Here is a 72,089-nt window from a genome sequence, read left to right as displayed (position 1 = left end):
ACGGACCAGGCTGCAGTTTTGAGTCCGACGTGCTAAATGGATAGACATTGGGGTGACGTCTCGTCTCAGGTGTAACAGCTTTGCTGCATTCCCGCAGATTAAATCCTAAAGATATACAGTATTATATAGAAATTACTTTCACGGAGAAGGAATATTAGGTAAGGGGGAGACGAATAAATTGAGCATTATAACTGCGACCCTGTTTCATTTCTTCTCAGCTTATATTGGGAATATTAAACCAGAATATATATAGAGATACATTTATATTGAGGCATAGACGGCGGGGCTCATTATGTGAACCATGTGTAAACACTATTCATGTCATCCAGCAACAGAAAAACTCATTCCCTTAGAGGAAATGCCACAGAAACAAATATAGGACGCTCTGTACCTTCCCGGCTGTGTCTAATAAAATAGAATGAACATACATTGTCTGGCCATCACGAATACAGTGCACCTCAACCTTTCACAATGAGATCGGTACAGTGCACCGTGTGGTGGGGTGGGGGGGCTATGATGGGGGGGTGGGGGGTTTAAAGGTTTAAGGCAGAGAACTTCAATGATTATTCTAATAAACATTTCTTCCTGAAGACGAGAAGTCCCGGGTTCATTCGGAGATGAGTAAACTAACTATATTAAGATATCTTTACTGTAGCTATGTAATATAAAATGTTTTTTAAAACACGCTCATTTTAACATCAAGCCTTGAAGACCAGATTAGGGCTAGATTATGGTCTGGGGGGGGGGGGGGGGTGGCTGGACAACAAACATGTGGGGGCCCCTATCAATAAAATTGATTTAATGGCAGTTATAAAAATAAAGTATTATTTGTCAACCAGCATTGTGATTGGTTCGATTACTTAAGAAAGTAAATATAGTATTTTTTTGAAAACCAAAATGCAAATCAGACTGTACACAATGTACCCTAATAATCCAAATATCTTTGTATAATATAAAGAATAACACAATTTTTTATAAATAATCACAATAACCGAAGCCCACTGCCAGCCAGTCACACACTGCTGGCGCCGCTGAGGAAGGAGTGAAATGGCGCCATCTCACTCTCAGCTCCTGGACGTCACAGAAATCTCAGTGGCAGTGACTGTGAAATCATGCAAAAGGCTGACAGTGACTTCAGCAGAACCTCGGCAGGTGGCGCTGGGGAATTCAGAGATTTCAGTACAAGCGGCGTGCGCAGGGCCAGTGCGACTCACCGCAGCGCCCCGGAGGGGGCCCCGCCGCTCACCTGATCACCGGTGGGGTGAGAGGTGATGCGGGTGAGGGGGGGGAGCTTGATGCAGCCACCACATCCTGGGGGAGGGGGGTGTGAGCTTGATGCCACCGCCGAGTCGGGGGGGTATGCGGCCGCCAAGTCGGACCTTGGTTGCTGTTACTGGAATACTCGGAGACACTGACTTGGAAACAACAAATACATGCAGGGTATAAAGAGCGTGATGCTAAAAATGTTATTATCCCATTTTGATCCATCTCTTAAAGTAGTGTACGCATAGATCAAGAGTACATGTCCTACATTATGTATGGTTCCTCAATATCCAAAGAGAACTCTAGGAGTTCTGTGCTCATGGTTGCAAACCTCAATTAGTGTAACTGGCATAAGAGCTAATGTTAAATGTATTGACCCAGCCTAGGAGATCACCATAAGCCAGTTCTATGTTCTGATCTGCCAGAGTCTCTCTTACACCGTACCCTGGTGGACCTGGGTTAGTGTCATAGAAGGATGGATGAAGGGGAGCTGGTGACTTCATCATTAGATGGCCCAAATAAGCAGGAGCTTAGCTAGAACTGTGGGGGCTCCAAAGAAACATTAGTGCCCCCGCCTTCCTCATCGGGCACACTTAGCACCTACTTACTAGACACACCTAGGGGGGAATTTACTAAGCCGTGGGTTCCATTCACATAAACAACCAATCATATACTTATATTATCTTCTAGAAGGTGCTAAATAAATAGATAAGAAGTAGATTCTGATTGGTTGCCCGTAGCAACAGCCCATGTAAAATAGAACTCCCATCTAAGTAAATTTCCCCCTACAAATCATGCTAGGTAGACTTAGCCCATCACCTCTGCCCCCCCATTACTGGGCATACAGAGCGTTGGGCATGCACCCACGGGTACGGGTTGTTAGGACGACAGTGTCTAGGTCCGTGACAGTTGAAAGGTAGGTCACTACTGGTCGACTGTCAAAAGATCACATCAAAAAGGTTGACATGCATTATGTCGACGTGGCAAAAAGGTCAACACAAGCAAGAAGTCGACCTATTAAAAGGTCGGCGTGAGTATTTGATTTTTTGTGGCATCTATGTCGACATATGAACACCGCATGGCGAGTGGCGGGCACGGTGCCTAGCTGCGCTCCCCACACTATTTTATTCTCCCTCTGTGCCCACTGGGATGGTAAAGTATGAACAAATCAGTTTGTCATGAAAAACTTGTAGACCTTATGGACCTTTTTCATGTCGACGTTTTCACCATGTCAACCTAACGCATTTTGACCTTTTTATGTGTCGACCGTTTCACTGTCAACCAATAGTGATTGACCTTTTGACTGTTGACCTATGACTGCATCCCACCTCCACAGTGTTGCCAAACTAGGGGGGGGGGGGGGGGTGTATGTATAATAATGTATGCATTATTATAATAATAATATTAATGGAAGCTACCAAACACTGTTCGGACTGTAAACCATTTATTAACTCTATACATATTTAGTTTTATTTTCATCACGTTTCTCTATTTTACAGCAAACATTATAGAACGCTATTAATAATGATATAAATGACAAGTCCTTTTCTTGCTAGAGCTAGAAGATATTTGCGACACGCAGGTGACAGTTATTCCCAGCCACAGATTTGCTTGTTTGGACGATAGTAACTTGTCTGCAGAGCTGCAGATGCTCCCAATCATCCGCTCCTCTATAATCTCTCCTTTGTATTAATGTTTTTGTATCTCATCTGCGGTACATTACTTTCATTGTATGAATGACAAATAGATTTTCTCTGAATATTTGTAAGTGCTAAAAAAACATTGCACTAATATTTACCATAAACCATCTTCCCCGGTGACATGTGCATTGTGCCTCATTGGTAAGTCATTTCTACAGTCAGTCCAGACAATAGTCCACGTTGTTTCCCGCAGTATGCGCATACATACAAGGTGATGAAGGTAATGTCCATCGCATAAATATAGATAAATTATCTAGAATTAAAAATAGCAATGTGAGCTGAATCAAGTTGATAAGATCTTGGTCGCAGGATAGGGTAGACACACCAGGAGGGATAAAAAATGATTTAGGATCTATAGTAAGTAGACTGGAGGAATAGGCAAGAATGTGGCAACTACAGTTTAATGTAAAAAAAAAAGTGACATCATACAAGAGACAATGGAGGCACTCACCTCTGGGCTCCAGCTGTCAAAAGGGCAATAATTAGAAAAACAAGGTGGCTGCTGATCTAGGACATTAGGACATGCACTGAACCGGGTTCATAGCAAATGTGAGGAAAAATGACTCCACGGAGAGGGTAGTGGATAGATTCTCATCATAGACTAGATGGGCCAAGAGGTTCTTATCTGCCCTTTAATTCTATGTTTCTAAGTTATTCAAAATATATTTAAAAAAAATTCAGCAGGAAATGATTTATTAAATTTGAGCCATGACTCCAAAAGCTTTATAAGTGATAAAAGTCAAGGGGTACACCAGGTGTGATGCTCATCATATCAGTGCGATTGCCATGCTTCGAGCTCGGTGCCTCGCTGCGCTTGGCAGACTATTATATTCTCCCTTCGCAACATAGTGGATAGTAGGGTATGAAATACCGCCTGTCGACACATGCCGGCTGGAAATTTTGCAAAAACACTCATGTCGGCAGTGACTCAACCTTTTCACCCTGTCAACCTTTTCAGCCCCCCCACCCCCACCCCACGAAGTGAAGTATGCCTTAGGCCATTATCCCTGTGTGAAAGCGTGCCGTGGGATGTGCCGAAATCCTGACTGGTTGCCAGTGCCAGAATACCGACTGTTGGGATGCCGAATGGTAAGTATGCAGGCAAAGGGAGGGGTAAATGGGGAGGCTTACTGTTAGGATCTTAGGTTTAGGTTACAGGGAGGGAGGGTTAGGCTGCAGGGTGGTGGGGGGTTAGGTTTAGGCTGTGGGGTACGGGGGTTAAGTTTAGGCACTAGCATTGAGGGTTAGGGTAAGGCTGCAGGGGGAGGGGTAGAGTTATGCTGCTAGTTGGGATGGATAGGGTGGGGCGAGGGGGGGGGGTGTAAGAATACTTACCGGTCCCCTGTCAAGATTGCCTCCATTGGGATGTGACATTGGTATTCGACTGCCGGCATCCTGTCCGCTGGTCATCCGTATGTATCCCAGTGTCTCTATATACTGTAACCTTTTGCAGCAGGGCCCTCCTACCGTCCAGTCTGTCTGTTGTTACCCAGTTTGTTTTATCACTGTCTACTATTGTAAAGCGCAACGGAATCTGCTGCTATATAAGAAACTGTAAATAAATAAAAAAAATAAACCTTTTGAGTGTCAACTTCTCAGTGGGAGATGTGCAAAATATCCGCTTAAAGCCCCAGTGTCGCTCATATTTGTTATATAAATTCAAATAAAAAATGTTGTGTAAAATGACATATATTATGGTGAATAAACAGGTTTGCTTGGCAATTTTCACACCTATTTTGCCAAATTCCCTTGGCACTCAAAGGGTTAACAAATAATGAATACATAAAATGAAGGCACCTTAATGATATTTGCTGGAAATCCCCACTGTGACTTTCTAAGTTCTAAGCTAAAATAAATTGCTCCCGTAATAATTTCCAACCCGATACTTGATCCCCGACGCACCTTCAGTAACTCGCTTTTGGGTTCTGCAATACATCTTCTGTCTTAGAACGTGGGGGCCATTTTTAATCAACGAAAAAACCACTTGTAATATAAGAACATCATTGTGAGCTGGGGTAGGCCCTGTCCTGGACTTTAATTATGATTAAAGGAACAGACTTGGAAACGCAGGAAATTCACCTTCAGATAATGTTACCTTTTCTGCATTCAGTTGAAAGAAAACAGTAGCCTCAATCAGTAACCTATCCTACAAAGTGAAGGGAAATGAGGACTTTGCAGCTGATGGGTCAGGGATATCAATAGATTCATTTTATAACACACGGCACCAACAGTCAAGCTGGAATCAGTGAATGAGGCTTCAATTCTTGTAGTGAAAGAGACATTATACAGTTTCACTGAACATTTTTAAAAGTAAAATGGGATTTTTTTAATGAACCAGGGGCTTCATTCATGTTTGTAAGGAATTCTGTGTCATTAAGGGGGTGATTAATTACCACTCGCTGCTTAGGGAGGGGCCAAACGCCACCCCACGCCACAGATTCCCCATGGTAACATGCGAGGGGATGTGTAATGAGGGGGCGGGCGGTTGACGTCAGGCATCGGCCTGCCTACCTACCCATGGGGATGCCCATAAAACGATGGGTGTTCGCATGGACGAGCCCCGTTTTTGCCCCCATCTCGCCAAAGCCGTTCGCTGTCTGGGTTTGCGCTAACCCCGAATCCTGAATCGACCCCCAAATACAGAATTCCGTGTCATTAGCATTCTAATGCAGCAGGAGCTATTGGGTGTGCCGACAAATATGAATTAGGCCTCATGTAAAAAAATAAAAAAAACATGTTGAGGTGCGAATTTGAGTAAGCGCATACATTTCTGGTATTTGAAAAAAAAAACTGGAGACAGGGTGGCACACAATAGTGAGACATGTTTAATTAACTGCAGAGGGGAATGGACCTTATAAGCCTTGACTATATATCTTACACATTTACATATCTTAACATTAATTGTGCAACATAGAGATATTTTATTACCAGAGAAGAAGTGGTCCCAAATGGTCCAATTAACCAGAGCATTTGGTATTGGTCTGTTTGGACATATGAGTGCAATAAACAGTCGTAGTAATTACCGATGAGGGAGAGACAATCAGAATATACTTTGTATCTATTTACCACTTTCTAGAAGATAATAGATAGAATCTGATACGTTGCCCATAGCAACATCACATCTTAAATAAAACTCCCATCTTAGTAAATAAACCCTGCAAGTGGGATGGTGGATGAAGTGCTTGAAGAGTGCGACTGTTCTGTTAACATTGTAAGTCTCTCTCTCTGACACTGAGGGAGAAATTTACTAAGATGGGAGTTGCATTTCACATGCGATGTTGGTATGGGCAACCAATCAGAATCTACTTATTTATTTATCACCTACTAGAAGATGATAGATAGTATTTAATTGGTTGCCCATAGCAACATCCTATGTGAAGTAGATCTCCCATCTTAGTAAATTTCCCCTGAGTTTCTCTCTCCCTGACATTCTCTCTCCTTCTAACTCTCTTTTCTGATAGTTACTCTCTCCCCTCTCTCTTTCTCCCCTCTCCCTCTCTAACAATGTCTCACTCCCTGACACTGTGTCTCACTACCTGTGTCTCTCTTTTATCCCCCCTCTTTTTCTTTTTCTTTCTCTCACTCTCCTCTTTCTCTCCCTTTCTCTCTCTCCTGGACACTCTCACTCTTGCTTTATTCTCTCTCTCCCAGATACTGTCTCTCTCTATCCTAAACACTGACTCTCTCCCTGACACTTTCTTTCTGAGTGTCTCTCTCTGACACTACCTTTTTTTCTCCCTGACACTTTCTCTCTCCACCTCTCTCTTCATGACATTGTCCCTCTCTCTCACACATTGTATCTCCCCCAATCCCCCCTCTCTTTCTGACACTCTGTCACTGTCTCTCTCTCTATCCCTGACACTCTCTCTCTCACTTTCTCCCTGACATCCTCTATCCCTTTCTGTCTCTCCCTGAAACTCCCTTTCTATCTTTCTTTTTCCAGTCTTTCTCCCTCCCTCCCTCCCTGGTACTCTCTCACATTTCCGTTCACTCACCTCCCTCTCTCTCTCTGACACTCTCTCTCCCTGATGCCCCCTCTCTCCCCTCTCATCCTTTTCTCTTTTCTACCTGGCACCCTCTCTCTCGCTCCTCTCTCTCAATCCCTCTTTTTTTTCATGAAACCATCTCTCTCTCCCCTTCCCCAAATTCTGCCATCTCTCTCACTCTACCTCTCTTTCTTGCTTGATCATAGATAAATTATCGATCATAGATAAATGGCCCCTAAACGTAACCTAATATTTATTTACTGAAAATGTTGAGAAATATTCCAATTATTCTGTATTGTCTTACAACGACATGCATGGGCCTCTGTTCCTCTCCAAATATCTAAATAGCTTCTCATTATAGTTTCTTCATATGAATAAATGTAATTCATTTATCTCCTGATAATAAATACACGCAAATAACAAATGACTCTTTCAGTTTGTGCACTTAGCTTCTCCATTGCGGAGCTTGAAAACGAGTTAGACACAAGCATTATTTTACTTACTTTTCTATTATCCCATTTTCTTTTATTACCAAAAACATTCCCAGGGAAACGCACACAATTATTTTCACATTTAGATAAATGTAAGAGCATTTCCATTGCAATGTTTAATGTGGTCTGAAATGCTGTTATGCTATTTAATATGCATCTGTGTGTTAGTTAGATTTATTTAGTTGTTAGCTTTTGCTTGTATTAATTATGTGTCCTTCATTATTTAGAATGGTTATTTCGCTATTTTGTATGCTCAGTGTGACTGTCTATTACTGCTGTATGTAGCAGAAAGATATATGCTACACTTACAGCGGCGTAACTATAGCACCGCAGCCCCCGCCACCGCTGGGGGATGCTGTGCATGTGGGGGCGCCGGGGGCTGCGGTGCTATAGTTATACCCCCCCCCCAATCCCCCGCAGACTTACCTATCTCGCTGGTCCCGGCGGCTCCGTTCTTCTGCTGAGGTCCGCCACAAAATGGCCGCCCCCATATAGCACACAGTTCTCTGAAACTGTCTGCTGTATGGGGGCGGCCATTTTGTGGTGGTCCTCAGCAGAAGAAGAACGGAGCCGCCGGGACCAGCGCTATAGGTAAGGCTGCAGGGGATTGGGGGGGGGGGTTTGCATGGGCGGCGGGGTGGCGGGGGATTGGGGGGGTTTGCATGGGCGGCGGGGGATTGGGGGTGCTAGGCGGCGCGCCCCCCTAACGGCGGGGGGGCGCCCAAAACTTAGTTACGCCACTGTACACTTGGGGGTGATTTTGATTGAACGCCCCCGCCGATTTTTGGCGACTGCGCAGTTATTTATGTGCATGTGCAGCCCCTGTGTGCGAGCAGCCACATTGTTCGCACACAGAAGTCCAGCACGGGGCATTCCCATGGAATTCCCCGATGACGCGGGTGCGGGGGGCGGGCAGCTGATGTCAGCGGATGTCTGCAGCCCGCCCACTTCCCACACAGGGCGCTCAGAGATCTGAGACACCACGGAGGTGTCTCAGGTCTGCGAGCGCTGTAGAAATCATTCGATTGGTCGGGCTAATTGTGTCAGTATCTGCTGCAACTTTCTTTTATTTACCATGTACTTGTCCTGATTTGCATTTGGACTGTAAATCACTGTTTTCTGTTTTGTTCTTTTGATCATCTATGTATTGTCAGGCGCCGCGTAACCCTTGTGGCGCCATATAAATAAACAATAATAATAATAATAATGTTATCTGAAAGTCAAAGTTGTGTTGCTAAAAAGAAGGCATGTAGAAAATATGTATATTTATTTATCTATATGCAGATATTTGCAGACGCGCACACATCTCCGCCTGGGCTAACATGGCTAAATTGCTTCGCTCCTCCGTGCACTCGCATGTGGTGGGGGGGCAGCCGGCACAGTGGGTGGAGTGCGGCGTCTGATGGACTTGCAAGGCTGTGAGTAGGGATGCCAATCCCGGGGCATTTTTTCAATCCCGGGATCCAGGATTGAAAAATGCTCAATCCCGGGATTCCCGGGATCCCGGGATTGGCATCCCTAGTCACCACTTACAGTGCATAAGGTTTCTAATTAGTGCTTTAGGTTTAGTGCTGACGGTACTTGTGAGTTATCTGGGCGTCCGATTTTTAAATCGGGTCGGATCGGGACATCGCATCGCATCGCATGCGACCATCGGATGCGATGCGATGCGATGCGATGCGATGACCCGATTTTTCCATAGGAATCAATGTTAAAATGGACTGAGTCCATTTTAACATGGAATTCAATGGGAAAAAGGGGTCCTTTTCATACCCCTACTATCCAAGTGGGCATGGAGTTGGATATAAACCTGTGGCGAGCGTAGCGAGCCACCGAGCCCGAAGCGTGGCGAGCGTAGCGAGCCCCGCGAGGGGACACGGAATACCGTCCCCTCGCGGGGCTCGCTTCGCTCGCCACGCTTCGGGCTCGGTGGCTCGCTACGCTCGCCACAGGTTTATATCCAACTCCATGCCCACTTGGATAGTAGGGGTATGAAAAGGACCCCTTTTTCCCATTGAATTCCATGTTAAAATGGACTCAGTCCATTTTAACATTGATTCCTATGGAAAAATCGGGTCATCGCATCCGATGGTCGCATGCGATGCGATGCGATGCGATGCGATATCGTATCGCATCGCATCTGATTGTATGCCTTAACTTAAGGCATACAATCAAAAAATCGGACGCCCAGATAACTCACAAGTACCGTGCTGACAATAATAATAAAACTGTGCTGTGCTGCATATTTGTGGATAGATACACACCCCCACACCGGCCGACCCGCACATTTACTTACATTAGCGGGCGGCCGGCCGGGAGTGGGTTCGGAGGTGCACGGTGCCTCCAGGCTCGTGCACCTCCTTCTTAGCAGGCAGGGCAGGCCGGAACGAAGAGACAGGGCAGGCCGGAAAGGAGGCGGGCGGGCGCGCGTGCGGAGGAGACGTAGAGGGGGCGGGCACAGGAGAAGGCTGCACAGCGTGACCTCTACTGTCACGCTACGCTGGCCACACGCAGAGGTCAGGATTCGGGAGCCGGACAGTGTCTGAGCGAGTGCTCAGACGCTGCCCGGCATTAGACTGCGCATGCGCAGTCTAATCCCGAAATCCCGGGATTGGATATTCCAATCCCGGGATTGAAATCCCGCACTTTTTGAGGCCAAATCCCGGGATCCCGACGATCCCGATAATGGGATTGGCCACCCTAGCTGCGAGTCAATCAGAATAAGGCCCCAAGTCTAGAGGGTGTCCAGGGCACTTTAGACAGAGAGGCCCTGGTGGAGATGGGGGTAAGGTATATAAGACTGAGCATATGTCCCAACATGACCCGTATCTGGATTTATCTCTAATATATGATTGGCGCCACCCGTGTTGAACTATTTAATTGATAAGAAAAGTGTTTCATCGCAGGTGACACCTATCATAACTCAAGAAGAAAGTTTAGGTATAAAGCATTAATAATAACCAGACACCCAGGTGGGGAGCAGGGGAAAAAGCTGGGATCCCTGTGTCCCTGTAACAGCTCTCTCCACCCTCCTATCACTCCTCTGGTTGGGAATCTCCATCGGTAGCTCATGAAACCTGATACTCCTGTGTATCTGCCTGGACTGCATATTTTCCTACTTGCATCCTGTCTGCCTCTTCCAGCTGCTGCATAAGAGGGACAGCTATGGCTGCAAATAACTTTTCCAGACCACCCACAAGAGAGGGTTCAACAACTGTCACATTTTCAAAGAGATGAATGGTGATGATTGTGATTGGTTGGTGGACGTTTTGCCACATAATTCCGGGTACTTGTTTCCTAGCACGGCCACAACGATCATGATCGTGGTCATCGGATGTAAAATCGGGGGCATCGCGGCCATCGCATGCACTAAAAAACGGGTGCGATGGTCCAGACGCGATGCCCGCGATTTCCCCATAGAGAACAATGTTAAATGCCTCAATTTACCCGCGATGACCCCGATTTCCCATAGGAAACAATGTTAAATGGCTCAATGTACCCAAATCATCATAGGGTACAATGGTAAATGGGCCTGAAACCCCCCAAAACACCCCTGAACATTGAAAAGTCCCCCCAAAAGTAGTTTACGCCACCCCGCGATCAACGTGAACCCGAAGCGTGGCGAGCGGCGGCGGTACGCGTCCTCCGACCTTTTCATACCCCCACTATCCATGTCGGCGTGGAGTTGAGAATAGAATAGTGTGGCGAGCGCAGCGAGCCACCGAGCCCAAAGCGTGGCGAGCGCAGCGAGCCCCGCGAGGGGAAGCGGATACCTGTGAAGCCCGCGAAGGGACGCATTTACCTGTGAAGGTATCCGCGTCCCCTCGCGGGGCTCGGTGGCTCGCTGCGCTCGCCACACTATTCTATTCTCAACTCCACGCCGACGTGGATAGTGGGGGTATGAAAAGGTCGGAGGACGCGTACCGCCGCCCCTCGCGGGCTCGCTGCGCTCGCCACGCTTCGGGTTCACGTTGATCGCGTGGTGGCTTGAACTACTTTTGGGGGGACATTTCAATGTTCAGGGGTGTTTTTGGGGGTTTCTGGCCCATTTACCATTGTTCCCTATGATGATTTTGGTAAACTGAGCCATTTAACATTGTTTCCTATGGGAAATCGGGGGCATCGCGGGTAAACTTAAGCATTTAACATTGTTCCCTATGGGGAAATCGCGGGCATCGCGTCTGGACCATTTAAGCATTTTTAGCCGCATACGACGCGACCAACGCGATTTTGACTGCATTTCAATGGCAAAATCGGGGGCATCGCGTCGGTCGCGTCGCAGACCACTAAAAATGACACCCGATGACCGCGATTGTGGCCGTGCTAGGAAACAAGTACCTAATTCCGAAACAAAGCGACCAGTTACAACACCAATATAATTATGTTCAGGTATTATAGATCTAAATATCTGCCTTGTGCTTTTCATAGCATTGCCACCACCATCATCTGTATTGTTTCACTTTTTCCCAAATGCGTTCCCATACCTCCCAACATTTATAGAATGGAAGTCGGGACCCTCATGCGCAGCGGCTTTGGATTTTCGCATATGCTCGGCAGGTTTGGGGCAACTTGTGGGAGCTCGGACACTCTCAGCATTCGGATGCACGAACTCCCATGTGGTACTAAACTTGCCCGAGTGGGGCTGGTGCGAATGGTGGTGGGGCAGCGGCAGTGGAGAGGTGGGGAGGTGAGTGACAGGGGGTGAGGGATGCCCAGATGGTGGGAGCACTGTCTAATGTGTTCTTCTTTACAGTTATAGCAGTTACTAATATAGCACTGGACTATTCTCTTATGTAAACATATAAACAAGCAGATTGTGGATTTGTTTGATTACGGAGAGTTGCGGAAAACTCTGCGCCTCTGCTCTGATCTTACCTTCTGTTTATTATCACAGAAAACAACATAAGTGACTCATAAGCGAAAATTAAGATTCTTAGAAAAAAAGTAATTATATGTACAGCTAGCGCCACAGAGCCGTGAAACTTTCATGTCTGCCGCTCAGATGGGAAGTACACACGTACGCGTTAGGCAGAATTTAATTTGGCCTCATGGTTTCTAGGAAGCTGGTAGCCTCAGATCCAGGGCCGGTGCTAGGGTGTTCTGCGGTCTGTAATTTTGCACCCTCACACCTTAACTCATAAATGGACCAAGTGTGCTAAAGGCGTGTGGTGGAGAGAGTCTGGAGAGAGAGAGAGACATAGGGGAGAGAGCAAAATATAGGCCAGATAGAGACAATGGGGGTTATTTTGGTTCACTCTTTCTGACAAATTCCTTCTTAGATGGACAAAAACCATGTGCACTGCAGGTGGAGCAGATGTTACTTGTGCAGAGAGAAGTAGATTTGGGTGGGGTTTTTCCTACAAAGTGAGATCTATATTGCAGTGTAAAAATTAAGCAGTCAGTATTTTCCCTGCACAGAAACAAAATAACTCACCCAAATCGAATTCTCTCTGTACGTTTTATATCTGCCCCACCTGCAGTGCACATGGTTTTGTCCATCTAAGAAGGAATTTGTCAGAAAGAGTGAACCAAAATAACCCCCACAGAGATACAGGGCAGTATTTAATGAGAAAAATTTGCCGTGTTTTATGGCAAATTTGTGCTATTTTCGCATTGGAAGGAGCATTTTGCTCTCCAAAAGTGAACCACCCTATTAAATGTGATATTTTCGCCGTCTTTTTAAGTGATTTTCGCCGTGTCTCTCCGTGTAGCAATTCTCCATCTTTTCATGGAGAACTGGAATGTGAACTTTTAAACTAAAAGGTTTTTTTTTTACATTTTGGTGTAAAAAAATCAGGATTTTTTTTCTGTGAAGGGGCATGTTATTTATATTCATGTGCTTATAGCACATCTCCTATATATTTGGCTACATCTGTCACTCAAAGTGGGTGTCTGTGTCTATAACGCTCTGTTCCTGGACTTTCCTCTTAATGTGTGATTGCCTTCATCTGTGCTGAACACCTTTCTGAGAAATTAACCTGTTTAAAACAGGTGATGGCAATCATACATTAAGGGGAAGTCTAGAAACAGAGCATTGTGTCCCTCCTGGAGAGGGTCATGTTGGGAGGTATGTGACAGAGAACCAGCCCAGTGAGCCCACAGACAGTGCCAGACACCCACTGCCTTCCCATGTTGCCCAGCACTGCTACTCCACAGCCACCAGGTGAGCGCCCCCCTCCCGCGATTTGCGGCAAAACCTCCCCCCCGCGCCCCCTCCCGCGATTCGCGGCAAAAACACCCGCTCCCCCGCGACCCCCCCTACCGCGATTCGCAGCAAAAAGAACCCCCCACGACCCCTCCCGCAATTCGCGGCATAACCACCACGACCCCCCCCCTCCCGCAATTCGCGGCACCCCCCCGTGATTCGCGGCAGCTCCAGAATTAAATTGCACATGGAAAACACTGACATGGCTATGGTCGACAATGAAAAAGGTTGACATGAGTTTTTGAAGGTTTTTTTTTTCATTTTTTGAATATTTTCATATTCATTCTCATGTGTCGACATGGACACCAATGAAGTGCCACACTTATGTCAACATTTACATGTGTTGACCTTTCTGTGTTGATTTTTTCTTGTGGCGATTTGCGTCACACCCCCCCCCACCCCCCCCACAACCCCCACTCCCGCGATTCACGGCACACACACACACACATCCCCCGCGATTCTCGGCACCCCACCCCGTGACCCCCCCTCCCGTGATTCACGGCACACCCCCGCGACCCCCCCTCCCATGATTCGCCGCAACCCCCGCCCCGTAACCCCCCCTCCCGCGATTCGCGGCACCCACCCCCGCGACCCCCCCTCCCGCAATTCGCGGCACCCCCCCGCAATTAGCGGCAGCTCCAGAATTAAATTGCACATGGAAAACACTGACATGGCTATGGTCGACAATGAAAAAGGTTGACATGAGTTTTTGAAGTTTTTTTTTTCATTTTTTGAATATTTTCATATTCATTCTCATGTGTCGACATGGACACCAATGAAGTGCCACACTTATGTCAACATTTACATGTGTTGACCTTTCTGTGTTGATTTTTTCTTGTGGTGATTTGCGTCACATCCCCCCCCCACAACCCCCACTCCCGCGATTCACGGCACACACACACACATCCCCCACGATTCTCGGCACCCCACCCCGTGACCCCCCCTCCCGTGATTCACGGCACACCCCCGCAACCCCCCCTCCCATGATTCGCCGCAACCCCCGCCCCGTAACCCCCCCTCCCGCGATTCGCGGCACCCACCCCCGCGACCCCCCCTCCCGCAATTCGCGGCACCCCCCGCACGATTCGCGGCAGCTCCAGAATTAAATTGCACATGGAAAACACTGACATGGCTATGGTCGACAATGAAAAAGGTTGACATGAGTTTTTGAAGTTTTTTATTTCATTTTTTGAATATTTTCATATTCATTCTCATGTGTCGACATGGACACCAATGAAGTGCCACACTTATGTCAACATTTACATGTGTTGACCTTTCTGTGTTGATTTTTTCTTGTGGCGATTTGCGTCACACCCCCCCCCCCACCCCCCCCACAACCCCCACTCCCGCGATTCACGGCACACACACACACACATCCCCCGCGATTCTCAGCACCCCACCCCGTGACCCCCCCTCCCGTGATTCACGGCACACCCCCGCGACCCCCCCTCCCATGATTTGCCGCAACCCCCCGTAACCGCCCCGTAACCCCCCCTCCCGCGATTCGCGGCACCCACCCCCGCGACCCCCCCTCCCGCAATTCGCGGCACCCCCCGCGATTCGCGGCAGCTCCAGAATTAAATTGCACATGGAAAACACTGACATGGCTATGGTCGACAATGAAAAAGGTTGACATGAGTTTTTGAAGTTTTTTTTTTTTATTTTTTGAATGTTTTCATATTCATTCTCATGTGTCGACATGGACACCAATGAAGTGCCACACTTATGTCAACATTTACATGTGTTGACCTTTCTGTGTTGATTTTTTCTTGTGGCGATTCACGTCACACCCCCCCACCCCCCTCCCCCGCAACCCCCACTCCCGCGATTCACGGCACACACACACCCCCCCCGCGATTCTTGGCACCCCACCCCGTCACCCCCCCTCCCGTGATTCACGGCACACCTCCCGTGACCCCCCCCCTACCATGATTCGCCGCAACCCCCGCCCCCGTAACCCCCCTCCCGCGATTTGCGGCAACCCACCCCGCGACCCCCCTCCCGCGATTCTCTGCAATCCCTCCCCTCCCACGATTTGCAGCATCCACCCCCCCACAACCCCCCCTCCTGCAATTCGCGGCACCCCCCGCGACCCCCCCTCCTGCAATTCGCGGCACCCTCCGCGACCCCCCCTCCCGCGATTCGCGGACACCTAAGTTGCAATACAGGGCATCTTTCATACAATTCTAACCATATTTCTCATATACAAACGTTCACAAATTAAGGGGGCGCAGCCCCTTACGACGGTGTGAAGAGCGCCCGTAGGGCGCGATGAATCACCTAGTGAATATATATTTAATTTAAAAAATATATTTTTAATTTTTTTTTTTTTTACACAGAGCAGCCAGCAGGGGGCCGGAGCTCTCGAGCCGCTCATTAGATATTCATATATTCACTGCACCCGATCATTACATATGCACGATCGGGTGCAGTGAATACTGGGTCCCCCGCTGGCTATAGGTGGGGGCAGCTTGTGCTGCCTGGGTCCCGGGGAGCCCTCCTCCCCTCCACATATGTTCTGGGGCAGCCAGGGAGACTTTAATCTCCCTGGCTGCCACCGTCCCCCGACTCCCTGCCAGCTCCCTGCCGCGGACGCTCGTCCGCTGCAGGAGTTAAGACTCGAGGGGAGTGGCGGCGATTCTTAACCACATTGAATAGTGGGAGCAGGAGTGGCAGCGAGCCCTCCGGAACAGGGCGAGTGCATGGCGAGAGAAAAAATCTCTCGCCATGCACGGAGAATTTTTCTCATTGAATACTGCCCATAGTGAGAAAGAGAGATATGGATAGAGACAGAGAGACATGGAGGATGAAAAGAGAGAAACATGGCGGAAAGACATACATGTAAAGAGAGAGAGGGAGTGGGAGAGTGGGAGACATGAAGTGAGACACGGGGGGGGGGGGGGGGAGAGACATATATAGAGAAAAAATAATGGACAGAGAGACATTGAGAGAAAGAAAGAGAGAGAAACGGAGAGAAGGGGGAGAGAGAAAGAAATATTACCCTAGGGTATATATTACAGGCGCTTAGTGGATGGGTTGTGAGCAACGTTTCCTCTAATTTTACGAAGGCTGTGTGCAGCAAAGTATATTGGCTGTGCAACTTTGGAAGAAAATGTACATTTTTGTGCATCACATAACGTATACAGGCCTAGGTTTCGAGTTCTGTTGAGTTAATAAAGCAATTTGAATGTTTACAGACTTCACACACCACACATATAGGCTATAGCAGTGATTTTCAACCTTATTAAACTCGTGGCACACTAAAACAAAATTTTAACCTTTGTGCGCTCAGTTGTAATGTCTGTGCGCGGGCTCGGCGAGTTGTGTGCGCGCGCACACGCGCACAGCTTAGAGGGAACACTGGTTGTGAGGCTAGCTGCTCACACTCTGGGAAGGTCAACTCCCCAAAAATATACAATGTAGGACAAAAGGAAATGGGTGGAGCGCTTAATGAACTGAGATTTAAATGAAAATTAGTGAATAGATCAATTGGTTATCACATAATAAAAAAAAACATGATATTTATTCTAACATATAATAAAACAGTAATGCATGGACATATAATGAATATTTAAAATTGTAAATACATATGTGATATCAAAAGTATTCAATGAGATGAAAAGGAGAGGACAATTAGAAATGATACTTATTTGTAAGTTCCACTTGTTCCTGCTCCCTGCTGTAGTTTTGGTTATCCCTGAAGATGGTTGCAGTTTGAAAACTGGTATTGGTGGGTATCCATTAACCTGTCTTGTTTTTGGGTTGAAGCTGTATTGGTATCAGCAGGTTCCAGTTGGCAAGCAATGAGGTCCCAAAAATAAGCAGGTGATGATGTCCCGTTTGGATGGTGGAGGAGCATATTCTATATTCTGGATGCAGCTGTGGCAGGACCGCAGGAGATGAGGGGAGCGCACAGCAGCCAAATGTATGTGTGTGATCTGACGGTGCTGGTCTACGACGGCTCTAGTGTGCTGCTCTTTGGGGCAGGGCCGGTGCTAAGGTGTCCGGCGCCCTCCTGCAAACCATAAATTTTGCGCCCTTTCACATTGCCATTGCAACAAGCTGCAGCCCGATTGTGTGGGTGCATGTACATGTATGCATACACCATCTCAGTGCTGTGTCCGCAAAATGTTGCAGGCACTAAAGGTGCCCATACACACTGCGAGAATCACATACGTTATGTGCTAGATCGCATCGCACGGCATGCATGCAATGTGTGTGCGGTGCAATCCGAAAGCAGTACAAAAAGTATGTGCAGCACATACTTTTTGTACTGTGCGATGCCCGCAAGAGCTATTGCAGCGTGTATGGCCACCTTTAGGTACATAACCCAGCCCATTATTTAAAAAGTGTCTAAATTAATATTAAAAAAATCTACAATTATTTAAAAAATTGTTATAAACATGTATAATAAAAGACTCACTGTTCTTTTGCTGTTTAACTCTTGTGCAGTCCCTCCTCTTCTATCTGCGTAGGCAGGACGCTGAGGATGCCATTACACCCCTCTCGTGACTGAGGGGAAAAGGAGGGGAGAGAAGGAGGAGATGGAAGAAGAGGAGAGGAGATAGAGGGGACGGAGTGTTGAGGACTGGCAGCGGCACAGCGAGAAGAGGGAAGGAAGGGGAGGCGGCGCTGCTGCCTGTTCGTCATTTGTTTGACAGCTGAAAGACGCAGGGAGCAATGGGTAAGGGGCGGATCCAGACATGACATGTCATCCAGGCATTCACATTCATGCCTCAGCGCAAGTGTCCGCAAGGGAGAGGGGGCAGGTCGCAGGAGGAGGACATTGTGTGCGCGGTGCAGGGAGCAGCTCTTTATACTGCCGCCCGCCCGCTGTCAGACAGGCACTGCGGGCGGCGTGCAGGAGGCAGTGACAGTGAGGGCTGAGGCAGCTTTAGCATAGAAGGGAGGGAGACAGCGCCTTTTCAGTATGGCGCCTCCCTGCTTTGCAGGAGCTGCTGAGTGGGTAGCGCCGGCCCTGCTTTTGGGTATGCCTGTAAGTGCCCAGTTGAATAATGTTAAATGAACTGTGCTGGGTACAGTCCGTGAAAACAGGGTTCATAATACATCACAATAAAAGTGATTGCAATGCAGTTATAGTTCTCATATGTATGGATAAAAAAATGCCCTGTACATAATCGGAAAGGGGGCGCGGGCAACACCCTCTTTGCATTTGGCCTTGCCCCCTTACCGAATGTGTACCGATTTCTAACCTTCAGATGTTGGAGGCTATGGTACAGCAGCACCGTAAGAGAGAGCTCCTTTTCAGTCTGACACCTACCTGCTTTGCAGAAGTTGCAGCGCAAGTAGCGCCGGCCCTGTTTAGATCCATTCCGCAGACTGGTTCCATGTTATCTGAGTGCCACGATGGATCTGGATGTGCGATTCTCAAATACAGCTGCATGTACACGCAGACATTCTAGGGTTAATTTGTTTGGAGTCAGTCAACCTGCCAGTATATTTTTGGATTGTGGGAGGAAACCAGAGTACCCGGAGGAAACCCACGCCAGCACAGGGAGAATATACAAACTAGGGCCAAGGTGGGAATCGAACCCAAGACCTCAGTGCTGTGAGGCAGTAATGCTAACCAGTACTCTGTCCGTGCTGCTGTTGCTAGGTGGTAATCCTGTTCCCTAGAACAAATCCAGTTTGCGGGTCATAGATTCCTGCAAGCTAGTGTTATGCTTTAAATGGTATAAATGGTGAATATCTATACATGGTAAATGATAAAACAAAACCCTCTGTCACGTTTACTCTGTTCTTGTGAATAACAGAAATTTGAAAAGAAAAAAAGCTGAGATAAACATAAAAATATTCGACTTTCCTTATGTATACAATGTGAAAGAATATATACTGTAAGTGTACCCAAGCGTTTCAGTCATACTTTCATGTTACTGAGATATTTACTCAGCGAGTAACAAATGTTCCCGTAAGTCGTCGTGCGAGTCTCGTGGAGTTTTGTTGTCTGTGCCATGAGCAAGGAAGATATTATTCCGCTCTGCAATGTTTGCATCAGTACTGTCTTCCCTTTGTCTTACGGATGTATGTTGTTGGTTTCCCAAACAATGTCCCTCTCATTAATCCGCATCCGATGTTGCTAGCCGACAAGGTTAAAGCAAGCTGTAGGTGTCCTTTCAAAGTCCAATAAGGTCTGTTACTGAGTTCATGACCTTGAGGAGATTCACAAAAGCTGTCAGTTTGGTTAAAGGAAAATCCATAGTTTGCTGATTTCTTTCTCTACGGCGATGTCTGAGCCTGAAATTCGAGCTTTTACAGAAAGCACGGGGTCATTTAATTGAAAATGGTTGATTGTAGCTGGTCTCAAATTCTCTGGCTCCAATGATTGCTTAGCGTTAATGTAAGGTTCACTGTGCGCTAGATGTGGTTTGGTCCATAAACATGGCATGCACTGGATGCCGGAAATGCCGGGTGTATTCTGTTAGCAAACATAAACGTTAAATTACAAAACAGTCAATTCTACTACATTGTAGCAAAGGAAAATGGATGAACAAAATAGCATGCCAGGAATATCTGGAAAAAGATAAATTTCAATTATGTTCGCTTCATACTTGGAAACTTAATTAGCTGGATTAAATGGACACAATTTATATACAGATGTGTCCTCAAACACATTTTCTTTCAGTTTCATATGACTTGGCGCGATTCCCACACTGCATATTTTAGCATTAATGTTGTCTACTTTTTGAAATGGTGCATGAGGAACTTGGGATTAGTATTTCGGCGCAACCAAGTTACAAAGTCTTCGGTGCGATAAGAAAGGGCTATGTGGCCATTTGTAGGTTGGTCTTAGGATGTAATAAGGTTATTGCCAAGGGCATAACTACCATAGGTGCAGGGAGTGCAGTGGCTATGGGGCCCAGAGCTAAAAGGGGTCAGCTTCCCTATCACAGTTACATGTGTTATATACATGGGTGCAGATACCATAGATAACGAGAGTGCAGCTTATATGGGGCCCAGAGCTGATAGGGGCCACCTTCCCTGTCAAAAATGTGGGCTTTCTTCTCTATTCACAGTCCACTGAGGGTTACAGTCTAGAGGGGGATATATTTTATAGGTGACCTGCTTCACCCATTTAGTAGTGGCATAACAATAGCGCCACATACCCCGTGGTGGTGGGGATTCACCGAGTAAGTGTGGGCACCGGGGGTCTGCGGGGGCTATTGTTAAGCTGCCGCCTGCCGGGACCTGCCTTATCCCACAACGTCTGTGGCCGGCAGTCGGGACCCGCAGATCTACTTGTTGTCTGCATCCTGGCACCCCTCCTGGCTCCTTATGAAAAATGTCCCTCACAAAATGGCCATCTCCTTATAGCAGACAGTTTTTGAGGATGTTAGAGAAGGCGGCGGTGTCCTCTAGCATCCTTAAAAATGGTCTGCTGTAAGGTTGCGGCCAAAAGGAGCCAGGAGGGGCGCCGGGACAAGTAGATCTGCAGATCCCGGACACAGACGTGGAGGAGTAAGGCAGGGAGGGGGGGCATATATTAGCTACAAGTATTATACGCAGTTTTGCCAAAGAAGTAGAATTTAAATGTATCTGGTTGTCAATCTCCACTCTTCCTTTTACAGCGGGCCCGCTGCCACTGACCGGTGTTTGCATGCATACTGCTCTTGTGCCGGCAAAATGGACACCGTGCCCGTTTCCCATTGATGCTTTGTGCTCTTGCTGTCTTCAGGAGACTCTGGAGAGGTAATCATGAAAAAAATGAGTGCAGCATGTGCGGTGTGGGCCCCCAGGAGTTACGGGCCCCTGTGTACCACACAAACTTTACCCATTATAAATACACCAGTGTCCAACACAGCCTCAGCACCAGAAAGAGTAATCTGTGGAAGTGAACCATACTGCTGCCCAAATGATTGCATACTGTATTTTTATCCCTTGATGTGAAAATGATGTGAGTTGAATCTTGAAACGTCTGGCAGAGAGAGAAAACTGGGATCTTTTACTGTGATAAGTCTGGTGGCGTTAATTGAATTGGTATAGACAGCATTGTGGTGAGTGGCAGTCACCCGTAATGAGTCTTTAAGACCAAGGTTAGACAAGAGCGTCTGCAGTTACTGATGAGAAATCCATACCTATACAAATGGATCCAGCCGAGGTACAACTCAAGGTGTTAATCTGGTGTCTTGCATTGCTATTTCCTCCTATCTTCGGATGGATTTCATCTAATTGTTTACAGGATCATGACCTGAGCGTATCAGCCTTAGCATAGAGGGTGTTGATTCACAGGGCTGTGAATTTGCAGTCTTGCGAGTCCACTTAACCCCGCCTTGGAATGGTGACTTGGCGCCACCCATGCTCAAGACAAATTTGTTATGCAAATGGAGGTTACGCAGCCTGCTGGGATACGCCCCCATCATTCAATGTGGCGAAGACTCACGCATATGTATGGTTGCCTCAGAACAACCTTACAAATGTGTGGCTGCTCGTGGGGGTAGTAGGCGGGAAGCTGACATCCGCCTGTCCATCATGCCTTATTACCATGAGAACGCCCATATGTTCAGGTGTTGTACTGAGTTAATGTATTCCATTGGCTTTGAAAGTTGAAATGAGGATTCTGGGATGCAGTGGGAGGAGCCTTCTTCTCTAAAGCTTTGGTATAGGTGCCTGGCTCCTGCTGACCCTCCTACATCCTAATGTGAAGCTGTGTCACCAGGACCATTGAAAGAGAAATACAGTTTAATGTTGTGTCTGATGAAATTGCCTACGGTAGCGTCATGTCCGGGAGTCAGCAATGAAACACTTCGTCGGGAGATCATTTTGACTTTTGAAATACACAGAATCAGTTATTTCTGTAGTTACTAACAGCTAAGAACAGTAAGAATATAATTACAGGCCAGTAAATTATTCACTTGAATCACTTATTACTGTGAATATTAGAAAGATTACGCTTAACGAAAAGGAGATATTTTAGAAAAGTCCTACAGCAAATGACCCATGTATATGAATGAGAATGGATTGATGATCCATATCATATGTCTCCCAGAATGATTAATGACATTTATTTAAAAAAAGTTCTTATTTGATGCAAGATACAGTATTGTGTAATACTACAGTATATAGTAGTCAGAACAACAAAAATGATAAAAATAATAATAATCATAAAAATAATTGTTAAAGCAGTATCAAAACTACCCAGGAATTGTGTTCCTCAATATTTTTGACTCCATGTACGGGATGTAATGCCGCCTGAGTTTGGCGGGACGCCGGCTGAACTGACTTTTTTTTTAAACGGCCAATCACTTACAAGGCAAAACCAGGGGGTGGCGATGCTCTTATAAGGTTGTACTTTGTATTTAACCTCCTAGATGGACCTCAAACTGCGTTAAAGGCTCCCTCCTCCTAAAATGTCCCTTTATTAGGAAACTTGCAGCTGAAAGTGTAGCCATGGGAAGACAATTGCACAGAAGGATTTGTGTCTGCAGCATTACCTGTAAGTTACCTGTAAGGCTGCATTTTTTCATCCCTTTGTGAGAATGTGATTTCAGGCCTCGCTCTGAATGTTTATGTTACAAAATGTGAATGTCTGTAAAAAATCTGATCTGTTTTGTTTCACGGGTTTATTTTAGTCAGAACCAGAACCGAACTGTCTCTTATTCCCACAGATGCTAAAAATTGCCAACCATTTAAAAGTAATTTTTGGAGCTCCTGGTTGGATTGTGTGTGGGCGATCCCAGCTTCAGATGCACCCCTCAGGGCTCATTTTCAGGGTGTAATGGGATCTAACCACCACAAGCACAATACCCCCAAAAGTGACTTTTTTCAACCAGGCACCGTGGAGTGATCCTGGGTCGTAGAGACAGGTTGAGGGCGGCATTGGATAGGTAAGGCTCCGGGGCACATTTAAGGTCTGGGAGGGTAAACCAGGTCAGCGCAGAATTAAAATTCAGTTTTCAGTGAGTTCCGGTGAGGTTCCGTTCCCTGGGGCTCCTTGACCCCTATAGAGCTCATTCTGCGCTTGGAAATGGGTGTCCCCTTGTCTCTAGGCCCCCTTGTTATGGAGTTATACCCCTGGGACATATACCCCCACCTAAACCAAAAATTCCAGTGACTTCAGCTTTGGTTGGTGTTTGCCGGGGACCCCCTGCACCCCCATGCTGGAAATCAAGCCCCTGCCCCCCCTCCCGACATTTAGTTTCCAACTGTGTTTTTCTGGATGATTTCACTATCACCCTTGGAAAGTCAATCCTTCCAAGTTATCTCCACTTTATCTCCAGCTTATCTCTTCTCCAGGCTTAATACATCTGCCCCACTGTCTCTCACAATAAAAAGCATTTAAGCATAGACGCACCCTTTAAGCAAAGTGTGACATGCCCACATGCAGTACATCCAGGGCCGGCGCTACCTGCTCAGCAGAACCTGCAGTGCAGGGAGACGCCAGGCTAATAGGTGCTCTTCCTGCTCTTGCGACTCTGTATGGATGTGCTCTGCTGCCACTGAGCCTGTCAGTGTATGACAGGTAGCCGAGCCGGCAGCAGAGGGTGAGAGAGAACTTACATCAGAGAAAGCAGCAGCAGGGGAAGTCCCACATGCATCTCCCTCACTGCTGTGCCCAGCTCCTCTGATCTCAGAATCAGGGTCAGGACCATAGTTGCCTACCCTCCTGCATTCTGCAGGAGACTCCCTGAAATAACAGCAATCTCCCTCTCTCCCTCATTAGCCTATTAATCTCCCTCATTTCACCTAGTTCAGATTATACTGTTACATTTTTGGGGTAAAAAGGAATGAGCGATAGATACATTTACTTTGAATCCTTAGTACCATTTCCCAGCACTTTACCAAGTATAGTGGCTCATCTACCTTTGGATATAAGTAATTTTAAAAGATCCCTCTCAGATGTAACAGTACACACCACGCTTCTAGGTGCCACGTTCACAATCTCTTTTCACAATCTCTCCATATATGGAACTAGACACACCCTTTGGGTGGAGCATGACACGCCCCCTCAATGAGGCACTGTACAAAATTCTCCTACCAATTCTAATCTCCCTCAAACTAGTTTTCAAAAGTAGGCAAGTGTGGGGTCAGGACAGCATGTGCTTGGAGGAGCTCAGCACATGCTGATTAGATGAACCCCTGATTGGAGGAGATGGTCACATGACCCTCTGACCCCTGCAACACTGAGGATCCCACGGCTGATGGCTCCATCTGTGACTGACTACAGTACCCTGCCCCCTCTGTCTCTGTAGCTCCTGCTCCTGTCTCTGTGCAGCCTTTCTCTCTCTCTCCCCCTCTCCTACATGTTTTATTTTTCTTCTTCATATTCTGTGCACGGTTTCTGCCACCTTCCTCTACCCAACATTCCTCTGCCCAGCATCTGTCACCCCTCTCTTTACCCAGCACCTGTCCTCTTCTCTCTATCCAGTATCTGCCCCCCCTCTTCTGCCCAGCATCTATCCCCTCTCTGATCAGCATCTGCCCCCCCTCTTCTGCTTAGCACCTGTCCCCCACTCTTTACCCAGCATCTACACCCCACCTTCTGACAAGTATATGTGCCCCTCTCTCTCTGCAGTACAAGGGAGGGGAGTGTGGGGGGGGGGGGTGAGAGGAGGGACACAGTTATGATCAGTTAAAACATAACATTTATTAATGTATGAATAAAAAGGGAAAATCCATCCCAGTACACACTAAACACCATGCACATAAACAGACAATCAGTATTAATTGGTATTAAATTCATTTAATTTGACAGGGGGAAATTCTCTAATAGAGGTAATTGATTAGTTTATTGCAATCAGAAAATGAATAGCTAAATGCAAGCCTGCGAAATATTCGGACACAGGGTCTGATTCAGCAAGACTTGCTAATAAGCGGTCATTCGCTGCTTAGCAAGTTCATAAATGTTGTGTAAATGGATACATTACTGTAGTGCACAGAAAAAGAGCATAGGAGAGTGAACGGGTACCTGACAGTGTGTAACCACAGCTTTGTGGACCGCTGTCTTTCTGCCCAGCTCTACCACCCCTCTCTCTGCTGAGCATCTATCTCCAGCATCTATCCCCCTCTCTCTCTGCCCAGCATCTGTACCCTCCTCTGTTTTGCCCAGCATCTGTGCTCCCTCTTTCTGCACAGAATGTATCCCCCCTCTCTATCTCTCTGCCCAGTATCTGTCCCCCCTCTCTCTGCCCAGCATATTACTGTGGACCTTATGTGTGATGGGCACTACTGCAGGCACTATATGTTTAAGTGTCACTACTGTGTGAGATAAGTATAAGGGGAACTACTATTGTGGGCTTTTTGAGTTTTATTGGCACTTCTATGGGCATTATGTATAATGGGCAATACTACTGTGTGCGCTAGATGTTTAAGTGGCACCATTATGAATGTTATGTTTAAGGGGCACTACCTACAGTATGTGGGCATTATGTGTATAAAAGGCACTATTTGGACTTTGTGAATAAGGGAACTACTATGTGGTATAATGTAAATCAGGGGCACTATATGCGATGTGATACTAGATAAAGAACATTGTCCTACTGTTTGGTGTAATTGAATTGGTGGTACTATTATGCAGCTATGCCCCTTGCTTATGATAACATGCCCTATTTGTGTGCCTTTTTTTTAAATGGGAGGGCGCAATTTTATAGTTTGCAGGGGGGCGCCGGAGACCCTAGCACCAGCCCTAAGTGCATCCTACTGTAATCTCCCTTATTCTAGCTTTCAAAAGTAGGCAAGTGCGACTCAGGGCCTAATTTAGCAGGGATTGCTTGTACAATCACTTGCGCAGTATCCCGATGTTCCGGAAACTGCGCATGCACAGGACCCATTCTGTGCATGTGCAGGATAGGTCATGCAAGCGCAACGGAATATGCTGCGCTATATAAGAAACTCTTAATAAAAAAATAAGATAAATTGATTGACAGGCAGAGAATTTTGCATGAAGCGACAGGCGGTGGCTGGCATTTTTGTTATTGCAAATGCAGGCAGGAGTTGGTATGTGGTAGGAGGAGATGTGGGTCCTGATATGCCACATGGAGTAGTCTGGGGTTGCTCCAAGGTAGGTAGCTCTTAGTTTGGATATATCAAGTAAGGAGCCATTATCATGTGGCTCTTTGCTGGTTAATCGTAGACCCAATTTAGGGTAACGGTGGTGTGGAGTGCGGTGCCCCTGGACTGGTTGGGCTGGGTGGCTCTAGTGCGGCACACCCTTACATTCAATTAACACTTTTTTTATTTTCCTCACTAACACTATTTCTTTAATATTTTAATTACATTTCATTCTCTCTCTCTTTCTCTCTCTCTCTCTCTCTCTATACATAGCTTCGGCTTCTTACCACTAATATTTATTAACACAATAGTTTTTCACTGGTGTGCTGCACTGGTGCTAGTTTTTTGGGATGCACCTAGATATAGTGCTAGGGACCCCAATATACAGAGAAGCCTTGACGTGGCTTGGGGGCATAGCATACACCAGCGCAGGTATATGTAACTAATATCTCTAAATTCTATTATCAGGTAGTGTTCAAGATTGGTTACTAATACCATTCAGTGAGCTGGGGGAAACTATGTCTTGTTTTACTTTAGGCAGGGCCAAAACAAGGGTTTCCAGCGCCCGGGCCAAGGCAGTCATTTGGTGCCCCCCCTGACGGGACGGGACAGGGGGGCGACCAAATGACCGCCTTGGCCCTGGCGCCGGAGACCCCACCCCCGTTCACCGCCCCGCTGACAACATAAATTACCTCCTGTGTGCAGCCAGCGGGGGTCCGGTGACAGGCAGCGGGGTTCCGGGTAGCCGCTGTGAATTCTGCCAATCAGCGTCCGGCAAGTCTTTTCAAAGTCATCACCAGCGCTTCCCGCCGCCGCGCTAGTAGGAGAGAGTAGAGACGGACGGAGTCAAGCTGCCGCTACAGCGGCTACCCGGAACCCCGCTGCCTGTCACCGGACCTCCGCTGGCTGTCCCCGGTCCTGACAGCACCCCCCCAGCCCCCCCCCCCTTGTTACTGCCCTGCTTAAAGAGTTGGTATGTGCCTACCTAAGCATTTACATTGCAATGGATTGCATATGCTAAGGTGCTTGTGATCACTTGCGGGCAACTGCTAAGCTTAGTATACCTCGGAGTTCCTAATGCAAAATAAGATGCAACAACACCCAAGAATGCATTTAATTTGCAATCAGGATTTATGGACGGGATTAATAATAATAATAATAATAATAATAATAATAATAATAAATGGTCTGATAGATACACTTCCAGTTTAGTGATAGACATTCTAATTTTTGTTTTATAAAATGCTTTCAAACATATTATTTTTATTTGTATTAATAATAATAATAACATATTACTAATTCAGTAATACATTTTTTTTAAATGACAATTACTGCTCAATTAAAAAAAACCACATAAGACCTAAAACAAAACTATTCAAAATAAAAGGACAAAGAGATCCGTGTATTCCTTGTGTGTTTGTCTGATGTAATATATTGCTATGTGAAGTTATATTTTACGTTAAACTACACACAGTATAAAAATGCTTCATCGTGATGGCAGTTTTATCGCTTCTACAATTCTTACTTTCTAGAGCGCACGTTACAGGACGATGTTACCTTCTCAAATAACAGCGTAATATATGGCCGGGAATACGCATTGGTGCTGAAGGTATTCTATTTATCACCTCACCTGGCCGACTCTGCTAAATAGGAAATTAAGTAACCTTCAAATGGTATTCCTGGGGTATTTGTTGTATTACTATGCTTTCGTGCTTTATTGATCGGAGCAGAAGCTATTTATCTTGACTTGTTCATGTTTAATCTCTTCCCCTACCCTGCTGTTGGCTGGTAGCGATGTTGCTGAACTTTCTGGAGTGATTATATTTATCTGGAAGAGTTTGTCCCGCAGATATTTAATACTCCTGCTCATTTTCTCTTTTGGCTGATTGCAAAAACACAGTCTTGTTCATTCTAATCCGCAAATCAAATGAATTATTTATCCTTCAGAATTTATTTATGGATTATAAAAAAAAGTTAGTATAAAGCACAAAGGATTATCGCCGTTCAAAGTAGCTCTTTCCGTAAATGATGCTTTCTGTTTAATAAGGCGTGCTTGTTTTTAAGGGGCCCTAACTTGTTTTTCTATCTATCTATCTATCGATCGATCGATCGATCGATCGATCTATCGATCGATCTATCGATCGATCTATCGATCTATCGATCTATCGATCTATCGATCAATCTTTTGAATATTTACTGATACATTCTTAACCGGAGGCAAGTTGGAGTTCGGTGCTCCCCCCACCTGTAGCGCCTTCAGCTGTCTGCAGAATCAGCAGTGGGTGGGACCAATATAACACTCCAGCAGCAGCGGTGGGTGCACCATTTCTTGCTGTAGCACAGGCTGAGCGGTACCAGGCAGGAGTAGTCCTGTCTCCTATTGCAGGTGTGACCAGGGCTTTTGGGGCACAAACGATTAACTATGCAAAGGGTGTGCCACAAAGGTCCATTGGAAGAGCAGTGGTGTCCCTTGGATCTGGCTGGGAACCACACAGGTGCTGCTGTACATGCAAGTGCCCTTTCAGGGCTTGGAGCTCAGAGGCAGGTGACTTCATTGCCTCTGGGAGTTCCACCCCCTGCACAGGTCACATATAGACAATGTACAGAGAACAATAAGCAATGATGAGAAAAAAGTACAAAAATGAAAAGAAATCAGGTAACGCCAAAGATAATCTTTGTAACAAAAACAAGGGCTGTTATACATAGCGAGCACCTCTCATTAAAAACCCTATCACACTCTGAGCATTCCGCAATCCGGACCCCGCTCCCCACTACAATACGAAACAATGACACTACAAATGAGAGGTGAAAAGAGTGGGGAAGAGAGAGAGTGTAGATAGGGAGAGAGAGAGAGTGAGCAGATGGGAAGAGAGAGATAGAGTAGATGGAGGAGAGAGAGAGTAGATGGAGAGAGAGTAGATGGAGAGAGAGAGAGTAGATGGAGAGAGAGAGAGTAGATGGAGAGAGAGAGTAGATGGAGAGAGAGTAGATGGAGAGAGAGAGTAGATGGAGAGAGAGTAGATGGAGAGAGAGTGTAGATGGAGAGAGAGAGTGAATAGATGGGGAGAGAGAGAGACTAGATGGGGAGAGAGAGAGTAGATGGGGGAGAGAGAGTAGATGGATAGATAGAGAGTAGATAGAGAGAGAGTAGATGGGGAGAGAGAGATTGAGTAGATGGGAAGAGAGAGAGAGAGTAGATGGGGAGAGAGAGAGACTAGATGGGGAGAGAGAGAGTAGATGGGGGAGAGAGAGTAGATGGATAGATAGAGAGTAGATGGAGAGAGAGAGTAGATGGGGAGAGAGAGATTGAGTAGATGGGAAGAGAGAGAGAGTAGATGGGGAGAGAGAGAGAGACTAGATGGGGAGAGAGAGTAGATGGGGGAGAAAGAGTAGATGGACAGAGAGAGTAGATGGAGGAGAGAGAGAGTAGATGGAGAAGAGAGAGAGTAGATGAAGAGAGAGAGTAGATGGAGAGAGAGTGTAGATGGGGAGAGAGAGAGTGAGTAGATGGGAAGAGAGAGAGAGTAGATGGGGAGAGAGAGAGACTAGATGGGGAGAGAGAGAGTAGATGGGGAGAGAGAGTAGATGGGGAGAGAGAGTAGATGGAGAGAGAGAGTAGATGGAGAGAGAGAGTAGATGGAGAGACAGAGTAGATGGAGAGAGAGAGTAGATGGAGAGAGAGTGTAGATGGGGAGAGAGAGAGAGACTAGATGGGGAGAGAGAGAGTAGATGGGGGAGAGAGAGTAGATGGGGAGAAAGAGTAGATGGGGAGAGAGAGTAGATGGGGAGAGAGAGAGTGAGTAGATGTGGAGAGAGAGACTAGATGGGGAGAGAGAGTAGATGGATAGATAGAGAGTAGATGGAGAGAGAGAGAGTAGATGGAGAGAGAGAGTAGATGGGGAGAGAGAGACTAGATGGGGAGAGAGAGTAGATGGATAGATAGAGAGTAGATGGAGAGAGAGAGTAGATGGAGAGAGAGAGAGTAGATGGAGAGAGAGAGAGTAGATGGGGAGAAAGAGTAGATGGGGAGAGAGAGTAGATGGGGAGAGAGAGAGTGAGTAGATGTGGAGAGAGAGACTAGATGGGGAGAGAGAGTAGATGGATAGATAGAGAGTAGATGGAGAGAGAGAGAGTAGATGGAGAGAGAGAGTAGATGGGGAGAGAGAGACTAGATGGGGAGAGAGAGTAGATGGATAGATAGAGAGTAGATGGAGAGAGAGAGTAGATGGGGAGAGAGAGTAGATGGGGAGAGAGAGTAGATGGGGAGAGAGAGAGTGAGTAGATGGGGAGAGAGAGACTAGATGGGGAGAGAGAGTAGATGGATAGATAGAGAGTAGATGGAGAGAGAGAGTAGATGGAGAGAGAGAGAGTAGATGGAGAGAGAGAGTAGATGGAGAGAGAGAGAGAGTAGATGGAGAGAGAGAGAGTAGATGGGGAGAGAGAGTAGATGGGGAGAGAGAGTAGATGGGGAAAGAGAGTAGATGGAGAGAGAGAGTAGATGGGGAGAGAGAGTAGATGGGGAGAGAGAGTAGATGGGGAGAGAGAGTAGATAGACATAGTAGATGGGGAAAGGTTAATTAAAAAAGAAATAGTGGCGACAAAGAGGGTGTCAGAGGTGGGACACAGACGCTAGGCCGACACTATGAAGGTCAACATACATTAGGTCAACCACTAATGTTGGATTGTTGTCACAAGCATTAGGTCGACAATGGGAAGGTTGACAGTCAAAAGGTCGACATGAGGTTTTTTTTCTTCCCAAAACAGGTGTTATTTCATACCCTACCCTCCACTAGGGCACGGAGGGAGAATATAATAGTGTGCCGCGCGGGACCAAAAAATGAAAAACGTATGATACATTTTTGACTTCTCATTGTCGACCTAATGCTTGTATTGACCTTCCGACCCTGTCGACCTTAGCCATATTGACCTATTTTATGTGTCTACCTAAGCCCTGTTCAGGGCTGGCGCCACCACTAGGCAGCCTTAGGCATTTGCCTAGGGAGCCGGCCGCTGGAGGGCGGCAGTTTGGAGCTGGTCCCCCCCACTCCAATCACCCTGCAAGCAGTCCCATCCCCGGGGAGCGTCATGGCGTGGCGACCTGCATCACCCGGCAAGCTCCCCCCCCCCTGGAAAGTCATGGCACCGGACCCAGTAAGCCCCCCTCCCCTCCCTGGGGAGCGTTGCGGAGGCTAGCGCCGCATTGCACGGCAAGCGCCCCCCCTCCGGAACGTCACGGCGCTGCTCGCCGCATCGCTGGACCCGGCAAGCCCCCCCGCTCCCTGGGGAGTGTCGCGGCGGCCAGCATCGCACGGGTAAGTGATTGAGTACCGGGGCGCCCCCCTCTCCCTGCCTGGGGCGCTCCGGTGCCTAGCTCCGGCCCTGGCCCTGTTGAATTTTAGTGGTCAACCTAATGTATGTCGTCCTTCATAATGTCGACTCTATGACCCACGTCAGAGGCAGCAGGGCCGGTGTAAGGCTGCTCGGCACCCTAGGCATAACTTCAACCTACTGCCCCCCCCCCCCCCCCCCCCCACAGTCCCCACTGCCACCAATACCCACTTTCCAGACCCTAAAGTGAAAGCATGGAGGTGACATCTTATAAGTTCCACAGCTACCACCTGCATTAAGTACAACAGGGATGTCTTCTTCATAGACAGACTTAGTTTGGTACGAGACTCAGCTGCGCCTCCCAGAGTTTGGTCTTATGGCAGAGCCCGCCCTGAGAGAGAGAAACAGTGGATTAAAGAGACACAGAAATGGGGAAGAGAAAGGTTGAGTAAGAGGCGGTGCGAGAGTAGGATAAAAAGGGGGGCAATCACTGAAGACCTACAGAAAGACAGTGGGCGGTATTCAATGAGCCTGATTCGCCAGGTTTTTATGGCGAATTTGTGCTATTTGGCGAATTTTTGACTAAAACAGTGAATCACCCTATTCAATGACCAGATGGCGAATACATTTGAAGGTTTTTTTCGGCATGATTCACCGAGTAGCAATCGCTATCTTTTTATGGAGAAGTGGAATGTGAACTTTTAAAATAAAGTTTTTTTTTTTACATTTGGTGTAAAAAAATCAGGAATTTTATTCTGAGGAGGGGCATGCTATTTTTATTCATGTGCTGTAAGCACATGAATATATATTTAATTTAAAAAAAAAATATATATATTTTTTTTACACAGCAGCCAGCAGGGGGCGCCGGAGCCAAGCCGCTCATTAGATATTCATATATTCACTGCACCCGATCGTTGCATATGCACGATCGGGTGTAGTGAATATACCCGGTCCCCTGCTGGCACCCCCGGGGGGCAGCCTGTGCTGCCAGGCACCCGGGGTGCCCACCTCCCCCCCACATACGCTCTGGGGCAGGCAGAGAGACTTCCATCTCCCTGCCTGCCACCGTCCTCAGGCTCCCTGCGGCGTTCGCCGCAGGAGCTCATATTCGCCGGTCAGGGGCAGCGAGCCCCTGACTCGTTGAATACCGGTGCCAGCGAGGCTCCGGAACGTGGCAAATGTGCAGCGTATCCTAAACAGGATTCGCTGCACCTCGCCGGTATTCACATTGAATACCGCCTAGAGAGAGACAAGAGGGGAGGGAGCCCAGTCAGCATCAGGGACAACAGGTAGTTATTACATTTCCCAATAGTTCAGAAAGATGACAGGTCCTATTTACCACCTGATTTCCTTAACTGGGAAACATAATGTGATTATATAACAGCCTGTCCCGGATGTTTATATGCTCTATGCTAATGCTTCACTTGTTTGACACCTATTTATTTGCATTACAATGTAATTTTGATGTAATTATTATTGGGTGGATTGCAATCAATATGGTAATGAATATATATTTGCAAGTAATCCTTAATTATTCCTTTCACCGAGCAGAATGATACTGGCCTGAGAATCAGTGAGACGTTATCTAAATCAGCTCTTCATGTAATGTGGTTCCCCATACACTTCAAGGGCAAGAAATGTGATGTAATTATTTGAAATATACATTATATATAGAAAGAGAGAGACACAGACACTAGACATATATACATGATATTTCTATCTATATATATATATGTCTAGTCACTAGTGTCTGTGTCTCCGAAACATTGCCATCTGTTGGCAGCAAGTGAAACTACGGGTGAAATGTAATAGGGTGAGAGATTCAAAATGTTAGAGTTTTTTTTTTTTTTTAAAGTGGAATTTAAAACCAGTTTGAATTTGCAGTTTAAATCATTACCGCTTTAAAAAAAACCCTGGAGATTTCTTACCATATCTTTTAATTTCCAAATCTCTCATCCTATTACATTTCACCCTACATCTCTTTCTCTCTCACACATGCACAAACACAGAGACAAGTGTTTGTGCATGTTTGTACAAGGTAGAAGACTAGCTTTCAAAGCATTATCTTTGAGTGGGCTTACTATATATATATATATATATATATATATATATATATATATATATATATATATATATATATATATATATATAGATATATATATATATATATATATGTATATATATATATATCTATATATATATATATAGGAAACAATTGTAAGATGGCGCCCTTTAAGGTGACCTTATGGATTAGGTCAAACAAGCCTTCAAGTAATCCTTAAACTTTCTAAAAGTAAATAAAGTCCATGAATTTTCAAACGTTTATTAAAAGTCTCTTTTTCCACTCGGTATATATTGCCGTAGTCCAGGTAATCTTCAAGCTGTCGCCGGTCCCCGCACTGTCCGCATCGCACTGAGGAGAGATGCAGAGATATTTCATACTCGGCGCCTCTCCTCAGAATGATTTCCCCAGTGCGGGGACCGGCGACAGCTTGAAGATTACCTGGACTACATCGGACCAAGAGAAGACATCTTCAGCACAGGACCAGGTGAGTAGGATTTCCTTCCACAGCTCCAACATGGATTTCTTCGGACCCGGACACCGCCATGGACCTGGAGGACGACACGGAGCGCCGACATGGACCTGAAGGACGACACAGGACACCGGACACCAGGACAGAGGGCTACCTACGGGATCAAGATAGGTAAGTATCAGTGTGTGTGTAATGGATGCATTAAACTTTTATTTTTCAGGTGTCAGTGTGTGTTTATTTAACTATTTTTGGTACTTATGTAGTATCTGGGCTGCCGATTTTTTGATTGTATGCCTTAAGTTAAGGCATACAATCAGATGCGATGCGATGCGATGACCCGATTTTTCCATAGGATTCAATGTTAAAATGGACTGAGTCCATTTTAACATGAAATTCAATGGGAAAAAGGGGTCCTTTTCATACCCCTACTATCCAAGTGGGCATGGAGTTGGATATAAACCTGTGGCGAGCGTAGCGAGCCAGTGAGCCCGAAGCGTGGCGAGCGAAGCGAGCCCCGCGAGGGGACGGTATTCTGTGTCCCCTCGCGGGGCTCGCTACGCTCGCCACGCTTCGGGCTCGGTGGCTCGCTACGCTCGCCACAGGTTTATATCCAACTCCATGCCCACTTGGATAGTAGGGGTATGAAAAGGACCCCTTTTTCCCATTGAATTCCATGTTAAAATGGACTCAGTCCATTTTAACATTGAATCCTATGGAAAAATCGGGTCCATCGCATCGCATCGCATCGCATGCGATTTGGTCGGGTGCGATGCGATGCGATGGAGCCGATTTCAAAATCGGCAGCCCAGTTACTACATAAGTACCCTATTTTTTTTACTGTGGAACTAAAAGACCCAGCGGGCCCTTTAATGCCCCGCAGGCTGGGACTTGTGGTTCTCCAAGTCCCAGCTTGCAGGGGAGGCTTGCTGGGACTCATAGTTCCACAGTTTAAAACAATAGTTTATTCATCTTTTTTTTTACACCACTATCAGCCCGGTGACCACAGCCCAGGGTCACCGGGGACAGCACCAGGCTTCAACCTGGTCAGGTAAGTCCTGGAGGGGGGACCCCTTTATTGGGGGGGTCCCCACTCCCCCAGGGCCCCTGGCCAGGCTGACTGGTCAGTAGGGTGATGTTTTGGCCGCGGGACCTTATATAATAAGTGTCCCCCGGCTGTGACATTACCCTGCTGGCTGGTTTGGCCTGGGGCTGGTTCTAAAAATACGGGGGACCCCTAGTAATTTTGTCCCTCGTATTTTGGGAACCAGCCCCGGACCTGGAGCTGGTTGTTAAAAATCAGGGAACCCCTATTTGTCGGGTTCCCTGATTTTTAATTACCGACCCCGGCTCTTTCAGCCTGGTGCTGGTTACAGCTGTGGGGAGGATAAATTTTTTTTTATTTACTTAATTTTCTATTTTTTTTACACCTTGCAGCCTGCACAGATCTGACTGATCCATGCAGACTGCCTACACTAATTCGTATTAGCGGCCGTTTACCAAAGGTCAACAGCACTGAACAAACAATAGTTCCAAAAAAGAATTTTTTGATCCGTAAAAACGGGTGCTTCAAGTGCTTGGGGTGCACTACATGTAATTACATGGCAGTGGGAAATTACATCAGTCATCCCCACTCGGGCAGAAAATATACCATCAACTGGCCCTTTACATGTAGCTCCAAGTTCATTGTTTATGTCATCATCTGTCCCTGCGGACTGTATTATGTAGGCAAAACGGAATGCCCATTCAAAATTCGTATGGCACAACATCGCCTAGCAATCCGCACAGCTTTACTAACAGGGACAGGAGACCAACCCGTGGCCAGGCATTTTGCCGAAGCCAAACACACTATGGCCACATTGAAGCACAAAATCATTGATCACATCCCCAAATCGATTAGAGGGGGTGACAGGGCAAAAAAATTGCTGCAAGCTGAATCCAGGTGGATATTTCGCCTAGATTCCTTACGTCCCAAAGGGTTAAACGAGTCTCTAGGTTTGATTAATTTCATATAACGCACATCAGTTAAAGTGTAGGTAGTGGTCTGACCTATGCCAGTTAACCACCTAGATACACATCATATTCAGTCAGAGAGTACAGCGTGGGTCTGGTCCATTAAAATATTTCCCAGATTGAGAGGGGGACCCACATAGATAGAAATCCATCTGTTTTTGAGGGGTCAGTCCTGGTTTTTAATATGTCTGTTTTTAATATGTTATTGTTATACCGATTCATGTTTGTCCAGCCCCAACACTTGCTTTTTTATCTTGGTACAGCAACAAGATGTTTACATGCACAATGCACTTTATTTCCCTTGTTCTATTTTTCAGGGGATCTTATAACTGTATGATATGGTTTTTTGCACTGTTTTTCACTTTGTCCGCTGTTGTTGTTTCAGGGTTGCCAAGGCAACGCCGCCGGGCGCGCCGACGTCAGCTGAACCGGAAGTGGAAGGCCAACGCCGGTCACAGACGCGACGGGGCCACGGGCGGCGAGGCTCTGGACCTGATGCCCTGCACGTGTGGTAAGACACACTATATAAGTCTCACTGTTTATATTGTATGTATCCTGATGACGGGGAGTGCGTTCCCCGAAACGTAGATGCACGCTGTAATTTGAAATACACGGTTTCAACCTTTGCAACTAAGTCTCCAAGTGCCAACTCATTTGTTTGTCTGGTGTATATCAGGACCGCGGTCCCCAGGAAGGCACGGGAGCACGATACCCCCAAGGGGGGCGGGCAGCGGGAGTGCCGGAGCCTAGACAACGTTTATATATATATATATGGGAGAAAGTATACCCAGCGCAAAAAGTCCAACAGTCTATATGTCAGGAGTGATCCGAATGTCCCATAATGTGTGCAGCTCCAGAACAAGGATCCAACCACGAATCCAATACGGGTATGCTTGTAGAAAAAAGAAGAATGAAGCGCACCAATCAGCAATAAATTTAACAAATTTTACTTATATAACTGCTGACATACATAGGGTTAAGAATAGAAGGCTTGCCGTGTGGACAGGGCTATACAGCCGGACCCAGCGTCGATGGAAAACCGTGAGCAGTGATCAGTTGCAGACGGGGCCCTAAGGGGCGTGGTTACCTGTTCCCGACGTGGTGACGTCCTGGTCTGGTCCGTGCTGTACCTGTGGAAGTTCCCTGGCTGTCTGCTCCAGTCCTGAAGCCCCGTCTGCAACTGATCACTGCTCACGGTTTTCCATCGACGCTGGGTCCGGCTGTATAGCCCTGTCCACACGGCAAGCCTTCTATTCTTAACCCTATGTATGTCAGCAGTTATATAAGTAAAATTTGTTAAATTTATTGCTGATTGGTGCGCTTCATTCTTCTTTTTTCTACATATATATATATATATATATAAAAATACCACTTACCCAGCCTAGGTGTGTAGGACAGGAACAGACCAGCACTCATAGTTAGAAGCAAAAAAAGTGTATTGAAAAAGTTACAGCATGTTCATACAAGTGTACAGTACAGTGGCTGACCCAACAGCCGTTTCGACCGGATTCCAACCAGTCTTCAACAGGGGTCCAGTGCAGCTATGACAGACAGTGTTTAAATAGTACCATAAACCAATCAAACATGATAAAAAACGCGCCAAACACTCCCTGCGGGCGTCAAGCCGGGAGCTGTCACTCAGCACCACTCACGGAGGTGCCGGAGCGTGCCTGTGTAGAGCCGCCTCATCTGCGGCTGGGAGGCGCGTCATCAGGGAATCCCCTGTGACGTGTGCTGTCAATAGCTACAATGCGCGGTGTACTGTGTCAGCGCTGTGATAGAGACACAGCTCACACAGCGTCTGAGACTATGTGCGATGTACCGTGCCTGCCAGAATGTTAATTCTGGATACCTCTGCTGTATAGTGCAGGGCAGTGCAATGTGAAGGTGAAAAGGGTGTGGAGATGGGGAACACTAGGGACATGGAGGATAGTGTCTCCATTGCAGGTGTTCTGTACTCGGCACCATGGGGGGAGCGGGTAGAGGTCTAATGTATAAGCAGGATCTTTCAGCATGAGATGGGGAGGCAACTGTATTGAACAGTGTGTATGTTCATATATATATATATATGGAAATATATATATATCGACACTACGCCGATGACGTCATCCGGCCTCGCATCACCATAGTAACCATAATAAACAACTGTCAAAAGAAAAACGTATATACCGTGCAGGTGTGACATCAAGCTGAATCTCTTATTAAAGCGGCATGGTACTCGTCATTTGCACATTAATATGAGCTAGACATAGAAATATATGAGCTAAACGTATAAGCATATAAACATAATGCTAGCATAGGTGCTAGACAGCCATGTGTTACTATAATAATTTATGATTATAGCCATAATATTATGAATAATATTATGAATTATAACACAAAAAGATCAGCATATGATGTTAAGACCAGTAAATACAGATGTCTATTATAATAGAAGCACAGCAACTTCCTAGCCCAAAAATAGATCAAAATATCGTTATTACTGTGGAAGCATACAGGGGATCAATGGATTAAACCTAGATTTTCATTCAGCCCACATTGAGAAAGGGCACCCAACTTGTAAATCCATTCTGCTTCCAATCTTAACAGCTTTGCCCCTCTGTCACCTCCTCTAAGAGAAGGCGGGATTCAGTCAATGATTCTGTATCGTAATGTTTTTCTGTGAGAAAATGTCTGGGAACAGGCTGGTCACTTTTTTAGCAGAAAGTGCCAGCCTGATAGCTGACCGGTAAGCAGTCATGCGCTCACGAAAAAGTACGTTCCGGTTCACCTGATAAATCTAGACTTGCAGGTGAGATGATGATTAATATATAACGTTTTTCCTGTGTTGGGTTGTAGAAATCTATCCCCTGCAATTAAGAACTGGCATGTGGTACATCCGCATCTAAAACAACCATTCCCTGGAGGTGGAAAAAAAAAGAGAAGTGCGTTCATAAAGGTCCATAATGTCCATTTTGACCAAAATGTCACGAAGATTTCTTCCTCGTTTGCAGCAGGACATAAGCTTTGTATCTTGTAGTTGTAGATCTGAATCTGCTTGAATAATGGGCCATTGTTGTTTAGCTATTGAATTGATCCCTTTACTAGCAGGGTTATAGACACTCACCCAGGGTATAAAAGGAGTAGTGACATTTTTATCCTTTGGTTGGAGCAGCTTGATACGCTCCATGGTAAGGGCTTTGTTCTTTGCTTGTACCAAAATGTCATATCTATATCCTCTGTCCAGAAATTTGGTAAACATACTGTCAATTTCTACTTCAGCTAGCTTGTGATCAGAGGTAATACGAATGATACGTATATACTGTGAGTAGGGTAGTCCCATGACTAGCGACCTCAGGTGGAAGCTAGTGAAATGTAATGCATTATTGCCATCTGTCGGTTTGGAATAGATGGAAGTGACCAACGTGCCAGATTCAATAGAAATAAGAACATCCAGATAATGTAGATTTTCTCGACTCAGTTCATAAATTAATTTAACAGGATGATTCATGCTGTTGTGATTCTCTATAATGGATTTTAAGGATTCCACACTGTCTGTCCACAAGAGAAGCAAATCGTCTATGTAACGACAAAAAAATAAATTCTTGATCATAATTTCAGGTCTATTGAAAAAGATGGATTCCTCAACCTCAAACATAAAAATATTTGAAAACAACAGGGCCACTGAGGACCCCACTGCGCATCCCCTGCGCTGTAGTTAATACTTACCATCGTATAAAAAATAGTTTTTAGTTAAGATCATGCATAACAATTCTATTACAAATGAGACATTAGGACTCAGATAAAGCGGGTGAGATTGAAGAAAACTGTGCATAGATGACAAGCCTAGGTCATGTGGAATGACCGTATAAAGCAGGGCTGGGCAATAGCGGCCCTCCAGATGTTGATGAACTACACATCCCAGCATGCCTTGCATCAGTTTCAGCATGGCCACATAGCAAAACTAATGCAAAGCATCCTGGGATGTGTAGTTCATCAACAGCTGGAGGGTCACTGTTGCCCAGCCCTGGTATAAAGGCTTTGTACATCTATGCTACACAAAATGACATTAGATGGTAATGGTGGTAATTGGTTCATATCTTTGATATATATCTTATTGTACTATATCTACCCGTGGACATTCTTATACAGTTTATTGCACAGTCCCAAGGATTGTGTTACAGTGATTATGGAGTGTTTTTCCACAGAAGGTGGTGTGATTCACATTGCTAACCATTGTAAGTGCTCTGTCATATTGAGACTATTTTCCTAGCTGGTCTACTATACTCTGGAAGTGCGCTATTTAAAGCTATACTAACAATGTATGAAAATGCTACACAACTGTAATCTAGTGCTTTCCCATTCACTGCATATGCATTGGGAGAACTACATAGATACTCCAAGGCTGAGGCAGATTAAATTCTTTTTGAAGACACACCACATGATCAAGTAGAAGCTGCTAGTAACTAGGATTCATATCGTGAATTATTACGCTTAAAGAGGAAGGAAACTGACTATCATTTTCATTGTATCTCCCTAAGAGACTACTATAGAGCGAAAAAAATCCCTAGATGACTACGAATCCGTAATTCACTAACAATTGGACGTAATGATCCGACATTTTGTCGCAAGTGGGTTGGGATACTTAACAAGTGTTAAATGGACCTGATATTACTCATCATTGAACAGTCCTCTAAAGAAATGCAACATCTTAAAGAAAAAATTTAATACTTTGAAAATACCCATAAATCCATACTAGAGGCAGATTCATCAACAGACTGGTATGAAAAACTTAATAATCAAACACAGATCTATATAAAAGATCTGATAAAATTTAAAGCTGACAAGAGAGCTAAGGTGGACACCGACTATGAAAATGATAATGTATATCGGTGGACAGAAAATCCAGGCCGATCAGAACGTTGTGCTCCGTTTTTTCGCAGAAGATACAAAAAATCACGAGATTTTGAATCATCAAATGATTGCACATCCACTGCAAGTGAGGCTGAACAACCGTATTCCTCTACAAGTGGATAAAACCCTTTAGGGGCTACTACACACCGATGACAAGCAGGAGAAGGCATCACACCTACATGCGCAAGGGTGACCAGTGTAAAAGGGGCAAGCATGTCGTAAGACCTCCAAATACACGGCAAATGTAATAGTGTATTACTGATAAATAGTAATTTATCACATCACATTTTGACCACCGCAGAAACTCAAGTGCTTTCAAAAGGACTTTCCTTTCTCTCGACTTATCGGCAAGATCCACTCACTTGGCAGATTTAAAAATTCAGATTAAATAGGCAACTCAAATTTAAAGAATTTTTTTGTAAAAAATCCAGCAACTAATTATTTTACATCGGAAGTGCACACACAGCTTAGATCATTTTAGTCCATGTTGGAGCTGACATCCTACAATGCCTCTATCCATACAACCATGTTGTATGTACAATCTGACCAATATATTGAAGCACTACCTCCAGTCCAAAAAATCTTATCTGTAGCAGAACATCAAGCCCTTAAAAGTTTGGCAGTGGATAAAAGCCTTATCTTTCGACTGGCTAACAAGGGCGGAGCCCTTGTGATTATGAATACAGAGGACTATAAAATTGAAGTGGAATCACAACTACAAGACAGTAATACATACCTACGATTAACCAAAGATCCTACTAAGGACTTTCAAAAAGTTGTTACTACTTATCTTGATAAAGCGGTTCTGGACTCTGTCATCAATTCTGCCAATAGAGATGTGCTAATTCCCAAATACCCGGTGGTCCCTGTCCCATATACCACAGCAAAGATTCACAAATCGTTGGAAAAACCACCAAGGTGGCCTATTATATTGGCTCGCAACTCTCTATTTTAGCCAGCAGCATTACACCTGGATTCATTGATGCAACCTTGCATAAAAGCGCATGACTGATTTCTGTTAGATACCTTGACACTTTTGAACAAATTGAACCAATTACCACGATTACTATCTATTGTCATTTTGTGTAGCATAGATGTACAAAGCCTCTATACGTTCATTCCACATGACCTAGGCTTGTCAACTATGCACAGGTTTCTTCAATCCCACCCGCTTTATCTGGGCCCTAATGTCTCATTTGTAATCGAATTGTTACGCATGATCTTAACTAAAACCAATTTTTTATACGATGGTAAGTATTACCTACAGTGCAGGGATGCGCAATGGGGTCCTCGGTGGCCCCGTCGTATTCAAACATTTTTATGTTTGAGGTTGAGGAATCCATCTTTTTCAATAGACCTGAAATTATGAGCAAGATTTTATTTTTTTTGTCGTTACATAGACGATTTGCTTCTCTTGTGGACAGACAGTGAGGAATCCTTAAAATCCATTATAGAGAATCACAACAGCATGAATCATCCTGTTAAATTAAGTTATGAACTGAGTCGAAAAACAACCACATTTTGTGGATGTTCTTATTTCTATTGAATCTGTCAAGTTGGTCACTTCCATCTATTCCAAACCGACAGATGGCAATAATGCATTACATTTCACTAGCTTCCACCCGAGGTCGCTAGTCATGGGACTACCCCACTCACAGTATATACGTATCATTCGTATTACCTCTGATCACAAGCTATCTGAAGTAGAAATTGACAGTATGTTTACCAAATTTCTGGACAGAGGATATAGATATGACATGTTGGTACAAGCAAAGAACAAAGCCATTACCATGGAGCGTATCAAGCTGCTCCAACCAAAGGATAAAAATGTCACTACTCCTTTTATACCCTGGGTGAGTGTCTATAACCCTGCTAGTAAAGGGATCAATTCAATAGCTAAACAACAATGGCCCATTATTCAAGCAGATTCAGATCAACAACTACAAGATACAAAGCTTATGTCCTGCTACAAACGAGGAAGAAATCTTTGTGACATTTTGGTCAAAATGGACATTATGGACCTTAATGAACGCACTTCTCATTTTTTTCCACCTTCAGTGAATGGTTGTTTAAGATATGGATGTATCACATGCCAGTTCTTAAGGGGATAAATTTCTAGAACCTAACACAGGAAAAACTTTATATATTAATCATCATCTCACCTGCAGAATTTTCATTTACCAATTCATTTGCCCATGCAGCAAATCATATATAGGTAAACCGGAACGGACTTTTTCGTGAGCGCATGACTGCTTACCGGTCAGCTATCAGGCTGGCACTTTCTGCTAAAAAAAGTGACCAGCCTGTTCCCAGACATTTTCTCACAGAAGCTCATCCACTAAATACAATACGATACAGAATGATTGACTGAATCCCGCCTTCTCTTAGAGGAGGTGACAGAGGGGCAAAGCTGTTAAGATTGGAAGCTGAATGGATGTTCAAGTTGGGTACCCTTTCTCCACGTGGGCTGAATGAAAATCTAGGTTTAATCCATTGATCCCCTGTATGCTTCCACAGTAATAACGATATTTTGATCTATTTTTGGGCTAGGAAGTTACTGTGCTTCTATTATATTGGACATCTGTATTTACTGGTTTTAACATCATATGCTGATCTTATTGTGTTATAATTCATAATATTATGGCTATCATCATACATTATTATAGTAACACATGGCTGTCTTGCACCTATGTTAGCATTATGTTTATGTGCTTATACATTTAGCTCATATTTTGGTACTTGTGTATTTACAGGGTGCCCAATTTTCATACCTACGGCACCATAGCAAAATTGCATTGCATCATATGCGATCCGATGCGATCTCACTAGTTAATTTATTCACTGCATCCTCACCGCTGAACGCATCACACGAAAAATCGCATACGATTTTGCGTGCGTTGCGATTTAGCAAAACACCCCCAGTGTACATGTCTATGCGATGCAATGGGGTTGAGCACACCCTGCATTGCCCATAGCAACATCCCATCTGAAATAGAAGTCCCATCTTAGTAAATTTCCTCCTACGTTCACTTTGGCTCCCAGTATTTCATAGAACTCTATAATAAGCTTCTTACAACCTCTCCGCCTTTGCGCCTTGCCCCCTACAATACAGAGCAGACCTCCCTGATCTATGTCTGATTACTGTTAATGTTAGTAGATGGCGCGGCGCAGATTGCCGCGGTTAGCAGCGGCGGATGTAACATTAAGGTTATGTTGTTTTTTACAAATGTTGACTTGAAGCTTTTCAGGGCTTTATCTGAATGTGCCGCCGGAGAGATGAGGGGCCGTGGGCGCAGCTGGTTCCTAAATGATCACAAATCAGGAAATTGTATCTCTGTGTTCTCTCGCTTTCATGTTTCCTGCTTGATGTATTATAACTCAGGTCTGTCCGACACGTAGGAACATCTTAAATGTGATACGTGTGCCTGCAATATTTGTAAGGGATTTCTGTATTACCTCCAGCCCGGCGAGAATTGGGAGTAATGTGTTTAGATGTCATTTCCAGCGTTTATCTCTGCACCTGTTTATAGAAAGTTCTTTCTTTTTTCCTTCATATATTTTAGCTGTTTCCGTTCTCCAGTGAGAAGCTGCAGAATCCGAAGCTGCCAGAACTTCAGGGATCCATACAAAGTGCCTGTGCTGTGTTCATACAAGTGGCTGTGCTGTCCAGAGACTCCGGACTCCATGCAAGTGGCTGTGCTGTCCAGAGACTCCGGACTCCATGCAAGTGGCTGCGCTGTACAGAGACTCCGGACTCCATGCAAGTGGCTGCGCTGTACAGAGACTCCGGACTCCATGCAACTGGCGGTGCTGTCCAGAGACTCCAGACTCCGCACAAGTGGCTGCGCTGTCCAGAGACTCCGGACTCCGCACAAGTGGCTGTGCTGTCCAGAGACTCCAGACTCTGCACAAGTGGCTGCGCTGCCCAGAGACTCCAGACTCCGCACAAGTGGCTGTGCTGCCCAGAGACTCCGGACTCCGTACAAGTGGCTGTGCTGTCCAGAGACTCCAGACTCTGCACAAGTGGCTGCGCTGCCCAGAGACTCCAGACTCCGCACAAGTGGCTGCGCTGTCCAGAGACTCCAGACTCTGCACAAGTGGCTGTGCTGTCCAGAGACTCCGGACTCCATGCAAGTGGCGGTGCTGTCCAGAGACTCCAGACTCCATGCAAGTGGCGGTGCTGCCCAGAGACTCCGGACTCCATGCAAGTGGCGGTGCTGTCCAGAGACTCCGGATTCCATGCAAGTGGCTGCGCTGTCCAGAAACTCCAGACTCCGCACAAGTGGCTGCGCTGTCCAGAGACTCCGGATTCCATGCAAGTGGCTGCGCTGTCCAGAGACTCCAGACTCCATGCAAGTGGCTGCGCTGTCCAGAGACTCCGGACTCCATACAAGTGGCTGCGCTGTCCAGAGACTCCGGATTCCATGCAAGTGGCTGCGCTGTCCAGAGACTCCAGACTCCATGCAAGTGGCTGCGCTGTCCAGAGACTCTGGACTCCATACAAGTGGCTGTGCTGTCCAGAGACTCCGGACTCCATGCAATTGGCTGTGCTGTCCAGAGACTCCGGACTCCGTACAAGTGGCTGCGCTGTCCAGAGACTCCGGACTCCATGCAATTGGCGGTGCTGTCCAGAGACTCCGGACTCCATACAAGTGGCTGCGCTGTCCAGAGACTCCGGACTCCGTACAAGTGGCTGCGCTGTCCAGAGACTCCGGACTCCATGCAAGTGGCTGCGCTGTCCAGAGACTCCGGACTCCATGCAAGTGGCTGCGCTGCCCAGAGACTCCGGACTCCATGCAAGTGGCTGTGCTGTCCAGAGACTCCGGACTCCATGCAAGTGGCTGCGCTGTCCAGAGACTCCGGACTCCATACAAGTGGCTGCGCTGTCCAGAGACTCCGGACTCCGTACAAGTGGCTGTGCTGTGTCCAGGGGGAATGGAATCATTGGATAGACAGTAAATAGGTCAACACCAGTCGATCGACATACATGAAGGTCGACATGACTGAAAGGCAGCATGCATGAAGGTCGACATGAATAAAGGTCGACATGGGTTACGTCGACAGGTCATTAGGTCGATACAAGCATTAGGCCGGCATTAGGGATGTTCGACAGTGAAAAGGTCAACGGGGTTTTTCGCTTTATTTTGTCCGTAATTTCGACACAGACACTGAAACTGCGTCCCCTAGATTCAAAAAGATTATAGTCAGTGGTAGAATTTTGCGACGTGCCCCATTGAGGGGGCGTGTCTAGTTCCTTATATGGAGAGAATTGTGAAAAGAGATTGTGAACGTGGCACCTAGAAGCGTGGGTGTGTACTGCTACATCTGAGAGGAATCTTTTAAAATGACTGATATACAAAATGTAGATGAGCCCCAAAGCAGTTAGTAAGAGCTACTACAGTATACTTGGTAAAGTGCTGGGAAATGGTGCTGATGATTCACTGTAGATGAGCCCCAAAGAGTTAACGCACCAGCCAATCAGCTGTGTTTGAAATATGACAGTTGGGATCTGATTGGCTGGTGTGTTATCTCCTTCCAATTTATCTCCAGTTTATCTCTTCACCAGGCTTAATACATCTGCCCCACTGTATTTCTATATAACATTAGTATCAATATACTGTATATTTGGGAAGTTTTACAAGTATTGATACTGTCTGCATATACGGTTTCTTGTTTGCAACAATATAGTCACAGTGATATTTATTTTCTTCTCACTCAGTTAACATGATTAATGTATGCAGTAAATTCCAAATGCAATTTGACCTTGTGTGCATTCATCCCTTGTGTGGAAGCATATAAGTATGTTTTCGGTGTATTAGAAAACTGACTGCATCTTGTAGGCACTACCTATATTTATTGGATGTGTTGTTTTCCATACCTTTATAGCATTCGCCAAACCAGTAAGGACACAGATACTCTAATTAACCCTTTGAGTGCCAAGTGAATTTGTCAAAATAGGTGTGAAAATTGGCAAGCAAACATTTTTTAGCCATCATAATGACATGTAATGTTTACATTAAAGAGGAAATATAATATTTTTTGACACAACATTTTTTATTTGGATTTATATAACAAATGTGAGGGACGCTGGCATTTTTAGTGGCTATTTTGAACATCTCTCCCAGAGATGTTGGCACTCAAACTGTGTTTAACGAAAGAACGATAACAGCAAAAATTCTTAGTCTTAAGGCCCCCATACACTACTGCAAAGGTTTAGCATGCATACCTTGCATATGATACCCTGCCAACTACCCACCGTGGAACCAGCTCAGCACTGAGCAGCGTGTGCTGGGCTGGGGAGAGAAGCTGCTGCAGCGGCAGTTAGTTCTTTTTCTCTCTCCCTGTCTGGCTCACTGCAATGGGGGAGGGGGTAGCGGGCCCCTACATCAGGGAAAGAGTACCCAACCCCCGACCACTGTGGGCCACTACCAGTGGACTCGTCACAAGCTAGTCCGACACTGTTCAGGGATGTAATATTCTTATAGAAATCGACGGTTCTCAAACTTAACCCTTAAGTTTTCCCAACAGGTCACATTTTGAAGATTTTTGTCTGTGACAGAAAGTGGGATAGCTCACCTGTGCATGATTATAGAAATCCAGAAAACATGACCTGTCCATCGTACTTGAGGACTAAAGTTCAACACCCTTACATTAAATGGTTTGTAAATGTTTTGATGTTTGAAAATGTGCGATGTTAAAGCTTTAACTAAGGGCTTGATTTAGAGTTGATGGCAAAAGCCAAATCCTTCTCAAAAGGCCAAAACCATGGGCCTTATTCTGGTCGGTGCGGCCGGATCCGATTATGCGGCCAGGACCGTGCGTGCGAAACCCCACCTTCCATACGGATCGCTAACTCCGTCCATACGCGGTAAGAAGCTGGCCGAACGGACCGCACGTGTATTTTACACGGAATACGCCTCCTCCATCTAAGGGAACCTCCCCCATCGCAGACCATCGAATGCAGGACCGAGTGCTCCACCAGCTCCCGCAACCTCAGACCACACGGACATTTTTCCGTGCAAAAGCAGGGATCTGGGCGGGCAGCTGACATCCGGTGATGTCATATGTCCGCCCCCTACACGTGCGTCACGGCCGCATTACCATACGTACGCCCAGCGTTTGCATGGGAACGCCCATGAAACGCGGGGCATATGCATATGGTAATGAGCACAAATAGCCCTTCACGCCCCTCTCCACCCCCTGTTCGGAGTGTTTACATATCATGCGGGATTTGGCCGTACGCCCCGCTCGCACATGCGCAGAGACGCCTCTGCACGTGCGCAGACACGAAACATCGGCAGCCCGAACGCACGCGGATATATCCGCACCAACCAGAATAAGGGCCCATGTGTAAAGCAAGTGGGGCAGAGAGATTTGGGTGGGGTGTGTAGATTGCAGTGTAAAAAGATGCAGTGTAAAAATAAAGCAGACAGTATTTACCCTGCACAGAAACAAAATAACTCCTCCAAATCTAGCTCTCTCTGCACATGTTACATCTGCCCCACCTGCAGTGCAGCATGGTTTTGTCCATTAGAGAAAGATTTGGCTTTTGCGATAAACTCTGAAATCGGCCCTAAATTTCTAACTAGGTGCAAACATTTTCCAGCATAACTTGTATTAACATTGTATTATATATTGTTTTCAGATTATTCCAGGAAAATAGCAATTCTGATTATATAATACAATAATGTTAAATATTCCAATAAACAAAACTAAGAAAATAAACATTCTATAAAATGCAGGCAAAAGTAACAACATCTCCTATATATTTGGCTACATCTGTCACTCAAAGTGGGTGTCTGTGTCTATAACGCTCTGTTCCTGGACTTTCCTCTTAATGTGTGATTGCCTTCATCTGTGCTGAACACCTTTCTGAGAAATTAACCTGTTTAAAACAGGTGATGGCAATCATACATTAAGGGGAAGTCTAGAAACAGAGCATTGTGTCCCTCCTGGAGAGGGTCATGTTGGGAGGTATGTGACAGAGAACCAGCCCAGTGAGCCCACAGACAGTGCCAGACACCCACTGCCTTCCCATGTTGCCCAGCACTGCTACTCCACAGCCACCAGGTGAGCGCCCCCCTCCCGCCTATTTGCGGCAAACCCCCCCCCACGCGCCCTCCCGCGATTCGCGGCAAAAACACCCGCTCCCCCGCGACCCCCCCCCTACCGCGATTCGCAGCAAAAACACCCCCGCGACCCCCCCTCCCGCGATTCGCTGCAAAAAGAACCCCCCCACGACCCCTCCCGCAATTCGCGGCATAACCACCACCCCGCGACCCCCCCCTCCCGCGAATCGCGGCAAACCCTCCCCCGTGACACCACCCCCCCCCCCCGATTCACGGAAAAAACACCCCCCCCCCGCGACCTCCCTCCCGCGATTCGCGGCAAAAAGAACCCCCCCGCGACCCCCCCTTGCACGATTGGCAGCACCCCCCTGCGACCCTTCTCCCGCGATTCGCGGCACCCCCCCCCCCCCGCAATTCGCAGCAGCCCCAGGATTAAATGGCACATGCAAAACACTGACATGGCTATGGTCGACAATGAAAAAGGTTGACATGAGTTTTTGAAGATTTATTTTTAATTTTTTTAATTTTTTTCATATTCATTGTCATGTGTCGACATGGACACCAATGAAGTGGCACACTTATGTCAACATTTACATGTGTTGACCTTTCTGTGTTGATTTTTTCTTGTGGTGATTCGCGTCACACCCCCCCGCAACCCCCCCTCACGCGATTCGCAGCACCCCCCGTGACCCCCCACCTCCCGCAATTCGCGGCAACCCCCCACCGGAACCCCTGTGAACCCCGCCCTCCCGCGATTCGCGGCACCCACCCCCGCGACCCCCCCTCCCGCAATTCGCGGCACCCCCCCCCGTGATTCGCGGCAGCTCCAGAATTAAATTGCACATGGAAAACACTGACATGGCTATGGTCGACAATGAAAAAGGTTGACATGAGTTTTTGAAGTTTTTTTGTCATTTTTTGAATATTTTCATATTCATTCTCATGTGTCGACATGGACACCAATGAAGTGCCACACTTATGTCAACATTTACATGTGTTGACCTTTCTGTGTTGATTTTTTTCTTGTGGCGATTCGCGTCACACCCCCCGCAACCCCCCCCTCCGGCGATTCGCGGCACCCCCCCCCGCGACCCCCCCCCTCCCGCAATTCGCGGCAACCCCCCACCGGAACCCCCATGAACCCCGCTCTCCAGCGATTCGCGGCACCCCCCGCGATTCGCGGCAGCCCCAGGATTAAATGGCACATGCAAAACACTGACACGGCTATGGTCGACAATGAAAAAGGTTGACATGAGTTTTTGAAGATTTATTTCATTTTTTGAATGTTTTCATATTCATTGTCATGTGTCAACATGGACACCAATGAAGTGGCACACTTATGTCAACATTTACATGTGTTGACCTTTCTGTGTTGATTTTTTCTTGTGGCGATTCGCGTCACACCCCCCCCCCACCCCCCCCCCCCGCAACCCCCACTCCCGCGATTCACGGCACACACACACACCCCCCCCCCGCGATTCTCGGCACCCCACCCCGTGCCCCCCCCTCCCGTGATTCACGGCACACCCCCCGCGACCCCCCCTACCATGATTCGCCGCAACCCCCGCCCCCGTAACCCCCCTCCCGCGATTTGCGGCAACCCACCCCGCGACCCCCCTTCCGTGATTCTCTGCAATCCCTCCCCTCCCGCGATTCGCAGCATCCACCCCCCCACAACCCCCCCTCCTGCAATTCGCGGCACCCCCCACAACCCCCCCTCCTGCAATTCGCGGCACCCCCCGCGACCCCCCCCTCCTGCAATTCGCGGCACCCTCCGCGACCCCCCCTCCCGCGATTCGCGGACACCTAAGTTGCAATACAGGGCATCTTTCATACAATTCTAACCATATTTCTCATATACAAACGTTCACAAATTAAGGGGGCGCAGCCCCTTACGACGGTGTGAAGAGCGCCCGTAGGGCGCGATGAATCACCTAGTTTTATAATATATGTGTTGGTTGCCCATAGCAACATCCTATTTTCAGTAGACCTCCCATCTTAATAAATAAACCCCCAAATATTAAAAAATGCATCAATCACAATTGTGAGTTTTTGGAAACTGGATGATTACATAGTTAGAACATCTCTATATCCTAGTAAATGAAAAGACTAAAATATTACTCAAAACAAAGTGCTGTTGCCCCCGCTGTAACTTTCCCTAACTGTCAGATTATTTTTCGAGATAGTTAAGTACATTTTTCTCCTCCCTGGTAATGTAATTACTGCATCAGCAATGGAGGCGAAACGCGCGTTGTTCTAATTTTGGGTTCTAATTGCAGAACAGTCCTGTCTATCAGTCGTTACCTCCTGTCAGCTGAGAGTGATTTTCCTATTATCAGCTGTGTTTTGGATCCTTGAGAGATGCTGACATGAAATCGTATTAAATGCCAATCAAATCCAAGTAATGAGCGAAATCATGGTGTTGGCTTATATTTTAACACCCCTTACCAGTCTTTATGCTATCTGAAAAATAATGTACAGTAGTGAGCAATTTAACATGGCTAGGAAGAATACTGTGTGCAAACATTGGTATTAATTGCTGTAATTGGTTGAAGGCATAATCGGGGACAGGCTGATCACATGAAAGGAGTAAAATGACAGCAATAATAAGCTGCATGTCCAAAAATATAATGAAATGCATTATGTCAGTTATTTATACAGAAATATACTGGATGTAGCTTTTGTTTTCCTAGGAAATTAGAGTTTGCAAGGTTGCGTGACCTGTAGTCAGCACATGTGGAGACTGCAGACATCCTCTTTCTGTGTGTGAGTGATACAGTGATGTATAGACACAGAAGTTAGATACCCAGATACTTGCTATAACAGTATCCTGAGTTTGAATCAACCACTGGTAACCCCTGCATTACCACCACTGTATTCCTGCATTAACCTGTTACCACACCTCAAGCACTCAAAATTTAGGGCATGGCCTCAGTCCCGCGAGGCCACGTCCCATTTTCCATTGCTATGGGGGCATGACCAGCGGCTCTGTGAGCTGCTAGCCACGCATTTAGCCCCTCTGTCTCCAGGACTAGATGCTGTGCGCCCGGTGATTAATATCCAGCATTCTTGATAAATCTACTTAATCTCCTGTCAGGGCCATTGTTCTCACCATGCGCATGGTACGGCCGGGGGACCTTGTATAAAAATTGTCCACCGGATGTGGCATGACACCACTGGCTGTTGAAGCCCGGTGCCGGTTCCAAAATACGGTGGAACCCCCAGTTTTTTTGTTCCCCGTATTTTCGGAACCAGGACCAGCTTAATGAACCCGGGGCTGGTTTGGCTCAGGAGGGGGGTCCCCACGCCATTTTTTTTTCCATTTTCACTTTAACACATTTTTTTGGACAGAACCATGCACCAATCTCACTTATCTGTGTCTGGTTCTGTCAAACAGCCAGCCTGAACTTGGTCTATTTGTTTTGCGATTATTGGTAACCTTTACCAAAAATCACACCCTATTACATTTGCGAGTTGTATATTTTATAATGGGAAAACATCTGGATGCGAAAAAAAAAGCGACAGGTCAAATTGTGCGAATTTTGCGGCAAAAAGTGCGAATTTTGCTGCAAAAAGTGCGATTTTTGCTGCAAAAAGTGCGATTTTTGCTGCAATTCGCATCCTATTACATGTGCGCTTTTTCGGAAAACGAGCAAATTAGCTAGATCAGCGATTCTCTGCAAATGCATACACCAGCCGCTCACCAACTGATGATTTTATTAGTGTGTGCAGTCAGTGGCGTAAGTTCGTCCCAGTTGCCTGGAGGCAAGATAAATATTGGTGCCCCCCCCCCCCACACACACACACACACAACCTTATATAAATATATGTATGTGTGTATATATGTTTGTTATGGATATTATGTTTAAAATAAAGAGAGTATGATGTATCTGGTCCTGGTTGGAGGGGGAGTCAGCCAAGGAAGCTATGTCAACGGTTTTCAATTAACTTATTTAAACTTGCAGGGAAGTAGAGGTGCCCCCCTTGGGAGCAGGAGCCCAGCGGCAGATGACTCCATTGCCTCCCAGAGTTACGCCTCTGTGTGCAGTCTGTGAGTCACCCAGGTCTTACTCAGTGGCTGCAATAGAAACAGGCTGGTGGGGGCGGAGCTGACATTACACACCTTCCCCTAAAATGATTGGACACGCCTGCGTTTTTACCCTGACACTCCCTGAAAACACCCGGTTAACACCCACAAACGCCGGCTTCCTGTCAATCAACTTGCGAACAGCCATTGATAAAAAAGCAGCAGGATTTTGCAGCAGCATGGCTTCGCGCATGTGTACTACAGGCTGCACACATGCGCAGTCCATCGATATTCACCCGGCCGGTGAATTCGCAGCCATCCAATCAGGCTCTAATAAGCTTTGGAGAAAGTGGATGGAGATAATTTACCAGCCAATCAGCTCCTGAGTGCCACGTTACAGGCTGTGTTCAAAAATGTCAGGAGCTGATTGGCTGGCAATTCATTTCCAACCACTTTATCTCTATGCAAAGTGTAGTACATAAACCCCCAAAGTTTCCATGTACAATGCAAGCCTTACCCTGGGTGTAACATATGTTAATGCTTTTTTGGGTACTTGTTTCCTAGCACGGCCACAACGATCATGATCGTGGGCATCGTGAGGAAAAATCGGGGGCATCGCGGCTAAATTGAGGCATTTAACATTGTTCCCTATGGGGAAATCGCGGGCATCACGTCGCGACCATCGCACCCGATTTTTTAGTGCTTGCGATGGCCGCGATGGCCGCGACGCGATGCCCGCGATTTCCCCATAGGGAACAATGTTAAATGCCTCAATTTAGCCGCGATGCCCCCGATTTCCCATAGGAAACAATGTTAAATGGGTCAATTTACCCAAATCATCATAGGGAACAATGTTAAATGGGCCATAAACCCCCCAAAACACCCCTGAACAGTGAAATGTCCCCCCAAAAGTATTTTACGCCACCCCACGATCAACGCGAACCCGAAGCGTGGCGAGCGCAGCGAGTCCGCGAGGGGCGGCGGTACGCGTCCTCCGACCTTTTCATACCCCCACTATCCACGTCGGCGTGGAGTTGAGAATAGAATAGTGTGGCGAGCGCAGCGAGCCACCGAGCCGAAGCGTGGCGAGCGCAGCGAGCGCAGCGAGCCCCGCGAGGGGACGCGGATACCTGTGAAGCCCGCGAAGGGACGCGTTTACCTGTGAAGGTATCCGCTGCGCTCGCCACGCTTCGGGCTCGGTGGCTCGCTACGCTCGCCACACTATTCTATTCTCAACTCCACGCCGACGTGGATAGTGGGGGTATGAAAAGGTCGGAGGACGCGTACCGCCGCCGCTCGCCACGCTTCGGGTTTGCGTTGATCGTGGGGTGGCGTAAAGTACTTTTGGGAGGACATTTCACTGTTCTGGGGTGTTTTTGGGGCTTTCTGGCCCATTTACCATTGTTCCCTATGATGATTTGGTGAAATTGAGGTATTTAACATTGTTCCCTATGAGAAATCAGGGGCATCGCGGGTACATTGAGCCATTTAACATTGTTTCCTATGGGGAAATCGTGGGCATCGCGTCTGGACCATTTAAGGCTTTTTTAGCCGCATACGATGCGACCGACGCGATTTTGACTATTTTCAATGCATTTCAATGGGAAAATCGGGGGCATCGCGTCGGTCGCGTCGTATTCCACTAAAAATGACACACGATGCCCGCGATTGTGGCCGTGCTAGGAAACAAGTACCCTTTTTTGGGTAACTGTATCCTTCTGACATTCTGTAAAAGACAAGATGGCGTCTCTTAACCTCCTCTACAAGTTCTCAAAACATTTTCTACTTTCAAGATAAATTATTTTCCTTTGATCCCAGCCTATGGCGGATAATGACGGTAATTTGTGCTGGGGTAGATGGTAATAGCAGCGGCGAAATGAGTTATTTATTCCTGTTTCACGGAACCAGGCTTCAAGTAGTAGAATACCGGACGCTTAGCAATGTTGTTTTCCATATAAATACAGAGTGGAGAAGATGCTTCAATTCAGCAGCATAAACAGGAACATCTCAAGGCCGGCGCGAGATGTGTCAGGTGCTTCAGTAATGCTTTTATGCGGCACAATAGCTTACAGATAAATAAGGCGCCCCCACTGTTGAATGGAAATGCAGAGCGATAAATTGAATGCATCCAGAGTCAAGGATTTGTCTTTGTGTGCAGAACTGAACCACGCAGATCAGACATTGCTAATTCACATCGCACAAGGCAATATAACAAAGATCCCCTATATTTCCATACTCGACATAGAAATTCCGAGAACCTGGATTGTGTGTACAGAGCGTTGTTTCTGCAGGTTTTTGTTACAGTATAGGGTACAGAACACTGAGGATATTCATTGTTATTGAAATTTATAATTAAAGGAGAGTGAGCGTTAAACCTGTTCAAGGATCAAATACTGAAGTCTGTGCTTCTCTACAGGAACAGAACTTGATTTAAATTTGAACCACTCAAAATCTTCCAGTTCTTTACAGTGGCGTAACTACATTTTGGGCGCCCCCCCCCCCCCGCCGTTAAAGGGAGGGCGCCCAGCCACTCACCCGCCCCTCCGCCCGCCGCACCAACCCCCGCTATCTGTGGGTACCTGGGGGAGCGGCAGGCGAGGACCGCAGGCGGCGCAGATGGAGACCGGGGGCGCGGCGGGAGAATAGGAAGAAATCCTATTCAAAAGACCGGGCGGCCGCTGATTGGCTGAGCTCTCAGCCAATCAGCGGCCGCCCGGTCTTTTGAATAAGATTTCTTTATATTCTCCCGCCGCGCCCCCGGTCTCCATCTGCACCGCCTGCCGCTCCCCCAGGTAGCCGTCAATGCAGGTGGGGGGGACGCTGCGAGGCGGCTGGGGGGACGGACGCTGCGGGGGACGGACGCTGCGGGGGACACAGAGGCGGCAATTACTTACAGCTGAGCCGGGCAGGGGGAGCCGGGAGCTGTCTGTACTGAAGAAAAAAAAAGCCCATACAATGAATCGGCAGCCTGTGATTGGCTGAGCGCTCTCTCAGCCAGTCAGCAATTGGCTGAGAGAGCGCTCAGCAGCCAATCACAGGCTACCCATTCATTGTATGGGCTTTTTTTTTCTTCAGTACAGACAGCTCCCGGCTCCCCCTGCCCGGCTCAGCTGTAAGTAATTGCCGCCTCTGTGTCCCCCGCAGCGTCCGTCCCCCCAGCCGCCTCAATACCCCCCTGCTCCCTTCACATTTCAGCTAACGTAACTATAGCACTGCAGCCCCCGGCACCCGCACATGCATAGCGCCCCCCCCCCCCCCCCCGCGGTCGCAGGGGCTGCGGTGCTATAGTTACGCCCCTGGTTCTTTATTATGGAGTACACACCACATTACTGACTTAAGACACCTCCGCTTTGCAGAGCTGCCATCAGGATTTTTGGGCCCTGGGACTAATTTCCTGTCCTTGCCCCGTCGCCCCCCCCCCCCCCCCCTCACTTGACTTACCATAACTCGGTTTCATCTCCTCTTCCGCTGAGCTGCAGTCCGGAGGTCCCGAAGCGCAGGCTTCTTCAAGCCTGGTGGCCAATTAAAATGCTCTGATTGGCTAGTGAGCCAATCAGAGCTCGTGTAACGGCAGCCGCTCTGATTGGCTGCTGGTGCATGAGCTTTGATGTCACTGGCATCCTGGGTTGATTAAGTCTGTGCCTGGGACCTGATTTGTTCAGCGCATTGAGCACAGCGGAGGCAGTTGGGGGAGTTGCAGTGGGCAAAATGAGCTGCCAGGGCCCTTCCAGAAGCACAGGCCCAGGACAGCTGTACCCACAGCACCCCCCTATTGGCAGCCCTGCCGCTTTGTGCCCTATTTCAAATACTATGTACAGTTGCATAAATATGTAGGGCTTGGTGTATTACTGATAACTTCTTCCCACTCCTGCTTCCAAGATTTTACCAGGGCTGCTCTTTACCTCTGGAACTCTCTCCCTCTCCCTACCAGAATCTCCGCCTCTCTCTACAAAATGTCAGACAGGCTCTCATAATCAACTTCTTTATCAATCCTTGCCAATTCTCATCTTAACTTTTTGTTCCATGCTCAATGTCTACCCCCATCTGTGTCACCCCTGTCTGTCTGCCCAACCCCCTTTAGAATGTAAGAAGGGCCCTCTCCCCTCATGTGCTCCGCCTTCCCTTACTTGCTCTATCATCTACTTCATATTTCCTGCAATGCCACTGAACACCTGGTTATTTAGGTGCTGACCGCTGAAGCAGCAATGTTTATATACCATGTACCAGTATAGCATTGTCTTCTTTTTTCATAGTAGTTAAAGCTGAATAAAGACTTGCGTCCATCTAGTTCAACCTATGTTTATAGTAGCTTTTCCCTTGTTGTATAGTATGATCCGATATTTTAAAGACAGATTATTTTACTTATTCGTATCTGTGGATGTTTTTAACCAGTAAATGTTTATCCAACCTTATTTTAAACATATTTATAGTGTCTGCCGACACCACTTCTCCTGGAAGAGAGTTCCATAGTTTGACTGTTCTGACTGTAAAGAAATTTTTCCTTCTAGATGAACAAAATCTTTTTTCTTCTAATCTAAACACGTGCCCTTGGGTCCTAGATTCCTGTCTAGCAGAAAAAAGGGTGTTTGACAGTTCCTTATATTGGCCCCTAATATATTTATACATGTTGAGCATATCCCCCCTTAAACGTCTTTTCTCTAGTGTAAATAGTCCCAGATTGCTTAATCTTTCCTCGTAGCTTAAATTCTCCATTCCCCTAATAAGCTTTGTTGCTCTTCTTTGGATTTTTTCTAATTCTATCAGTGGTCGAAGTGGGGCGGTATACGGGGGTATGGCATACCCCCACTTTAATCTGAAGATAAAAAAAAAAAGTTTTTTTTCCCCCTCAGGATGCTCTCTGATCACTCAGCAGCACATATTGTGCTTTTGTAATACCCCTGTACAACGGGGCAGTCTGGCAGGGGACGTTGATGGACAGGGGGGTGTCCGAAGGTGCGCACTATATTCACTCTTTACTTTTCCATACCCCCACTTCAAAATTTCCATACCCCCACTTCAAAATTTCCACTTCGACCACTGAATTCTATGATGTCTTTTTTATAGTGCGGCGCCCAGAACTGTACTCCGTGTTCGAGGTGCGGTCTAACCAAGGATTTGTACAGAGGCATAATTACTTTTGAGTCCCTAGTTTCCATGCCCCTTTTGATAATAAATGCTAGAGTTTTGTTGCCCTTTTTTGTTGCTATATTACATTGAGCACTACACCTTAGTTTGTTGTCTATTTGGACTCCTAGATCCTTTTTGAGTACTGAATTACCCAATTCATCCCCACTTAGGTTATAACTAGCACACTGTACTGTTAGTCACTGTTTTATTGTTTTGCTCATTTATTTATGTACTTTATCATCAGCTGCAGCACCTTGTATTAATATTAATAATAATAATAATAATAATAATAATAATAATAATAATAATAATCATAATTAAGACAAATATAGAGAAATTAGCAGCAGAAAACAAGTAATGGTCCAATTGGAACCTTACTTCCATTTAATAACTGTGCCCCATATCAAGGTCCATTATAAGAGCAGGATTCAGTACAAGGGAGAATAAAGGGTGTGACCATTTCCCTGACCTGATATTATACCCAGAGGGTTGCATCAAAGGTGAACTATTATTATTTATTATCATTAGGTGGTTTTTAAATATATATGAATAAATTGTGTAAACCTTTAAAACTTACACTGTGTGTATCCTAGCTCAGTACCCCAGTCTGCACCGTTATGTTTTAGGCCATATTCTACTATCCGCTAGAGCCACTATTGCCCAACACTGGAAATCTCCTTTCCTACCCCCATTTGACAAAGTGGTCTCTAAAACTCAATTTAATTTTGAAATGGAGACCAAAGGTGTCTCGCAAGGTGGCCATACACACGCAGATTTATCATCAGATCTGGCTGGTTGGAACAAAAACATGGCTATGGATGAGAGCAAATGACAGTTGACCATTTGCTTGGAAATGCTGGAAAACTGACAAACTGTCACTCATCCATAACCATGTTTTTGTTCCAACCAGCCAGATCTGAAGATAAATCTTACTAGTGTATGGGCACCTACTCCACAGTACTCTCTTCTCCTGTTATGAAATGGCTCCCATGGCATGCCTATGTCACAGAGGGAAAGGGAGCACCACCAACACATACCATGTCACAGTCTCAGCCTTCTCCTTTTAATTTAAACGAGTCACCCTCAGCGGCCTCTGTTGTCTAAAGGCCCCCATACACTAGGGCGACTTGTCCTTAGGACAAGTCGCCCCCGACTTCCCCCTGAGCTTCCCCGGCTGCTCCCCGGGGGAGCTTGATTAGATTGGCACTTGATGTGCCATTTTTTACATGTGATAAATCGTCTCGATTTATCACATGTTAAAAACCCGGGGAGCAGGGGGGGGGGCGCTAAGAGGTGGGAGCTGGTGGGAGCAGGGGGGCTGGGGACGCTGCGGGGGACACGTCTGTGTCCCCCGCTGCTGGGGACGCTGCGGGGGACATCGTCTGAGCGGCGAGAAGGTAGAGGGAGCAGGGGGGGCTGGAGACGCTGCGGGGGACACAGGCTGCATAGAGCCGGGCAGGGGAAGCCGGCCGGGAGCTGTCAGTAATGAATAAAAAAAAAAAGCCCATACAATGAATGGGCAGCCTGTGATTGGCTGCTGAGCGCTCTCTCAGCCAATTGCTGACTGGCTGAGAGAGCGCTCAGCCAATCACAGGCTGCCCATTCATTGTATGGGCTTTTTTTTTTTATTCATTACTGACAGCTCCCGGCCGGCTTCCCCTGCCCGGCTCTATGCAGCCTGTGTCCCCCGCAGCGTCTCCAGCCCCCCCTGCTCCCTCTACCTTCTCGCCGCACAGACGCTGTCCCCCGCAGCGTCCCCAGCAGCGGGGGACACAGACGTGTCCCCCGCAGCGTCCCCAGCCCCCCCTGCTCCCTCCACCGCCGCGCCGCCCCACTAGGTCCCAAGTCGGGTGGTCGGACGTGCAGCAGGTCCGACCACCCGACGCAGATCCGATGCGCACGGGACCGCGCATCGGATCTGAGGGGACATCAAAACTAGCCGATTTTGGTCCGATTTTGGCCAGATCCGACTGATCTGGCTGAAATCTGACCAAAATCGGCTAGTGTATGGGGGCCTTAACATATTCGATGTACTTTGCTTATCTTACCTCCTTTGTCTTTTTCTTTGTTATTACTTTAAATCATCAATACCTCTGTACGCCCTGCTCCCTCAATCCCCTTTTCCTTTGTTATCCCTTTTTTATTTTTTTGTTTACCCCCTTGTTATTACTATGAAAATTTGAAATAAAGATTTAATGTTAAAAAAAAAAAAAAAAAACGTACACTGTGTGAAACTAGTTTTTTTATTTATTCCTCAAAGTTCCACTTGTTTTTCTTTTATATGTATATTTAACTGCTGCTGGTGGAGAGGTCAGCCCACTGTAGGGCTTGGACAATATCCTCTAGATATTTAACTCCATCATTCCGAATATTACTGGAAAGATGGTTCCACTTACCAGAGCCAGGTAAGGAAGTGATCGCCAATACAGATGTCAACATAGTTACCAAAAATGTGTAGACCGTTTTCCTGTCAATCGTTTGCTTATGTGGACATTTTGTCCATGTTGGCCTAGTGAATGTCGAACTTTTTTTATCCCATGTTGACCTTTTCACCAGTGGCGCTGGAAGTTTTTAGGTTGGGGGGGCAAGATATAATCTCATTTTGGCGCCCCCTAAATTGCTATATGTTACCCCCTGATAGTTAATGAAATATGTTTTCATCAAAAGTAATAGAGTAACAGAAAAACACTATAGTTTTATTAGTAACAAAATAACATTTGTCCAGCACATGTCCCCACATCCCTCATATGTCCAGCACATGTCCCCACATCCCTCATATGTCCAGCACATGCCCCCACATCCCTCATATGTCCAGCACATGCCCCCACATCCCTCATATGTCCAGCACATGTCCCCACATCCCTCATATGTCCAGCACATGTCCCCACATCCCTCATATGTCCAGCACATGCCCCCACATCCCTCATATGTCCAGCACATGTCCCTATAACCCTCATATGTCCAGCACATGCCCCCACATCCCTCATATGTCCAGCACATGCCCCCACATCCCTCATATGTCCAGCACATGTCCCCACATCCCTCATATGTCCAGCACATGTCCCCACATCCCTCATATGTCCAGCACATGCCCCCACATCCATCATATGTCCAGCACATGTCCCCACATCCCTCATATGTCCAGCACATGTCCCCACATCCCTCATATGTCCAGCACATGTCCCTATAACCGTCATATGTCCAGCACATGCCCCCACATCCCTCATATGTCCAGCACATGTCCCCACATCCCTCATATGTCCAGCACATGTCCCCACATCCCTCATATGTCCAGCACATGTCCCTATAACCCTCATATGTCCAGCACATGCCCCCACATCCCTCATATGTCCAGCACATGCCCCCACATCCCTCATATGTCCAGCACATGTCCCCACACCACTCATTTGTCCAGCACATGTCCCTATAACCCTCATATGTCCAGCACATGTCCCTATAACCCTCATATGTCCAGCACATGTCCCTATAACCCTCATATGTCCAGCACATGCCCTCACATCCCTCATATGCCCAGCACATGTCCCCACACCACTCATATGTCCAGCACATGCCCCCACATCCCTCATATGTCCAGCACATGTCCCTATAACCCTCATATGTCCAGCACATGCCCCCACATCCCTCATATGTCCAGCACCTGTCCCTATAACCCTCATATGTCCAGCACATGCCCCCACATCTCTCATATGTCCAGCACATGTCCCCACATCCCTCATATGTCCAGCACATGCCCCCACATCCCTCATATGTCCAGCACATGTCCCCACATCCCTCATATGTCCAGCACATGTCCCCACATCCCTCATATGTCCAGCACATGTCCCTATAACCATCATATGTCCAGCACATGCCCCCACATCCCTCATATGTCCAGCACATGCCCCCACATCCCTCATATGTCCAGCACATGTCCCCACACCACTCATTTGTCCAGCACATGTCCCTATAACCCTCATATGTCCAGCACATGTCCCTATAACCCTCATATGTCCAGCACATGTCCCTATAACCCTCATATGTCCAGCACATGCCCTCACATCCCTCATATGCCCAGCACATGTCCCCACACCACTCATATGTCCAGCACATGCCCCCACATCCCTCATATGTCCAGCACATGTCCCTATAACCCTCATATGTCCAGCACATGCCCCCACATCCCTCATATGTCCAGCACCTGTCCCTATAACCCTCATATGTCCAGCACATGCCCCCACATCTCTCATATGTCCAGCACATGTCCCCACATCCCTCATATGTCCAGCACATGCCCCCACATCCCTCATATGTCCAGCACATGTCCCCACATCCCTCATATGTCCAGCACATGTCCCCACATCCCTCATATGTCCAGCACATGTCCCTATAACCCTCATATGTCCAGCACATGCCCCCACATCCCTCATATGTCCAGCACATGCCCCCACATCCCTCATATGTCCAGCACATGTCCCCACACCACTCATTTGTCCAGCACATGTCCCTATAACCCTCATATGTCCAGCACATGTCCCTATAACCCTCATATGTCCAGCACATGTCCCTATAACCCTCATATGTCCAGCACATGCCCTCACATCCCTCATATGCCCAGCACATGTCCCCACACCACTCATATGTCCAGCACATGCCCCCACATCCCTCATATGTCCAGCACATGTCCCTATAACCCTCATATGTCCAGCACATGCCCCCACATCCCTCATATGTCCAGCACCTGTCCCTATAACCCTCATATGTCCAGCACATGCCCCCACATCTCTCATATGTCCAGCACATGTCCCCACATCCCTCATATGTCCAGCACATGCCCCCACATCCCTCATATGTCCAGCACATGTCCCCACATCCCTCATATGTCCAGCACATGTCCCCACATCCCTCATATGTCCAGCACATGTCCCTATAACCCTCATATGTCCAGCACATGCCCCCACATCCCTCATATGTCCAGCACATGCCCCCACATCCCTCATATGTCCAGCACATGTCCCCACACCACTCATTTGTCCAGCACATGTCCCTATAACCCTCATATGTCCAGCACATGTCCCTATAACCCTCATATGTCCAGCACATGTCCCTATAACCCTCATATGTCCAGCACATGCCCTCACATCCCTCATATGCCCAGCACATGTCCCCACACCACTCATATGTCCAGCACATGCCCCCACATCCCTCATATGTCCAGCACATGTCCCTATAACCCTCATATGTCCAGCACATGCCCCCACATCCCTCATATGTCCAGCACCTGTCCCTATAACCCTCATATGTCCAGCACATGCCCCCACATCTCTCATATGTCCAGCACATGTCCCCACATCCCTCATATGTCCAGCACATGCCCCCACATCCCTCATATGTCCAGCACATGTCCCCACATCCCTCATATGTCCAGCACATGTCCCCACATCCCTCATATGTCCAGCACATGTCCCTATAACCCTCATATGTCCAGCACATGCCCCCACATCCCTCATATGTCCAGCACATGCCCCCACATCCCTCATATGTCCAGCACATGTCCCCACACCACTCATTTGTCCAGCACATGTCCCTATAACCCTCATATGTCCAGCACATGTCCCTATAACCCTCATATGTCCAGCACATGTCCCTATAACCCTCATATGTCCAGCACATGCCCTCACATCCCTCATATGCCCAGCACATGTCCCCACACCACTCATATGTCCAGCACATGCCCCCACATCCCTCATATGTCCAGCACATGTCCCTATAACCCTCATATGTCCAGCACATGCCCCCACATCCCTCATATGTCCAGCACCTGTCCCTATAACCCTCATATGTCCAGCACATGCCCCCACATCTCTCATATGTCCAGCACATGTCCCCACATCCCTCATATGTCCAGCACATGCCCCCACATCCCTCATATGTCCAGCACATGTCCCCACATCCCTCATATGTCCAGCACATGTCCCCACATCCCTCATATGTCCAGCACATGTCCCTATAACCCTCATATGTCCAGCACATGCCCCCACATCCCTCATATGTCCAGCACATGCCCCCACATCCCTCATATGTCCAGCACATGTCCCCACACCACTCATTTGTCCAGCACATGTCCCTATAACCCTCATATGTCCAGCACATGTCCCTATAACCCTCATATGTCCAGCACATGTCCCTATAACCCTCATATGTCCAGCACATGCCCTCACATCCCTCATATGCCCAGCACATGTCCCCACACCACTCATATGTCCAGCACATGCCCCCACATCCCTCATATGTCCAGCACATGTCCCTATAACCCTCATATGTCCAGCACATGCCCCCACATCCCTCATATGTCCAGCACCTGTCCCTATAACCCTCATATGTCCAGCACATGCCCCCACATCTCTCATATGTCCAGCACATGTCCCCACATCCCTCATATGTCCAGCACATGCCCCCACATCCCTCATATGTCCAGCACATGTCCCCACATCCCTCATATGTCCAGCACATGTCCCCACATCCCTCATATGTCCAGCACATGTCCCTATAACCCTCATATGTCCAGCACATGCCCCCACATCCCTCATATGTCCAGCACATGCCCCCACATCCCTCATATGTCCAGCACATGTCCCCACACCACTCATTTGTCCAGCACATGTCCCTATAACCCTCATATGTCCAGCACATGTCCCTATAACCCTCATATGTCCAGCACATGTCCCTATAACCCTCATATGTCCAGCACATGCCCTCACATCCCTCATATGCCCAGCACATGTCCCCACACCACTCATATGTCCAGCACATGCCCCCACATCCCTCATATGTCCAGCACATGTCCCTATAACCCTCATATGTCCAGCACATGCCCCCACATCCCTCATATGTCCAGCACCTGTCCCTATAACCCTCATATGTCCAGCACATGCCCCCACATCTCTCATATGTCCAGCACATGTCCCCACATCCCTCATATGTCCAGCACATGCCCCCACATCCCTCATATGTCCAGCACATGTCCCCACACCACTCATTTGTCCAGCACATGTCCCTATAACCCTCATATGCCCAGCACATGCCCCCACATCCCTCATATGTCCAGCACATGCCCCCACATCCCTCATATGTCCAGCACATGCCCCCACATCCCTCATATGTCCAGCACATGTCCCCACATCCCTCATATGTCCAGCACATGCCCCAACATCCCTCATATGTCCAGCACATGCCCCCACATCCCTCATATGTCCAGCACATGCCCCCACATCCCTCATATGTCCAGCACATGCCCCCACATCCCTCATATGTCCAGCACATGTCCCCACATCCCTCATATGTCCAGCACATGCCCCCACATCCCTCATATGTCCAGCACATGCCCCCACATCCCTTATATGCCCAGCACATGCCCCCACATCCCTCATTTGTCCAGCACATGCCCCCACATCCCTCATATGTCCAGCACATGCCCCCACATACCTCCTATGTCCAGCACATGCCCCCACATCCCTCCTATGTCCAGCACATGTCCCCACATCCCTCATATGTCCAGCACATGTCCCTATAACCCTCATATGTCCAGCACATGTCCCTACATCCCTCATATGTCCAGCACATGCCCCCACATCCCTCATATGTCCAGCACATGCCCCCACATCCCTCATATGTCCAGCACATGCCCCCACATCCCTCATATGTCCAGCACATGCCCCCACATCCCTCATTTGTCCAGCACATGCCCCTACATCCCTCATATGTCCAGCACATGTCCCCACATCCCTCATATGTCCAGCACATGTCCCCATAACCCTCATATGTCCAGCACATGCCCCCACATCCCTCATATGTCCAGCACATGCCCCCACATCCCTCATATGTCCAGCACATGCCCCCACATCCCTCATATGTCCAGCACATGCCCCCACATCCCTCATATGTCCAGCACATGCCCCCACATCACTCATATGTCCAGCACATGCCCCCACATCCCTCATATGTCCAGCACATGTCCCCACATCCCTCATATGTCCAGCACATGCCCCCACATCCCTCATATGTCCAGCACATGCCCCCACATCCCTCATATGTCCAGCACATGCCCCCACATCCCTCATATGTCCAGCACATGCCCCCACATCCCTCATATGTCCAGCACATGCCCCCACATCCCTCATATGTCCAGCACATGCCCCCACATCCCTCATATGTCCAGCACATGTCCCTATAACCCTCATATGTCCAGCACATGCCCCCACATCCCTCATATGTCCAGCACATGCCCCCACATCCCTCATATGTCCAGCACATGCCCCCACATCCCTCATATGTCCAGCACATGTCCCCACATCCCTCATATGTCCAGCACATGTCCCCACATCCCTCATATGTCCAGCACATGCCCCCACATCCCTCATATGTCCAGCACATGCCCCCACATCCCTCATATGTCCAGCACATGCCCCCACATCCCTCATATGTCCAGCACATGTCCCTATAACCCTCATATGTCCAGCACATGCCCCCACATCCCTCATATGTCCAGCACATGCCCCCACATCCCTCATATGTCCAGCACATGTCCCCACATCCCTCATATGTCCAGCACATGCCCCCACATCCCTCATATGTCCAGCACATGCCCCCACATCCCTCATATGTCCAGCACATGCCCCCACATCCCTCATATGTCCAGCACATGCCCCCACATCCCTCATATGTCCAGCACATGCCCCCACATCCCTCATATGTCCAGCACATGTCCTCACATCCCTCATATGTCCAGCACATGCCCCCACATCCCTCATATGTCCAGCACATGTCCCCACATCCCTCATATGTCCAGCACATGCCCCCACATCCCTCATATGTCCAGCACATGCCCCCACATCCCTCATATGTCCAGCACATGCCCCCACATCCCTCATATGTCCAGCACATGCCCCCACATCCCTCATATGTCCAGCACATGCCCCCACATCCCTCATATGTCCAGCACATGCCCCCACATCCCTCATATGTCCAGCACATGCCCCCACATCCCTCATATGTCCAGCACATGTCCCCACATCCCTCATATGTCCAGCACATGCCCCCACATCCCTCATATGTCCAGCACATGCCCCCACATCCCTCATATGTCCAGCACATGCCCCCACATCCCTCATTTGTCCAGCACATGCCCCTACATCCCTCATATGTCCAGCACATGTCCCCACATCCCTCATATGTCCAGCACATGTCCCTATAACCCTCATATGTCCAGCACATGCCCCCACATCCCTCATATGTCCAGCACATGCCCCCACATCCCTCATTTGTCCAGCACATGCCCCTACATCCCTCATATGTCCAGCACATGCCCCCACATCCCTCATTTGTCCAGCACATGCCCCTACATCCCTCATATGTCCAGCACATGTCCCCACATCCCTCATATGTCCAGCACATGCCCCCACATCCCTCATATGTCCAGCACATGTCCCTATAACCCTCATATGTCCAGCACATGCCCCCACATCCCTCATATGTCCAGCACATGCCCCCACATCCCTCATATGTCCAGCACATGCCCCCACATCCCTCATATGTCCAGCACATGTCCCTATAACCCTCATATGTCCAGCACATGCCCCCACATCCCTCATATGTCCAGCACATGCCCCCACATCCCTCATTTGTCCAGCACATGCCCCTACATCCCTCATATGTCCAGCACATGCCCCCACATCCCTCATATGTCCAGCACATGCCCCCACATCCCTCATATGTCCAGCACATGCCCCCACATCCCTCATATGTCCAGCACATGCCCCCACATCCCTCATTTGTCCAGCACATGCCCCTACATCCCTCATATGTCCAGCACATGCCCCCACATCCCTCATATGTCCAGCACATGCCCCCACATCCCTCATATGTCCAGCACATGCCCCCACATCCCTCATATGTCCAGCACATGCCCCCACATCCCTCATATGTCCAGCACATGTCCCCACATCCCTCATATGTCCAGCACATGCCCCCACATCCCTCATATGTCCAGCACATGCCCCTACATCCCTCATATGTCCAGCACATGTCCCCACATCCCTCATATGTCCAGCACATGTCCCTATAACCCTCATATGTCCAGCACATGCCCCCACATCCCTCATATGTCCAGCACATGCCCCCACATCCCTCATTTGTCCAGCACATGCCCCTACATCCCTCATATGTCCAGCACATGCCCCCACATCCCTCATTTGTCCAGCACATGCCCCTACATCCCTCATATGTCCAGCACATGTCCCCACATCCCTCATATGTCCAGCACATGCCCCCACATCCCTCATATGTCCAGCACATGTCCCTATAACCCTCATATGTCCAGCACATGCCCCCACATCCCTCATATGTCCAGCACATGCCCCCACATCCCTCATATGTCCAGCACATGCCCCCACATCCCTCATATGTCCAGCACATGTCCCTATAACCCTCATATGTCCAGCACATGCCCCCACATCCCTCATATGTCCAGCACATGCCCCCACATCCCTCATTTGTCCAGCACATGCCCCTACATCCCTCATATGTCCAGCACATGCCCCCACATCCCTCATATGTCCAGCACATGCCCCCACATCCCTCATATGTCCAGCACATGCCCCCACATCCCTCATATGTCCAGCACATGCCCCCACATCCCTCATTTGTCCAGCACATGCCCCTACATCCCTCATATGTCCAGCACATGCCCCCACATCCCTCATATGTCCAGCACATGCCCCCACATCCCTCATATGTCCAGCACATGCCCCCACATCCCTCATATGTCCAGCACATGCCCCCACATCCCTCATATGTCCAGCACATGTCCCCACATCCCTCATATGTCCAGCACATGCCCCCACATCCCTCATATGTCCAGCACATGCCCCCACATCCCTCATATGTCCAGCACATGCCCTCACATCCCTCATATGTCCAGCACATGCCCCCACATCCCTCATATGTCCAGCACATGCCCCCACATCCCTCATATGTCCAGCACATGCCCCCACATCCCTCATATGTCCAGCACATGCCCCCACATCCCTCATATGTCCAGCACATGTCCCTATAACCCTCATATGTCCAGCACATGCCCCCACATCCCTCATATGTCCAGCACATGCCCCCACATCCCTCATTTGTCCAGCACATGCCCCTACATCCCTCATATGTCCAGCACATGTCCCCACATCCCTCATATGTCCAGCACATGCCCCCACATCCCTCATATGTCCAGCACATGCCCCTACATCCCTCATATGTCCAGCACATGTCCCCACATCCCTCATATGTCCAGCACATGTCCCCACATCCCTCATATGTCCAGCACATGCCCCCACATCCCTCATATGTCCAGCACATGCCCTCACATCCCTCATATGTCCAGCACATGCCCCCACATCCCTCATATGTCCAGCACATGCCCCCACATCCCTCATATGTCCAGCACATGCCCCCACATCCCTCATATGTCCAGCACATGCCCCCACATCCCTCATATGTCCAGCACATGCCCCCACATCCCTCATATGTCCAGCACATGCCCCCACATCCCTCATATGTCCAGCACATGTCCCCACATCCCTCATATGTCCAGCACATGTCCCCACATCCCTCATATGTCCAGCACATGTCCCTATAACCGTCATATGTCCAGCACATGCCCCCACATCCCTCATATGTCCAGCACATGTCCCCACATCCCTCATATGTCCAGCACATGTCCCCACATCCCTCATATGTCCAGCACATGTCCCTATAACCCTCATATGTCCAGCACATGCCCCCACATCCCTCATATGTCCAGCACATGCCCCCACATCCCTCATATGTCCAGCACATGTCCCCACACCACTCATTTGTCCAGCACATGTCCCTATAACCCTCATATGTCCAGCACATGTCCCTATAACCCTCATATGTCCAGCACATGTCCCTATAACCCTCATATGTCCAGCACATGCCCTCACATCCCTCATATGCCCAGCACATGTCCCCACACCACTCATATGTCCAGCACATGCCCCCACATCCCTCATATGTCCAGCACATGTCCCTATAACCCTCATATGTCCAGCACATGCCCCCACATCCCTCATATGTCCAGCACCTGTCCCTATAACCCTCATATGTCCAGCACATGCCCCCACATCTCTCATATGTCCAGCACATGTCCCCACATCCCTCATATGTCCAGCACATGCCCCCACATCCCTCATATGTCCAGCACATGTCCCCACATCCCTCATATGTCCAGCACATGTCCCCACATCCCTCATATGTCCAGCACATGTCCCTATAACCCTCATATGTCCAGCACATGCCCCCACATCCCTCATATGTCCAGCACATGCCCCCACATCCCTCATATGTCCAGCACATGTCCCCACACCACTCATTTGTCCAGCACATGTCCCTATAACCCTCATATGTCCAGCACATGTCCCTATAACCCTCATATGTCCAGCACATGTCCCTATAACCCTCATATGTCCAGCACATGCCCTCACATCCCTCATATGCCCAGCACATGTCCCCACACCACTCATATGTCCAGCACATGCCCCCACATCCCTCATATGTCCAGCACATGTCCCTATAACCCTCATATGTCCAGCACATGCCCCCACATCCCTCATATGTCCAGCACCTGTCCCTATAACCCTCATATGTCCAGCACATGCCCCCACATCTCTCATATGTCCAGCACATGTCCCCACATCCCTCATATGTCCAGCACATGCCCCCACATCCCTCATATGTCCAGCACATGTCCCCACATCCCTCATATGTCCAGCACATGTCCCCACATCCCTCATATGTCCAGCACATGTCCCTATAACCCTCATATGTCCAGCACATGCCCCCACATCCCTCATATGTCCAGCACATGCCCCCACATCCCTCATATGTCCAGCACATGTCCCCACACCACTCATTTGTCCAGCACATGTCCCTATAACCCTCATATGTCCAGCACATGTCCCTATAACCCTCATATGTCCAGCACATGTCCCTATAACCCTCATATGTCCAGCACATGCCCTCACATCCCTCATATGCCCAGCACATGTCCCCACACCACTCATATGTCCAGCACATGCCCCCACATCCCTCATATGTCCAGCACATGTCCCTATAACCCTCATATGTCCAGCACATGCCCCCACATCCCTCATATGTCCAGCACCTGTCCCTATAACCCTCATATGTCCAGCACATGCCCCCACATCTCTCATATGTCCAGCACATGTCCCCACATCCCTCATATGTCCAGCACATGCCCCCACATCCCTCATATGTCCAGCACATGTCCCCACATCCCTCATATGTCCAGCACATGTCCCCACATCCCTCATATGTCCAGCACATGTCCCTATAACCCTCATATGTCCAGCACATGCCCCCACATC

This window comes from Crinia signifera, chromosome 5, assembly GCF_055691185.1.
Source record: "Crinia signifera chromosome 5, ASM5569118v1, whole genome shotgun sequence".
NCBI classification, from domain to species: Eukaryota; Metazoa; Chordata; class Amphibia; order Anura; family Myobatrachidae; genus Crinia; species Crinia signifera.
This window is presented reverse-complemented; position numbering follows the sequence as displayed.